Source organism: Notothenia rossii (assembly GCF_949606895.1).
Source record: "Notothenia rossii genome assembly, chromosome: 5".
Taxonomy (NCBI): Eukaryota; Metazoa; Chordata; class Actinopteri; order Perciformes; family Nototheniidae; genus Notothenia; species Notothenia rossii.
In genome coordinates, this window is record NC_136903.1 from 62,739,536 (window position 1) to 62,811,624 (window position 72,089).

At 42.0% G+C, this 72,089-nt stretch overlaps 2 protein-coding genes and 1 long non-coding RNA gene across 5 annotated transcripts in view; all 3 read right to left on the reverse strand.

Moving 5' to 3' along the window:
• Positions 1-720: 720 nt before the first annotated feature.
• pnp4a (purine nucleoside phosphorylase 4a) lies at positions 721-17,027 on the reverse strand. Its single transcript, XM_079682669.1, has 7 exons — positions 16,867-17,027; positions 15,186-15,349; positions 14,789-14,892; positions 6,008-6,183; positions 5,455-5,645; positions 2,391-2,470; positions 721-1,127 (listed from the first exon to the last, which is right to left on the reverse strand). Exons 1-7 carry the CDS (start codon positions 16,887-16,889, stop codon positions 987-989), a joined length of 879 nt encoding a protein of 292 aa, XP_079538795.1. The 5' UTR covers positions 16,890-17,027; the 3' UTR covers positions 721-986.
• Positions 17,028-58,809: 41,782 nt separating this feature from the next.
• On the reverse strand, positions 58,810-60,345 carry LOC307041102. Its single transcript, XR_013808691.1, has 3 exons — positions 60,046-60,345; positions 59,716-59,865; positions 58,810-59,577 (listed from the first exon to the last, which is right to left on the reverse strand). It is a non-coding gene; the product is annotated as an uncharacterized lncRNA (long non-coding RNA).
• Positions 60,346-69,432: 9,087 nt separating this feature from the next.
• The window catches only part of LOC307039726 (uncharacterized protein), a 9,093-nt gene continuing 6,436 nt past the window's right edge, over positions 69,433-72,089 (reverse strand). Inside the window, exon 7 of one of the 3 annotated variants that reach the window (XR_013808327.1) lies at positions 69,433-69,998. Coding sequence is in view for 1 of the 3 variants with exons in the window: in XM_079682068.1 (XP_079538194.1) it covers positions 69,581-69,998 (418 nt within the window). In the remaining 2 variants the exon portion in view is untranslated. The remainder of the gene's footprint in view (positions 69,999-72,089) is intronic. The other 2 variants (XR_013808328.1, XM_079682068.1) reach the window with 2 other exon arrangements.

A 72,089-nucleotide genomic window follows, 5' to 3' on the forward strand; every position in this document is an offset into this window, starting at 1 on the left:
CAACATGTTGATGTTTTGTAAATGATTACAAGTCTCTTATTTAGCACATAGTATGATATCCAGTGACCTATATATATCAGTCACTGTCCGTCTCTTAAATGTGGGTCATCCACAGACATTATTTCGAGCTATTTTCAAAAACTAGTTAAAAAAAACCATTGACTCTGATACAGTCAGGGTTTAATTGCTGCAGCCTCTAGTGGACATTAGCGGAACGTCAGCCAATCGAATCATATGCCAGTGCAAGCTCTAGCCAATCAAACCGCGTGCTTGTGTGTCTGGGGCGGGAGATTCATGTGGTTGGTTGTTGGTCGAGTTTCAGCCCCCCCCCCGCCGGTAAGCGACAACGCAAGCCACCGTGTGTAGGAGCCGTTACAGTACAATGAGTGCATTTGACCAAGAAGATACAAACTTGAAGAAAACAGAATCATATAAGTACATCAGGTTTCATAGAGCCAAAACATTTCAAGTGCTACTCAACTGGCTTTAGATAAGCCAGTCCTTTATTAGTATAAGTGCTTTGATAGTAATTATATCGCTCGAAGAGGAGTCGAGAGAGATGAGTTTTCAGTCTGCGACGGAAGATGTGTAAGCTTTCTGCTGTCCTGATGTCAATGGGAAGCTCATTCCACCATTTTGGAGCCAGGATAGTATTCAGATTAACATGGATCAAGAAGTCAGTGAATGTTTTTACGAAATAAAATGTACACGAGGAGAATCTTTAGAAATGTTTTGTCTTTTTATATTAAAGCACCTTCAGACACATCGGTCATTGTTATATTAATTTATAGGAATAGCATTAAATATCATACATGAATACTTACACATAAATGTACCCTGATAGGTAACTATTATTAAGCGCCATCTTGATATAAATAAGGTTATTATTACACCAAAAGTAAAAAATAACAAGTTGATAAAATAGGAAATAGCTCAATTATTTTATATAGCAATCAAATATATACACAGTGTGTGTATGTGTGTGTTCAGACAGCATTGTTGTTGTTGGTCTCCATCCTGCTGACTAGCTCGGTCACCAGCTGCTGAACGGTCTGAGAGCGCAGCCGGCTCACCTCCAGCACCCCCTCATGGTTCACACTGTCCGAGTCCTCGTAGCTCTTCACCACCTGACAACAACCCATCCATCAATCAATCAATCAATCAATAAATAAATCAAGGCTGGAGTAAATGTTTACCTTATGAATCATGTGATCGACCAATTAATAAAGTATGTAATTATATTAATATACACATTTAAAGGTGGGGTAGGTAATTTTGGAGAAACCAGCTCGAGTGTGCTAGAATTTGAAAATACACAGCCGGAAAAAATCTGCCACTTCCTTACAGAGCCCCTCCTCCAACACACACAACGCGCACATGACCAATGAGGGCACGAGATAAGTTTGTGCACAGATGGAAGGCTGACAGGCAGGTAGGCCATCCAGTTATTTTAGCCGGGCCGGCTCAGATGATTGGTCGTGCTTTTTACAGTACTACGGCTTCCACAGATGAAGTTTTGTTATGGATTTTTTGTCAAAGCACTTAAGATATTCATTGCTATCGGGATGTTAAGAGCATTCCATTGAATGTAACAAAAAGTGTATCTCGAGCCGGTTTCTCAAACTTACCTACCCCACCTTTAAGAGTAGGCTGAAGACTTTCCTCTTTAGTACAGCGTACAGTTAGGACTGGTTTTAAACTCCCTTTTAAACATCCTCATGGACCCTTCATTTTATGGAATTTTAATTACTGTATTCTAACTGTATTTGTGTCATTGTGTTATGTACCCATTAATTGGCATTTTCACATTTATGTTGTCATTTTACTATATTCTCAGATATATTTGTTGTTTTTACATTGTCATTCATGTTTGTTGATTTGTGAAACCCTCTGAGACAAATGTGATTTGTGATATTGGGCTTTATAAATACATTTTAATTGAATTAATATATTCTTTTGTTTTAGACATGGTTTCTAATATGACAGATTTGTTAATATGAAGAGACCAACTTATGTTTCTTTTTAGGAAAATATCAATGCATTTAATATTAAATTCTGGGTTCTAAAGAAATTATTTGCTAAAATGCTAAACAATCTATCCATCTATCTATCTATCTATCTATCTATCCATCTATCTATCCATCTATCTATCGTATCAATCTATTACTCTGTCATAACTTATAACTTTTCATCCCTTAATATATAGGGTAATGTGCGATTCTATATAACATAATCTGTTGATCAAATAAACAAACGGTTTGTCAGTAAATAAATGAAACTATAAATCTTAACCGTTGTAGTAATCAGGTATTGGTGATATTGTGTTCTGCAGCTTTGATATGTTATCAGTCACAATCCATCAGCACCGACATATTGATCTAGTGTTTCACCTTGTTGGTTATCAGAGAGAGGCCGAACACCCTCAGACCGCAGTGGACCGCCACGAGAACCTCAGGAGCTGTACTCATACCTGTACACACAAAAACAACACAAGTTTAAAAATGATATACATTTATACATGTTTCATAAAGGTTCAAAGTAATTCAATAATTTAGCCGGTTATATCAGTGTACTGTTTATCTGATTCAGTTTGTTCATAAATAATATTTACTTCCTTTAAAATGAGGGGATTAAGTCATATTTCTCCAACTATTATCTGCTTGAAATATATGTTGAGAAAACACAACCATGGTGTCAAAGAGGTATTCAATGTGAGCACACCCTGAAAGTAATAACCAACAAAATGAAAGAGGATTATGCTCTAAAGATTTAGCGTTCTGAGATTTCTTAGATTAATTACAACACTCCGGATTCCTAACTGGGCATAGGAAGCAACTTCTCCTGAGCCCATAGAGTGGTGCAGGGATGACGTATTTACCCGGAAGTAAGCTGCGCTCGGGTTCCCTCGACAAAAAAGCAATGGGATTTCTCAATCGGATTTTGGAAAAAAGCTGGAAATAAGGTCTTTGGAAAACGAACCTGTTTGATAAATGCACGTTTTATTCAGCCGAAAAATATCTACTTGTCTACCCTACTTCTATAATTTTCTAATCATAAAAAGCAGAAGCAAAATGCTAACGTTATGCTATAAACGAACTACAGCAGGGTCGCACGACTTCAACGTCACGCCAACTTAAGATCGATATTCAAAAATACAGATTCAAAATTGTACAAGTTGAAGTGTTTGTTTTAACAGTTTGCAAGAGCGCAGGTTCTTGATTTCAAGCAGAACAGGGGCAAACAAACTTAGCGGGAGTGTTTACGTGTTCGGCGTACTAACGTACAACGTCCTCGACAACTTCTGTAGTCCTATTCAGCCACTTGTTAACAACCAGTGTTGGGCAAGTTACTTTTAAAAAGTAACTAGTAATAGTTATAGTTACTGCTCTCCCAAAAGTAATAGTTACTTTATTAGTTACTCAATTATAAAAGTAACTAGTAATACGTTACTTTACTTTAAAAATAATAACAATAAAAATACAAGTTTTTGTGTTGTTTTTTGTTTTTTCTCTGAAGGCAACAGACTTGACCGTTGCGATGGGCAGCATGTCCTCAACAACATACCTGGCAATCAATCTATTTAGTTGACTCTGGGTGACCTGTGGCGATTTAAAAAAATCGTTTTTTGGCTGTTTAGATGGTATTGCTCCATCTGGGTCACTGCCGGTGGTTGAGACGGTGGGGTCTTTGGCGACTAGTTTTATAGCCCCATGTACATTACTTAGGTGCTTCAGGAGATTGGCATTGCTGTTTTTCGATGTGGACAATGCTTTCGGTCCTGCACACAGTTTACATTTTACCGTAATATTTTTTGCGTCCTTTATCCCCACAAATTGAAAATAGTGGTTATATTTCCAAGTTACAAATGCGCTGCTGCTCTTGCTGATACTTGCATCTGCCATTGTGTGTGTGTGTGTGTGTGTGTGTGTGTGTGTGTGTGTGTGTGTGTGTGTGTGTGTGTGTGTGTGTGTGTGTGTGTGTGTGTGTGTGTGTGTGTGTGTGTGTGTGTGTGTGTGTGTGTTGTGTGCTGGTGGTGAGCGTTGCCGTGTGTGTATGTGTTAGCATTAGCAAGTGTTCGAGTATGTTTATTTTCCATGGTATTTTCTCCATAAGGCAAGACCCGCCCAACTCTGTCTCTGATTGGCTTACCCTGAAATGTTACCCCGCGTTAACCAATCATCACTCCTCTCTGGTTACTTTCACTTGTCCATGGTGCTGTGAGAAGACATCGCTGTATTCGCCTGTAAATTACATCCGCAGGGAGATTCGGTTCAGTTCCAACCGTTCCACCACATAATGTAACGCAGTAACGCACCCATTTAAATCACAGTAACCATAACGGCGTTACTTAATGGGAATAGGTAACTAGCAACGCTATTAGTTACCACAAAAAAGTAGTTGCGTTACAGTAACGCGTTAGTCCCAACAATGTTAACAACCATCGTTTTTCAGACACGTAAAGTCTTCAAAAATCACCAGTGGGGTCACTGCTGATGTATTTAATGTCGTAGAACAAAACGTGATCCGTCTCTTAAATTGGTGTCAACCACAGACCTTATTTCCAGCTATTTTCCAAAATCCTATGGAGAAATCCCATTGACTCGGAGACGAGGGAACCTGTAGTGGTAAAATGCTAACTCACTTCCGGGTTTTAGGACTCGTCACTGCACCACTCTATTAAGCTGCAGGTTCACTGGGTCACTGTTTTTATTTTTGAATTTATTTCACTGTAGTATCAACATAAATGTTTACTATTTCATTACCAGACGTTACCAGCCATGTGTCCCTGCCAGTAATTAAACAATGTAAATTTTCTCAGGAACTAAACATAAGCACGATTTAAGGTCCTGAGTATTTATTAACATTATTCAGGACATTTTATGATGAACTGCTAAAATGTGAGGATTTGCTGTTTTTTCGTTTGATTACTTTAATTTATCTTCAAAATTTGGAGATTTTCTAAAATGTTCGGCATTGAGTACTTTTTTTTTTAAGACCAAATGCACATTTTCATATTGATTGTACATACCTTTACAAAATAATTTCCACAAAGCCTCAAAACATTTTTTTTATTTTGTTGTTTGTATTTTTGACATACTGTGGATTTGAAAACTACCTCGAACTGTCTTGTACAGTGCCACGTGAAATATATAGAATATTTTATGCGTATTTTAGTTGTAATTGCTCTCAAAAGTTGCATTCATCTTAACAAAGTTATGTTTAAAAAATGTTGCCCGAACCAACTGACACATTAAAAACCATGTCCTTGATATTTTCAGTACAAGAGAAAACATGAATTGAATGCCAACACTATCATAAATCGAGGAGTTATACATTTAGAGAAGACTTCCTGGTCCTCAGAGGATGAACCCGTAGGCCTATATATTTTTTATTTACCTGAAAGGCTTTGAGAAAAGATGAATCATGGTCATTTGAGTTTTTTTGACATCTTACCGACAGCGTCCACTCCCAGTTGGTGCAGCAGCCGGGCCTCAGCGATGGATTCAAAGTTGGGCCCCCCCACCATGGCGTACACGCCCTCCTGCATGAGCTCGGACACGCCCAGCTGCTTCCCGATCTCCATCGCTGAGCTGCGCAGACCTTTGTCATAGCAACCAGACATCGCCGGGAAACGAGGTCCGAACCTGAACACAACAAAACGATAAACAACAACTGAAATAAAAACAACTAATTGAATGAGTAATACCTGGGATAACTATGAATAATATGGTCGCTATAAACTTGAACCTCACTACATGCATGACTGGATATAACTCCCTGTAGGAGTAATACAGTACCGTGTTAAACTGATACCATATCAGATCGAAATGCTGTTAATGCAGTAAGGTCACTATCAATTTGAAACAATAGCGGATAAAATGCCACAGAGTATATAGATCTAAGTCATAATATATGTACCAACTACCATTGTATGCACAATGGATTCAAAACGCACAACATAAAAAACTGTTCAGTATATTAAAAAAAGTATATACACGTTTCTCACTTGTCGTCGTTGGGTCCGAACAGCGGGTTCATGCAGACCAGCCCGGGGAAGTTAACGTGGTCTTTAATGATCATGATGTCACCGGGTCGGAGGCCGTCAGCCAATGAACCGGCCGCGTTTGTCACAATCAGAGTCTCCACCCCTAACAGCTTGAAGACTCGCACTGGAAATGTCGTCTGATTAACAGACAGAGACAGATATTTCTTTCAAAACCTTGGCAATACTTTCCAAAAAATGTGTTGGGCAGAGCTTCTATAGAGCGCCAACTAGAGGACACTCAGGTATCATCAGCATAGCATACAGAGTCTGTGAGTGTGTGTGTGTGTGTGTGTGTGTGTGTGTGTGTGTGTGTGTGTGTGTGTGTGCGCGCGCGCGTGTGTGTGTGTGTGTGTGTGTGTGTGTGTGTGTGTGTGTGTGTGTGTGTGTGTGTGTGTGTGTGTGTGTGTGTGTGTGTGTGTGTGTGTGTGTGTGTGTGTGTGATAAAGGTAAACAATAGCAGCATTGAACTGTCTGCTAAAAGGCTGCATGTGACTAACTCATGCATGACTTGAGCCAGGTTCACAAATGTGGAAACACACACACACACACACACACACACACACACACACACACACACACACACACACACACACACACACACACACATACACACACACACACACACACACACTCACGTTACAGGTTCAGTCTCATGCTGCTGATTACAAAAAAATGTATGTGTGTAATACCGAGGTTTGCGTGACTGAGGTGCTTTAATCAGCTTACGTACAGTGTGTACAATGCTCCCCTGTGAATCATTTATCTAGTCATTTTTATTTTTCTGTTTATATTTATTTTGTGTTAACAAAATTAAACATTGAAACACTGAAATGGTGAAAAGTGTGATACTGATCTAACTGCTGTTACCAGTGGTGAAATTACTAAAATGAATCGTACTGAACTGAACCTGATGAGTGTGTGCTCTTGTGTGGGCTGGATTGAGTTAAAAGTCTTGAGTTTAAGTTAGTATTACGCTTAGATTCAAGGAGTATTTTGTGCTGCATTTTTACACATTAGGAAGAATCACAGAGGACACAATAAAACCTTGATACATTACGCGCTTTCACACCGCAGTACTTTTCCCACAAAGGTTCATCAGAACTTAGTTCATGAGAACTCTCTTTAAGAGAGAACTAAGTACAGATCGCGTTCACACCGGAATAAGTCCCTGGGGGAGGATTAGACAAATGAAGCCGCTGACGTCACTTATTCTTCTTCTGCTTTGGGTTTACTGGCAGGCCGCAAACAACTTCACGGCGTATACTGCCACCCGAAGTCCACGGCCGGAAGTCCCCGGAGTTGGGGACTGGCTTCAGTAGAAGCTGCTGGGCGCCTTCCGAGTAAATCGCCAGAACGCCGACACCTCCTTATCACTCCACCGCTCCTTGTGTTGGGTTGCCATAAGTTAGTCTCTCTGTGTTTCTGCGCTGGGCTAATGCTAATAATGCTAATGCGAGGATAATGAAATGGCGGCTTCACAAAACTTTTTGGGAGTTTTACGGGGCGTGGTTTGCAATCCGCCCAGCCAATCAGACATAGGAACCTTTTTCTCCCACGAAAGTACCTCCTCTCTAGCAGGGACGGAAAAGGGGGTAAAAAGGTTCTCATGAACTAATTAGTGCAAATTTTATTTATAGCATTAGTTCTTCGAATCTTTATTCTTCCCCTTCTTATTTCAGGCAACACTTTGGTTCTCCATAACTTCAGCATACTTTCAGCTACAGAAACCATTCAAATAATAAACTATTCAGCCTTTTCAGCAATCGATGTGAAACTTTCAGCTTTTTCAAAATATGTCATACTTTTAGAAATATTCAGCTTTTTAAACTATTTTTTTAACATGGAAGTCAATGGGAGGAACCTTCAAATCCTCTTTTACCTATATACCTTGCGCCAAATGCTTTACCTTCCACAAAGAATATTGAACCAAAATGCCTCTTGAGGGCATGAAGAGATAAAAAGTCCACCTAGCTCCCAATTGATTCCCATGTTAAAAACATCCGGATCTTTTCTTCAGAACAGAGAGAAGTACACTTTAGACAAACTGCTCTCATCTTCACATTTACCCAGTGGTGGCGCCAGAGTATTTTTGTTGGGTAATCTATGGCAGGGCTAAACCATACAGTGGTGGGGCTCAAGTCAGTATTTGTAATGTAATTACATACACGCTATATCACTCCCCTTGACAGTGAAACGCCACGCGTGTGGCTTTTATTAGCTTTTATTAGTCTCCTTTTATCAGCTAAATTACATCGAGAGCAACAGGTGTGAGTTAAAAAATACAATAGCCTATTCTGCTAATTCCACGTTGTTACAACATGCTACGCAGGGGCAGAAACAAGAAAAGTTGGCATTGACACGGAGAGAGAGAGAGAGATAGGGAGAGACAGTGAGAGAGATGCACACACAGGTAAACAGAGAGAGACAGACACAGCACACAACAGGTGGCCTGTGTCTCTATTGTCATACAAAACACTTTTTCAAATGACCCATTATTACAAAATATATTCAAAACTCACTATTCACTCTTCAGGTGGGTCGTGTGACTCTGGCACCTGTTCGACTTGTACCTCAATGGGAGGGCGTTTAAGAACAAATCTATCCATCCGAAATATACAATTAATCCTAGGAGTTCTGCTGTCTGTCTGCAATTTACTCGGCGCGAATTTGGGGACTTTTCACTGTGAACGTGACGTATCAGTAATGCATGACGCAGCAGACCCAACGTTTCGTTGCTCTGATTGGCTGTAGGTCTATTCAAATTGCGTTCGGAAGCATTTTGATCTGACCGCGGCCGCGCTGATATTATAACGCGAAAAAATGTCCACACCTTTAGTGTATAAAACTCCCCCACTACTTAGACTATTCCTTGCACCCCTCTAGCATAAGCCCGAATGGTCTCAACCATATTGCGTCAGTAACGTGCACTTGTTGTTACAGCAGGATCAGTTTGTGTGTTGTGGACACGACCGGTAGATTTTCGTAATCCGTGTTCTCAACATGCTTACTTTAACATACTTTTTCATGGTCGGGCTAAGGTAGGGCTAAGCCATTTCTTGGTATGGCTGAAGCCTACCCCAGCCATACCCTGGCGCCGCCACTGCATTTACTACACAAAACCCCCCCAAAAACATATATCAGTTCCAGTGGCGGCCGGCCCATAGGGGCGCTAGGGGCGCCGCCCCCCCTCTTCCACACATGTTTGATTGTCATTAAAAATTAAAAAAAAATTAAAAAATATATTTCCCAAAAATATATATTTTTTATTTTTATTTTTAAAGAACAAGGTAAATATTAAATAGTTGGTATCAGTAAAATATATAATCTACAATAAAATCTCGTTTAAAATTGTTTTACGATGTCTAAAGTTACTGATAAGTCACATTTTTCCTGGCTGGCCACAGCGTGTATCATTACCCTCTCTCGTCCGGGCGGTAGAAAGGAGCCCTCAGCCAGAGCAGCTGCAGCCAACAAGCTGACTGTTGCTATCTGTAAACTATGCCGCCGAAACATAATTTCAGCCAATCAGCGTCGTCAGATCTGATGCTCAAAGGGCGCCCTTTCAGCGCCCTGGCCTGTGTGTCTGTGAGTTGTTTGGGCTCGTATCCAAGGTGACGCTACAGTAGTTGTCTGCAGGTGTAGACTCCTGTGCTACTGGATCGCCGGAGCTGTAGATTAACATTTACATGCTTATTGTAGTTGTAAGGGCAATGCCTGTGGCACCATGGAGCATATGTGTGGGCTGGACCTGTATTTTACAGGAAAGGAGTGATCAGAGGGTCGAGTTGTCGATTCTTGTTCAGTTTTCATCTTCCTCACCGTCTCAGACTTTGAGTTGCGCGCTGCTAAAGAGACGTGCTACCATGGAAACCAATCAAGGGTGTCGCTGTATTAAAGTCCGAGTGGAAACAGTCGTGAGTAAATCGGATTTTGTCAGAAATCGGGAGAAATGCGGGAGTGTCCCGCGAAAATCGGGAGGGTTGGCAAGTATGACAAACACACACACACACACACACACACACACACACACACACACACACACACACACACACACACACACACACACATACACACACACGCACACACACACACACACACACACACACACACACACAAACACACATACACACACACACACACACACACACACACACACACACACACACACATACACACACACACACACACACACACACACACACACACACACACACACACACACACACACACACACACACACACACAATGTTCGTATTTAGTCTAATGATTTTAAATGGGAATTAAATCATTTGAGTCTTCCCAAAACACCAGTGATAATTGAAGGGGTAATTTCTCAAAATATCATTCCGGGGGACGATCCCCCGGACCGCCCTCGTATGGTTTTGTCACCATTTCCACAACCCCACCAAAAATATTTTCCACCAGCCGCCACTGATCAGTTCATTGGGGTTCCCCAGGGCCGGACTGGGACAATAAGTCAGGCCGGGAATTATACACCCAGCCAGGCCACTACCAGTTTTCTTTTGTGCCATTTTCCTGGATTTATTTGTCAATATTTACAGCTTTGCTGCCCATAGTGATAGCCCTAAACTTTAAATCTACTACCCCAGAATAAACATATGGACATGGGTTACTATTTAAAAAACAATTGCAAATCTATTTAGGAACCTATCCATGTGAACATATTTTAAGTGGAGGTGGACCTGAAATCCTCTAGGGGGGTCCCGGGGCATGCTCCCCCGGTCCGATTTTTTTAAAAATGTTGGACTTAAATGCATCAACCCATATGAAACATAACTGTATACATTTAAATAATCATAAAAATAATAAGAACATGGCCATAACCACTAACATACCATATCCAATATGAAAAAACATTGAAACTTGTTTATTTATTTGTTTTTGGTTCATTTATAGTTGTGAGTGTGTCTGGGCTCCTGACTCAGCCTCACCTGTCTCCCTCTCCTCCCTTCTCCTCTTTGAGGCAGCAGCAAAGTCTAGTTTTAGCTCTCAACAAGTTTTTAAAGTTTATCTTACCTTTTTTCACCTAGTTAACATTTTTTTTTTTATTATTCATGCATATTTTACTAATCACTCCCCCTTCAAATGGAAACATAGGCTAAATGGTGACCAAACCGTTTGAGACCCACTGAGAACTTAGAATAAGTTAACTATCTAAACACTCAGAGAGTCCTTTACCTCACCTGAGCTGTAGTTATCATTCTCTCTGTCTGACAGGAGAGGACTCTCCTCCACCTTGTTGACAGCTCACAGGCCCGGTTCCAGAACAAAATGACTCAGGGTGCATCTGAGATTAGAGAGGGTGCAGGGGTAAAGTGCTATTTTTATAAGTGGGGAGTGGACCTAACACCCTCTAGGGGGGTGCTCACCTCCTCTAGGGGGGTCCGGGGGCATGCTCCCCCGGGACGATTTTATTTTTAAATATTGAGGTTGAAAGCATCAATCTGGTGCACATTGAGAGCAAAATGAAGAGATCTATGGATCTATGTGCTCTTTCCTTGATTCATGCCTTCCCAGTCCCTTATTACGTAGCCTCTAAGAGCATGGCGCCAGTTGTAGTGAAGGCATCTGACTTACTTGAACCGAAATGTCTACATGCATAGCAGAAGATGGCATCTTTCGTACATGATTATTCCAGCCAATCTCTGCTTTGAAACCACGAGCTGCAAAATGAGCGCCTTACCCCACTGTACAGGCGTGTTGGGTACTTTTTTAAATATACCTGGGCAGGCTCTGTTTTGCCGAGGTCCTCTGGCACTTGCGGGCCACTGAGGAGTGGCGGTGTTTGGGGCAACGAAGACGGCTGCGGCTGCTCTGCCTCCGTGGGCGAGGCGGGCAAAGCCGGCGAGCCGGGCGGGAGGACGTTAGTGTCCACGACAGTGGCCGCGGGTAACGTAATGTCCCCATGATCTGAACTGTTATTACCTGCAGTAGATGCAGTGTTACTGCTGGCAATAAGGGCTGGTTGTTTTAACCATTTTCTGATGTCCATCACTGACTGCATGCTGTGTAAGCACCTTGCAGAGGACGAACGCGCAGCGGCACAGGTCACGCGCACCTGACATAATAACGTTACTTACCGTTTAAATTTACCAAATAAATGCAGCAGACAATGTTATTGAACCACACTTAAAATGCATTTTATTTCAACTATCTTCTTCTTCTTCTTAATACTACTATTATTATTATTATTATTATTATTATTATTATTATTATTATATATGTAATAATTTTCACTTTTAAAAAAAACAATTTTTCACTTTAATTTTTACTTTCAAATGAGGGTGCATAACGACTCAACTTAGGGTGCAATGCACCCTTATGCACCCCCGTAGAACCGGGCCTGACAGCTCATTATATCCGTTAGCGCAGCTAGCTAGCACCAGATGCTAACAACAACAATACACGTAACCGGTGCGCGCGCTTTTTCTCTCGCTCGCTCGCGCCACACATACACACCCTCCCGAGCTTGAATGACACACAGAGACCAATCGAGGGCATTAGTGTATGATCTGTATGAAAGTGGCCATGTCGGCAGGCCACATCATGTAGACAGCCAGTCACCCTCTGTGAGGCAGACTCAGACCCACATTTGCGCAGCGTTGCGTTCACAATACATACATAAAAAAAAAAAATTCCTCAGGCCAGCAGGCCACTTAACAGGCCAGGCCATCGGGAAACCTCCCAGTCCTCCCGATGGCCAGTCCGGGCTGGGGTTCCCTGATGCTCACGGTCTGTTCATTTTTTTGATACGAGCCATATTTTTTTAACAGGTGGCAAAATTGTCAGATATAATCCTCAATGCATTCTTAATGGGACTCAGTGCTACAGTTGGTTGCCATGGTGTTGCTGGGCAGATTGAAACCTTTGATCTCTGGACTCACATAGGTGTTATGATTATTTGTTATGATTAGGTGCTCAGCAAACAATGACAAACACACTGGACTTTAACAGACTGTCTCAGCCTATTATTTTGTTCCACATATGTTATACATTATTGGCGACGTAGGGTTTTAGTCTAAAAGTTTGCAGTCAAAATATTCTGCTGCTTTCCCAAGCCTTTTTACTTTCTTTTATCTTCTTAATACATATTCATTCACTACTACTTACATCTGATATTCAACTCCTTCAACCTACTTTCAGCTGCAGAAACCATTAAACTATTACATTATTCAGCTATTTTAGGACATTGAGGCTATACATGTTGTTGTTTGTTCCTTTTTTAAACCTTTTCTTTTCAATATTAAGCTTCTTCACTATTTGTCCTACTCTTCCAGTTTAACATTTCACTTTCAAGTTTTCAACAAAGTCATTGCAATGCATTTTAGCTGTAACAATTTGATTCAAATCATCTCACTTTTCTGCATTTCTCCGTTAAGTTCAGCAACACACTTACTTGGTTTTTGTAGCTAAAAGCAACAACCATTCTGCTAATAAAATATTCAGCTTTTTCTGCATTTTCAGCTAAATTCAGCCACAAATGTTTACAGTTCACAGCATTCGCACACATTTTCTGCAGGAAATGCATTTTCTAGTTTTAGTTCCGACTCTGTTTGGTGTGAACGCGACATTTCGGAACTATATCGGAACTAAAGTGGGAAAAGCACTGTGGTGTGAACGCGCCTATTGAACCCTCACTGCCTCCCAAACACTGAATCTCACGCTCTCACGCTGCCCAAACTATTCATACGCCAAAAACAAGATGAAACGGCGATCGTTTTAGGTTGGCTATTTACAATGTTGAGCTGGCAGCTGCTCAAGCTGTCGATCCGCTCCCTCCCTGCACCCACCACTCTTAACAACGTTAACAGACAGCAGAACATTGCGAGCCGGTTGGTCAATCCCCGACCCGTATTGCGCATGCGCAGATCTAAGATCCAGTAGAAATGATACAAAAGTAAAAGTCTGCTGCTTATTGTTCTACTAGGCCAAAATAGAGTCAAAGAGTATGTGAGAGTGTGTTAATTAATATATTTGGTTCATGTGATTGGTTGTTGGTCGAGATTAGCAGGAGACGATGAAATCCATCATCACATTTCTTCTTCTTGCTCATAGGATACAACGGCTTAGAAAACACACCTGTCAAAAAGACCTGTTATTACGCAGCGTCCACGCGGCGGCGTGCGTTGTCGCTTGCCGGCGGGGGGGGGGGCTGAAACTCGACCAACAACCAATCACATGAATCTCCCGCCCCAGACACTCAAGCAAACGGTTTGATTGGCTAGAGCTTGCACTGGCATATAATTCGATTGGCTGACGCCTCCGTCGAGGCGGCAAAGTAGAACATTGCTCTACTTTTGCAGCGAGCACCGCGAGAGAAGCTACGCTTTGCTCCAAAAATGCAGTTCGGCAAATCGTGACGTCACCCCATTCAAAGTGAATGGGCAGAAGCGGCAACGCACGCCGCCGTGTGTAGGGGCCGTTAGAGTGAAAGCGTGTGTCACACACCAGATGCGTGAGAGTTGGTAACCCTGCATAACCCCCAACAACTGAACTGTTTTCATTCTTACAATTGGTACAGATGAAATAAATGATACTGTGTGTTAACTAGTGAGCCTCTGGTGGGCTGGTAGGAGGATTGGTCAGATTTGAAAACGGACAGTATAGTAGTAGCATCATATTTACCATAAATAGATGATGTGTTCTAAATATTGGCAAATAGACAAACTATTCATTAATGTAAGTTATGCAAATGTAGTATGTATGTGTGTGTGTGTTTACCTTGCAGAGTGAATGGCCTTCATACATGTGGAAGCGGCCCTGCATGCACACACATGTCTTCCCCTTCAGCTCCCCGAAAACCAGCCGCCCTGCGTGACCCTGCACTGCAGCACAGAGTGGGGGTTCAGGTGAGACACAGGTACAGTGATGCTAGTTAACCCACACATGATATACAGTACATCAACTTGTAACCAGGCAACTGTGATGCTATTAACTTACCAGTTGCACAGAAAGTACTGACAGTCTCAGAAGTTATACACACAAAATCTGGCTCTTCATGAATAAATAAACATCTCTTCAAAAATGACACTTAATTTACAGGTATAGATGGATTCGATTTGTGTTAAGCAGTTCATCCAGAGGATGTAAACACTATATAACAGTAAATCAGCAGTACCTGTGCTCTGGGGGAAGCCCGGTATGTCAGAGTAGGCAAAAGAGTCCTGACACTTGAGCGAGTCAGCGAGCACCCCCAGGCCAGATCCGCAGATGATCGCCACCTTGGGGCGGTGGTTCGTCTGGGACTTCAGCCAATCAGCTGTCTTCTGGTAGTCGTCATGACTGCAGGAACAGTTTATTGTTAAGGGTCAATGAGATTAGAAGCTGTGTTGTTAAACATTACAACAGAGGCAAGAAAAACATGCTTATATCACTGGAAGACTCATAGCACACACATACACACACACACACACACACACACACACACACACACACACACACACACACACACACACACACACACACACACACACACACAGACACACACACAATATGTGCAATTCAAATCCATGCCTTACGAGTCATTGCATGTTTACATTTGAACTGTCCCTTATATTTTACTATTACATATTATTTGATGTTCTACAAAAGCCAGCCAAGCATTTAACACGATTCTCCTTATGGAACCAGAGTGATATAAGCATCATAAACCTTGAATACACCTAACCAGTGAGCAGCATGTAAATATGGTAAATATACAGTTTAATGAAGAATACATTTTTGAAGTCCTCTTTCTTTCTTTCATGTAAAATACAGAAAACACAACTAAGTAAACAAAAGACGAAAAGCAGTCACTACATTGTGCACATTAGGACAGTAAGAAAGGTGCACTACTTATTACTGCAAGAGCAGCTGGTGGTAAGGACCTCAGACAACTTCCATTTAAAACAGGCTATAGGGACAAGTGCCATCAGTTTGAAGTCCTGATCCCTCGTCAGTGAGTTAACTAATATAATTTACTGTTGGATTTTAGTTTCAAAATAATTTTCTTTTTTAATTTCTTGTAAAATATAAAATATTTATAACAAATCATCTTGAACTCAGGTTTTCTAGCGTAAAATAAAAAAACTAACACATATTACATCTTAGTTACATCATCATATAAAATCACCAATACTTCAACTTTACAAGTCAAACAGGTTAGGAGGTGTATCTCTGCAGTTTTTAATAACAGCTGGATTTATATAATCTGGTAAAGAGTGCGTTTGTTTAATGTTTAAACTGACAGCAATAATTATTAGGTATTTGGATACAATGCAATGTGCAACTGAAGAGTCACAAACACACATAGTTATAATTTTAAGATCATCTATAACATAATTACTTAGTGCTGTACCCCAAAGGCAACCAGTATTTACAAAAGAGCATGATTTGTTTCTCCTTTCCTCTAAAATGCCCACTTCTTACTACCAATTTCCCTTTTTTCTTGTTTTCCTTCAATGAGTTTACAGTTAAGGAAATATTTCTGATTCATAAAGCATAATTACAGCTGTAATAAGGTCCGTCTAACAATAACAATAACAAGTCACCCAAGGATAAATCTGAGGGACCATAAGCGCATTAACAGAGAATTAGTAGAAAAAATATATATATATTATGAGGCTTTTTATCCAACTTTCCCCTCCTTTGTACATTTGCTTGTGAATTACTGAATGGAAATACTATTTGTTGAACTACTCATATAAAATTACGAGTCGTCACAATCCAAACATTTTAGTAAACAATGAGTGTTGTGTTGTGAGAGACAACAGCACAACAATAAATAGTTGAAATAAGATGTAAATAAAGTGTTTTCTTACCTGATCTGTTCTTTGCTGTTCATGATGACAGACGGTAAAGGATATTCAGCAGAATGATGAGTATGGGATTATTTAAGGAGCCTCTTTCACTGACAGTGAGTGTGTTTGTGTGTAAAAGTGTGTGTGTGTGACGCTAGGAAAGTCAGAGTGTTTCCAGCTGATGCTGAGCGGTTAGATATTCACCAGTCACATGCTGCTGATTGGTCAATAATTCGCCCATTCATCAGCAGCAGCCAATGGAGATACAGCGGTGAAGAAACATGCGTGTGTGTGTGTGTGTGTGTGTGTGTGTGTGTGTGTGTGTCTGTGTGTGTGTGTGTTTGTTTGTGCGTTAAGTTGGTTTAGAAAGGAATCTTAACACACACACACATTCTTGCACACTTTTGTGCACAATAGTACTTTATGATACTTCTACTCCATCGAAATAGTGTACTTTTCACTCAACAACAACTTCAGTTACCAATGTATTTTCAGTTATTATTAAAACACAAAATAAAGTGAACAAAAAATTGATAATAAATTATTATTAGTTAAAGACAGTACTTAAACAACCCTCAAACGTGAACTAGCCAACTGTTAAAACCTTTTCATTAGCTTAACCTTTTTAAACATCAAAGTGATGTACATATTAATGCATCAATGGTTAAATCCAATAATGTAATTTACACAACTCTAAAATGGTTCTATAAGTATTATTTTAATGCAAATGCTAAGTAAAACTTTGATAGCACAACTTATATTTGAAACTGAGTTTTGTATATTGTGAAGCAAATAAGCTGAGTACTTCTACAGTCCTTGGGTTCGGTCAGATCATTATTCTTAGTGGCTCATATGTCACTCACAGTGAAAATGAAACAGGCATCAAGTTCGAAGTACACATTTATGAGACTGTTAAAATTACCTTTTTACGTTTATGACATGACTTTTAGACTGCACCATTGAACATTTCTATCATTTGAACTATAACATTTCTCGTAAATGTAGTCATTTAAAAAAATGGTGCAATGTTTGCTCACTGTTAATGCTGCTCGCAATATAACTTCAACATCCTTTGGACTGTTGTTGCGTTGTTGTTAGTGATTGAAGAAAAATAGAGACTTTTACTGAAGTAAAAGTACTTATACCTCAATTTAATAATACTTTGTTACGAGAAAAAATCCTGCATTTAAAATCTTACTTAAGTAAAGTGTGCAAGTATAATCAAGTAAAGGTACTAAAATATAAAAGGTAAAGTACCGGTGTTTAGTCTTTGCATTATTGTATGTTATTATATTATATCTTTATCAGTTAATATCAATGATGCCGTAAGATGCTGTTTAATATTGGCTGCATTGGAGCTACTTTAATATTTATATATATTGCTGGGTTGTTTCATATATTGCATAACAATGCCTTGCACTTCATAAAAAAAGTTTTTCTAAAATATTAATCTGCAAAGCAAAAAGTACAATTTGTCCCCTTGAAAAGTAATGGAGTAGAGAGATAAAAAGTAGCATACAATTAAAATCCTCCATAAAGTATAGTATTAGAGTAATTGTACTTAGTTACTTTCCTCAGTTGGTTGCAAGTCATATCCGTCACTCCTTCACTGTAATCCATCAAATAAAATACAAAATGACCAATAATGTATAAGGAAACAAAAGTTTCTACTCAGGTAAATGTACCTCACTGTTCAGTCAAATAAAGGATTAAAAGTCTGCTTCTTTGAACCTCGGGTATCAAATGAGGTTACATTTAAATGAATGTGCAGCACGTTTGCATCAGTTAGGTTACATTTGTCGATTTGAACCCTGTTAGGTACGTCGGGCCCGAGCTCAGCCTCTGGATTCAGCCAATCAGAGCGAAGCTTGTCAGTTTAACTAACAGCAGCTCGTCGGTCGGTTCTATATGAATTGAAACTCCACGTGGAGTCTCATGACCGCGTACACACCTCACATGCTGCTGCTCTGATCCGCTAATGAGGCTCATGTGGGGCTGATGGACCAGACCCAACAGAGGAGCTGACAGGAAATGCCCCCCCCCCCCCCCCCCCCCCTCCCGCAGGAAGACCAGACTGTTGGTCCCTCAGTACACCTCCACCTGCAGAGGACACTCAAACCAAAATCACCTCGCAAAAATACCAAATCCAAAAATCTGTATGTATGTACATACATGGTTAGGACTTGGGGCCAGTGCTGGAAGGTAATTAAGTTCTTACTCAAGTACTTTGCCTAAGTAAAATATTGAGGTAGTTGTACTGAACCTGAGTATTTTCATTTTATGCTACTTTATACTTTTACTCCATTACATTTTAAGAGATAATATAAGTACTCAGAACTTGTACTTGAGTAAAAGTAGAAATACCAGAGTGTAGGAATGCTCTAGTAAAAGTCCTGATTTCCAAATGTTACTCAAGTAAAATTAAAAAGTACCAAAAGTGAAAGTACTCAGTATGCAGATTGGTCAATTTCAGAATAATATTATATGATATGTTCTGATTATATTTATTGATCAATAAAGTGTTATCAAAGCTGGTAAAGGTGCAGCTAATTTGAATGACTTTGTATACTGCAGGGTAGATTGTGAATTTACTCCAGGTGGAACTAAAGTCTGATTTAAGAGCTGATTATATTTCACATCATTCATCCAAATCTGCAAAGTAAATAAAGGTATTAAAAAAATGTAGTACAGTAAACCTCTGAATTGTAGTGGAATAGAAGTACAAAGTAGCAAAAAAATGTAATACTGAAGTAAAGTACAAGTATCTCAGAATTGTACTTAAGTGCAGTACTTGAGTAAATGTACTTAGTTACTCCCCACCTCTGGTATTTTTACAATTCTGTATTGCTACTCAAAGGTCTGAGTACTTCTTCCAATAAAATTAATGACACGTTACGAAGTTGATACTTTACTCGAGCATTTCCATTTTATGCTACTTTTTACTCTAATACATCAAAATCTTTCAAAATAAAAAAATAAAAACCCAAAGGAGATCCAAAGGTTCACATGACACTGAGTAATCACTGAGGATGACACATCTGTCTGCCTCCATTCTTATCCGTTCAGTGTCTTGTCTTCTAGTTTGGCACGTGTGTGTGTGTGTGTGTGTGTGTGTGTGTGTGTGTGTGTTTGTGTGTGTGTGTGTGTGTGTGTGTGTGTGTGTGTGTGTGTGTGTGTGTGTGTGTGTGTATTAGAGACATGTCGTGTTATATTGAGGGCAACATCTGGTGTTTTTCACGAGTAAATGTCTAGTTAAATAAGAATATATTGTATATACTATACTTTGAAGGTTTGAAATAATAAAAACTCCAGTGGCCTTTAACCTTATTTAAGCCACATTTGCCATGTTAGCAGCATGGGTCTACAGATTGGTGTAACACTTTAACACTGATTGAAAAATCTCACCAACTATTGGATGGATTTAAACATTTTTTTGGTACAGACGTTCATGGTCAACCCAATCCTCAAAATCTTCTTATGGCGCCTGACATTAATTAAAACGATTGTTGTGAAATCTGGTACAGAAGTTCATGTTCCCGTCAGGATGAACTGTAATACCTGGGTTGATCCCTTAACTTTAAAATTGTGACAAACCTAATGTTAAGACCGTATTTGAACCCAAACCAAATGATGAATCACAGCTGTTTCACATCAGAAGATGGAGGCACAGAGAAAATATGTCGTCCTGATACCGGTTTAGTTGATATTTTAAAGTGAACCAAAACATTAAATTGTAACTAAAACAACTGTGAGTTTTGGTTCTTCATGGAGCTTGCCAAACTAAATTAAAGCTGACATTTAATTCACCATGCTGAATAAAAAAATTGGCACCTGCATGGGTCATCAAAAAGGTATTTTGCGGGGACCGGGATCATTTCCCAGGACAACGTTTATTTTGAAATCAAAGTTTTTTTTTTCAGAAATATTTTCCAACAGAAATTGGATTAGCTTCAAAAAGAAAAAAAGTTGAAACAGTAACTGCTGCTGTCTGAGCGTTAACAGATAAATGTGTGTCATTTGACCCTAACGTGTCACATGTGGAATTTCCTGCTATATTCCAGTTTGAACTTCCTCTGCTGCTCTGTCTGTGTTTAATGCTCAGCTGGACGCTCAACATTACTGTGTTCCTTCCCCTCAGTTGAAATGTGAAAAATGTGACCATGGCCATTTAAATGCCACTCGGATATTTAGCATTCCTTCAAATACAACTTTTTTTTAACCGGCAATGAATTGAGCCAAATAAAAGAAAAAAAAAAGGAGCTTATTGTGTGTTGTTGCACTTTATGTCACCACGTGTTTGTTTTGTTAATGAATCTACAACCGTTTGTGTTTTATAGTGTGTGACGGACGTTTGATTCAAATTGTGTGTGTGTGTGTGTGTGTGTGTGTGTGTGTGTGTGTGTGTCATGCGGACCAACACTAATCAGAGGGACACTGCTGAGCACCATGTGAGGGAGAGGTGGACCGACCGGCCCATCGAAAAGGAGACAGGAAGTCAGTTTAACACGGGACACGGTTAATTTCTGGAGTTTTGGGAAACAGGAAGTAATGTGAGTGTTTGAGTGCAGAGGTTGTATTACTTCCTGTCAAAGACCTACAGTCAACATTTATTTATGAACGATAACAACATTGTTTCGCAAAATATTTATGTAGTTTATTTTTGAATAACCAAAACACTTTCCATCCAGACTTGGAGAGTAACGCATTACATGTAACGAGATTATGTAATAATCAGGATACAAAAAGCTAACTGTATTCTCTTACAGTTGTTTAAAAAAAAAAGAACGTTATCAGATTACTGTAACGATTCAAAATATGTGGGGTTTTAGCAGGATTACAATGTTACTAAACATATACTTCTATTTTATTTGATGTAAATTGACTTTACATAACTATTATTATGTATCATGAAGGTTGTGGATTGAAAATACAAGTTTTTATAATTACAAAAATGTCAGTGGTGGGTAGTAACAACGTACATTTACTCAATTATAGTACTTAAGTACAATTTTGAGGTACTTGTACTTTACCTGAGTATTCTCACTTTAAGCTACTTTATAGTTATACTCCACAACAATTTAGAGCTAATATTGTACTTTTACTCCACTACATTGATTTGACAGCTTTTACTTTTTAGATTCAGATTATTAGTCTATACAAAATATAAATCAATGATTAAGTACACTTTTAGATATATTTATATGTTAGGATATCCCCCAGCAGTATATCAAGTATTTAAAGGAGACCTATCGTGCAAAATGCACTTTTTGATGCCTTTTATACATAAATGTGTTCCCGGTGCGTCTGGGAACTCACGCAGCGTCAGAAATTAAAACCCTTTCTCTTTTCCTCCTTACCCAAATCTTTTAAAAACAGGGGTACAACGAGCGGATACAGATTTGCTGCCGATATGACTTAATATCGGCAGCTGACCCACAGAAAGTTGCCATCAGAAACAATGCCTGACGTGTTTTGGACGTAATCTCGTCTTTGTTTACATTAGCAAGCCTCGCTAACACTCAGAGCTAACCTGTACTGTAGAGCACATGTGTTTAAAAAGCAGGAAATAAAAAAAGGAACTCACCTTGTGATAAACCCGCAAGAGAATAATGTCAAGGAGTGAACTCTGAGGCATGAACTCAATTGCACGACTCAAAACTCAGACTCAGATAGCGTTTCAAAATAAAGACTTTACTGGAATTTTACACAGTAATAAAAATAAGGAAAACAAAACACTCTTTCGAGGAAAACTAGAATCGTGATCAATATCATAAATCCGTGAAAGGTCCGTGAGGTAAGCCGATACGTAGGTCATCGAGAGACAACGAACTGACAATGAACAGGAGGGAGAGATAGACATAAAGCACAAGACAAAGGGACATGACAACTCTAACATAAAGAATAAACTTTCACTATAAGTTTCTTGGACATGACAGTACCCCCCCTTCTAGGGACGGCTCCTGACGGCCCAGGCTCCTCTGAGTTGAGGCGGTCAAAATCCTCAATGAGGTTTTTGTCTACGATGAAGCGGGAAGGAATCCATTGTCGCTCCTCAGGACCATAACCCTTCCAGTCAACCAGTAACTGTCGCCCTCTACCCCTTTTCCGACCAGCCAATAGTGACTTGACCGTGTAAACTGGACCTCCATCGATCATCCGGGGGGGAGGGGGGGGTTTGACGGTGGGAACCATAGCGCTCTCCTTCAACGGTTTTCATTTCCCTACATGGAAGGTGGGATGTACCTTCATGGCCCTGGGAAGCTGTAGTCTCATTGAGACTGGGTTTATGACCTTAGTGATGGGAAAAGGACCCACAAACCGGGGAGCCAGTTTTCGGGAGAGTACGTGGAGGGGAAGGTCTCGTGTAGAGAGCCAGACTTTTTGGCCTGGCTGGTATACAGGGGCTGGTCGCAGCCCACACGCGCCGACAACGCCTGACCAGAGCGTGGGCAGACGGGACCGTGACCTCTCTCTCCGTGGCTGGGAACAGTGGCGGCTGGTAGCCATAAACACAGTGAAACGGGGACAGGCCCTTGGCAGAAGTAGGGAGGATGTTGTGTGCATACTCAACCCAGGTGAGGTGCTCGCTCCAGGAGGATGGATTCTGGGACACCAGGCAGCGCAGGCAGGTCTCCAGTTCTTGATTTAGGCGCTCTGTCTGGCCGTTAGACTCCGAATGGTATCCAGACGAGAGACTGACCGTGGCACCGATGAGGCTGCAGAACTCCTTCCAGAAGCGTGACACAAACTGGGGGCCCCGGTCGGAGACAATATTCTTAGGGAAACCATGAAGCCGAAACACATTCTGCATCATGACCTCCGCAGTTTCCTTAGCTGAGGGCATCTTGGGCAGAGCAATGAAATGTGTCATTTTAGAAAATCTGTGGTTTTACCTCTAGAGAGGGGCAGGCCAGTGACGAAGTCCATGGAGATCTCTGACCAGGGCCTGTTGGGAATAGGGAGTGGTTGTAATAGTCCTATTCGCGCCCTGGAAGAGGTCTTGTTTCGAGCGCAGATAGGGCACGCCTCCAAATACTCCTTCACCTCCTTCTCCATGGATGTCCACCAGAAACGTTGTTTAATAATGAACATAGTTCTCTTGACTCCGGGGTGACAGGTGAGCAGCGAAGTGTGAGCCCAGTGGATCACCTGTGGTCGCTCGGCCTCCTGAACTATCCGGTTAGGCAGGCAACCTCTTGGTGCAGGAGCTCCAGCATTGGCACGTATTACCTCCTCCTCTACTGACCAAGTCAGCGCTCCTACCACCCGGTTCAATGGGATGATGAGTTCCGGCTCCTTGAGTGCAGGCACAGGGTCAAACAGACGGGACAGAGCGTCAGGCTTGACATTCTGAGACCCCGGCCTGTATGAAAGAACAAAGTCAAAACGGTTGAAAAACAAGGTCCACCTAGCCTGGCGGGAGTTCAGTCTTTTGGCCTTTCTTATGTACTCCAGGTTCTTGTGATCGGTACAGACCACAAAAGGATGCTCGGCTCCCTCCAACCAATGCCTCCACTCTTCCAACGCTAACTTCACGGCCAGCAACTCACGGTTTCCCACGTCGTATTTTCTCTCTGCCGGGGAGAGTTTCCTGGACAGGAAAGCGCAGGGGTGAAGTTTGTTGTCCTTCTGTTGTTGCTGGGAGAGGACCACTCCCACCCCCTCGTTGGAGGCATCCACTTCCACCACGAACTGGCGAGTGGGATCCGGCATGGTAAGTATGGGGGCAGCGGTGAACATCTTTTTCAGCCGAGAAAAAGCCTCCTCAGCCTGAGGAGACCACACAAAAGGCACCTGAGGGGACGTGAGGACATGAAGAGGGGCTGCAATAGCGCTGAAGCTCCGCACAAAACCTCTGTAAAAATGAGCAAAGCCTAAAAACTGCTGCACTTTCTTGCGAGAGTCAGGGGTAGGCCAACAGGCTACTGCGCTAACTTTTTTTTGGGTCCATCCTAACCTGACCTGGGGAAATGATGAAGCCCAAAAAAGTGACTTTCTCTACATGAAATTCACACTTTTCGGCTTTGACAAACAACTTATTTTGGAGCAGTTTCTGTAGAACCAGGCGGACATGTTGTTTGTGGGTGTGAAGGTCAGGGGAGTAGATCAGAATGTCGTCCAGATAAACAAAAACGAAACGGTTCAGAAACTCCCTCAACACGTCGTTGATCATAGCCTGGAAGACTGCAGGAGCGTTTGACAATCCAAACGGCATGACCAGGTATTCATAATGTCCTGAAGGGGTGTTAAAACCCGTCTTCCATTCATCGCCCTCCCTGATCCTGACCAAATGATAGGCGTTACGCAGGTCTAACTTGGTGAAAACCTTGGCTTAATGAAGCTGCTCGAAAGATATATTTTTGGGACTGTATCCTGCCTAACACTCCCAGTGTTACATGTCCTGTCAATCTCTGCTACCTGCTTAAAACAGTGATCAATGCAATTCTTTCCCCACCCCTCCACCCTCCCAGATTGCCAATCTATGTGAGGGTTATGAAGTTTCAACCAGGGAAACCCCAAAAAGAGTGGATGTTGGGCTGAGTTAAATAAGTGAAATGACATTGTCTCATGGTGGTTATCATTACATCTTACTTCCAAAGGCTCTGTTTGGTGAGTCACTTTAAACAACAGCCGCCCATCGAGAGCACTCGCTTCAAGAGGCTGGGGTAGAGGTTTAGTTTTTATGTCCCATTTTTTAACTAAAATCCAATCCATAAGACTTTCGTCTGCCCCTGAGTCAATGAGAACACCATGAGTAACTACATTGTCTCTGATTTTTACCTGGATCCGGGTCAGGGTGCGAGGAGGAAAGTCAGAGGAAGAGATCCGGCTCACCAACGTACTCCTCTTCATTGGTGAGCCTCCTCTTTTACCGGAAAAGCCGCTTGTGGGTATCCGCGCTGCCCGCAGTAGAAACACGGACCCTCCTTGAATCGACGCTGACGTTCTGCCATCGACAGCTTGGCGCGGCCCAACTGCATTGGCTCCTCCACGGAGCCAGGGGGCGCTGTTGTCCGGAACGCAGGTGGTGAGGGGTGCCGGAGCCTCCAAGAAGAAGTAGTATCCAGCGGCGAGCGTCTCCTCTGGAGAGGCGGATCAACCGCATCCTTGGATTTATTCCTTCTCCACTCCGTCAAACGATTGTCTATCCTTATAGCCATGGATATGACAGATTCCAAGTCAGCGGGCAGATTGAGAGGCGCCAGCTGGTCTTGTAAAGAATCCGAGAGACCGCTGACGAAAGTGTCAAACAATGCAGCGGAGTTCCAGCCGCTGTCGGCTGCCTTAGTCCGGAACTCGATGGCGTAGTCAGCCACACTCCGCTGATGTTGTCGCAGCTTGATCAGAGCCCGAGCTGCTTGACTGCCCGGCGTGGTTGGATCGAAGGTCTTCCTCATAGTGTCTATGAAGTTTTCCAGAGACCCGCAGATGGGGGAGCCTCGGGACCATTCTGCCGTAGCCCACGCTGTTGCTCGGCCGGAGAGATGAGAGATCATAAAAGCCACTTTGGAATTGTCCGTGGGAAAAGCAGCCGGTTGGTGGTGATAGTGTAACTCACACTGCACGATGAACGGCCGGCAGCCTTCCGAGTCTCCGGAGTACTTTTCGGGTGGAGCCAGACGCATGGAAGCACTGTGCGGCTCAGTAACCCGGTTGGGATCGAATCCGGTCACCGTTGGAACCGGAGGAGTCGTAGGAGGAGAAACAGCCTGTAAGTGAGTGAGCACACGCTGAATCTCTGCTGTCAGTAGATTTACTTGGGTCGTCACCGATGTTTGTAGTTCCCCATGGCTGCTGGTTAGATTCTGCACTCCCTGCTGCATGGTGGCCATATGCTCCTCATGTTGCCCAAGACGTTGGCCCTGAGAGCGGATAGCGTTCTTAATCTGATCTGAGTCGGCTGAGTTCATTTTGTTGGTCAGTTCGTACTGTCAAGGAGTGAACTCTGAGGCATGAACTCAATTGCAAGACTCAAAACTCAGACTCAGATAGCGTTTCAAAATAAAGACTTTACTGGAATTTTGCACAGTAATAAAAATAAGGAAAACAAAACACTCTTTCGAGGAAAACTAGAATCGTGATCAATATCATAGATCCGTGAAAGGTCCGTGAGGTAAGCCGATACGTAGGTCATCGAGAGACAACGATCTGACAATGAACAGGAGGGAGCTAACACAATATATACACAGGTAAAGGGGACACAGTTGGAAACAATCAGGGCGTGGAAAATAATCAAGGACGCAGGAGACAGAAGGGGGCGGGGAGCGTGGAGGCCTGAAATGAGAGGAAGAAATAATTAAGGGCATAGACATAAAGCACAAGACAAAGGGACATGACAACTCTAAAATAAAGAATAAACTTTCACTATAAGGTTCTTGGACATGACAAATAATAATTTGAGCTCCATACTGTTTCAGAAATAATCCTTGATGTGGTTTAGAACAGGATGGCGTTTTATCACAGCAGAATTGAACTTAATCTCTGGTAGAATTCTGATCAGGCATTAACTCCGCCTCCTGTTTTTTTTTTAATAAGCTCAGGACCCAAGATCCGCGCTTCTCTAATGGGGCTATCACACCAACTCGCTTCCAGGGCCGGTTCGGAGTTAGAGCCTGAAAAGCACAGTTTTTTCCTGTTCACGGAGCCGGCTCTAAGCTCTGAATTTTTAGCTGCTTTTCAAGCAGCAAAAAATTGTCGGTCTAGAAGCAAGAACCGCTTACGTCGGAGGCGGGGGCAGGAACAACCTGAGCAATAACAGTTTATGGCGAGTACGGCAAATGAAAGTTTTAACAAGCAGTAGCGTTGACCAAAGTGACTAGAACGCAACCACACACTTATAAAAAAAAAACACACTTTATAAAGTCAGGCAACTCTAACCAGGCTTAGTGTGATTCTGTTTATTTGTACCTTAGTTTGACCATCCGTTCACTGTCATTGATCAGGCAGATGTTTTGTTTTGTATTATAGCAGCTATCAGATGGAATCAATACATGGGCTGCACAGGTTGTCATGTCCGGCTATCACAAGTAGAATCATAATGAAAAATACGCCGGTAAAATATGCCGGCTTATGCCACAATAGGATAGCAACAAGTAGTCAAGATAGTCAGTTTAGCTTCGGTTGCTATGCTAACATCACCCATTTTATACCAGAGAAACTTTCATAACAGCGTTGTGAGGTCAAACAGCGGGCAGCAATGCAGCGGTCGGTAAATGCCACTGAAATACATTAATAAACAATAAACCACGACACTCTGGAGAAAAGTATAAGGGTTGAGAAGTAGTTATTTAATTTAATCTGGCTTCGTATGATTAAAAGCAACACGATCATCGACCCGACGCCATTGGGGAGAAAATCAGCGACGTAAACGGTGACGTCATGACGCAGCAGCGGCAGCACCAGTCGGGCTCTGGGCGGTGTGAACAAAACGGGGGCTGAAAAGAAAAACCGGTTCCGAACCAGAGAAGCTCTAGCACTGAGCTAGAACAGGAACCGCGTTGGTGTGAAAGGGGCCTAACAGGGCTGCAAAAGAGGGGTATGAGCAATATGAGGCATGGCTCACCCATTGTAGGTGTTTGTCTGTTTGTTTGTTTGTTGTTGTTGTGATCTATTTGGTATTTTAAGCAAAAAACTTTGCAGACATGTTTTGTATAGGTATGGCCCTACAATATATTTTCCCAACATAGCATAATAAGTCCACTTTAAATTAACTCACTGTGATAAAAACACGTCAATAATCATAATAGTAACCCAGTAATTCAATATTCAGCTTATAAACTATTCTAAAATGGGCCATTACGCGAGTACTTTTACTTAGGTAAGAAGATCAATGCATGACTTTTAATTATAACAAGGTACTTTACAATGTAGTATTTGTACTTAAGTAGAAAATCGGAGTACTCTTCCACCAGTGAAAAAATTACACCCTGCAGGAGAGTCAGGCTCCGAGTGCTCCTTTGATGCTAATTCCTAAAATAAATCACCTGCACAGGCCTGCAGCTTCTCAAAGCTTGCAGACAGAATAATGTGACCAGCAGTTCACGGTCACAAGTTTGGAAGCCGGCCGGGACTGGATTCATTAAAGTTCACAAGAGACCGGGACTTTCTATATTTGATACACATGCACCGACCGGAAATAAAGGTTTAATTTCTTCTCTGAATACACATGTTTAGTCATTATTTTAGGGTTTAGTTATTTTGAGAAAAGTGCAGCCAAACGGCATGTTCCTGCTGGAAATACCTGCTGTGTAGTTTAATGCAGGAAAGTCAATTTTCTATTTGTTAGTGTGTGAAGTAGGGTAATTGTTACTACTGTAAGTCTGGACGAAGTTGCAAAGGGGCCATGTTTGCAAGGACATTGTTGTAAAATTAGGACATTTGATTGAGTGGAGACCTATTTGTGAAGTGGAGACAGCATTGCAAAATGGGTCAATTGTTGGACATTTGGGACTTTTAATAGAGTTCAGAAATGTTGTCTAAGTGGGTACATGATTGTAAAGTGGAGACAATTTTGGAAACGGTTTGGGGAAATGGGGGGTACATGTTTGTGAAGTTCGGACATTTTTAATAAGTGGGGACATTTTTGCACAACAGGAGACATTTTGGAAAGTTTTGAGGAAGTCTTTGTCAAGTCAGGAATTTTTTTATAGTGAGGACTCTTCTGCAAAGTGTGTTTAAGATAAGATAAGATAAGATGGTACTTTATTGATCCCAATTTGGGAAATTGTTTTTGTTGCAGTAGCATAAAAGACAAGGCATTTTACAATAAAACAAAACTGAAAATAAACAAGAATAGAAAGAAAATATACATGTTGAATTTGACAAGATATTATATATACAAATATATATAATAAATATATGACATGGAATATGAATATAACAGATTATATATGTGTAAAATGTACAGCAAGGTTTTATTCCAAGAGAAACTATGGAGCAGAGAGTTCTCTTCCGGCCAGAGGTGATTTATTGTACATAGTTATTGCAGTGGGCAGGAATGTTTTCCTGTATCGGTTTTCCTGTATCGGTCCTTGTGTATTTTTGCAAAGGGGGGGGCATGTGGGACATGTTTATTAATTGGTGACACTTATGTAATGTGTTTTGGAACGTGTGGACACCAAGTGAGGACCTTTTTGTAAAACCTGGTTTCTGAATATACAGAGGGACCAGATTCCCCTGAAGCCAAACAGAGAGACAGAAAGCAGACCTGAGGGGCTGCTGGACTGTGTCTCCCTCTGCTGGACAAAAGTGTCTTCACGTCTCATTCTCTCCTGTCCAATGAGACAAACATGGAGAACTTTAATCTCATGCTGAAGATCAAAGTTTATATAAATCTGATGAAAAATGAATCAATTGGGCCGCTGCATCACAGCAGAGTGTGTGATCTGACTGAAGTCCTTCACTCCTGCACTATTTAAGTGTCATTCATCCCCAAAGTTTGTATTATTGCCGATTGTATGTGTGTTGCATCATGCAGACATTAAAATCACACACACACACACACACACACACACACACACACACACACACACACACACACACACACACACACACACACACACACACACACACACACACACACACACACACACACACACACAGACACACACACACACACACACACACACACACACACACACACACACACACACACACACACACACACACACAATACATGCCCGTCCTCTGAAACACGTTTACATGCGCACGCACGCACACGCACACGCACGCACACACACACACACACACACACACACACACACACACACACACACACACACACACACACACACACACACACACACACACACACACACACACACACACACACACACACACACACACACACACACACACACACACACACACACAGATACTGGACTGGTTTCATTACAGCATAACACTGTAAAAGCAAGTTATTTGTAATTAAGGAATGATTCAGTGACCGTTCTTACACTGAAATTAAACTTATGTATGCAGCTGTAACTCTTCAGTGTTTGTGTTAAAACTCAGCTCCTATGCAAATGAGCTTATGACTGTTTATATATTTTCCTGTGGTCAAAAGTTAAGTCATCAGCACGTGCAAATAAGTGTTTAATACTAATAATGTACCGCAGCAGAATAAAACGGATGCCTTTCAGCCCGAGGCTTTTCCTCAACGCTTCTGAGAGATTTGTGGGTGTGCCCCCTTTCAAAGCCTTTCCAGGAACCTGCAGATGATACCAACATGCTGCTACATATCACCAAACGTCATCATCTAAAAACAGATTCATGTTTACCGCAACAGCTACCCATGCTCTCATGGCCTCTATTTGTTATTCTATGCAGAGAAAAAATGGGGACGTAATGGTTAATATATTAATTTAGAATCACACTGCTTTTACAAACTAGAAAATTACTGACATTCTATAGTAGCGGCTGATAAAGAAAACAACGTGCTCGTTTTATGCGGAATTTGTGAACAGCAATATAAATACTTTGCGTATTTCATTTAAAGGTTCAATATTATACTCATTTTCAGGTTCATATGTGTATTTAGTGCCTCTACTGTGACATGTATCCATGCTTTAATGTTCAAAAAGGTCTTCATTTTTCTCATACTGCCTGTGTTGTCTGAAACCAGAGCCCAGTCTGCTCTGATTGGTTAGCTGGACTGCTCTGTTTTGATTGATCAACCACTTAGAGATTACCCGCCCGCCCCTTAGCCTACCATGTACAATGTGTTGGAGATTGGAGTGCTAGCCAATAGAAGCAAGGGTGTAACATTGTGATGTCACTATGTTAAGTTAATAAACAAAGGTGTTCAATGAAGGTGTTTCAGGCAGGGGTGGGGGGAGAAACTCAAACCTTTGGGATTTTAGCCTTTGCAGATCATTTACATGCACACAAACCTACAGTATAACACACTACAGGAAAGGGGAACCCCAAAAAGCAGAATAGGGCCTCTTTAAAAACGAGATGTTTCAAAAGTTTGGATCTTGATCAGACTGAAGAATAAAGGTTGCAAAATGTTTGATTATTATAAACACTTTCTTACTTTCCAAATGTATTTATTTATCTGCAACATTTGGACTTGAAATCCCTCTGCACAATGTTTTCTAAATCCTTCAGAGGGAACATAATATTATATGATATATTTAAATGTTTATGGGAGTCAAGTTTAAATGTATTTAGTCTCAAATATACTGGAATAAACGTGTTAAATACCCACTTTTATTATATTTGTCAGACATCTAAAAACCAACACAAATCCACAGAAAATGACAGAATACACATCAGTGTCCTCAATGCCCTGTGTTTGTATAATTATTTATTTATTACGACTTGTATCCTGAACTGACTGAGTTCAATCATTCAGTGTTTACTGTTGAATAAATAAATAAAAAATAGAGAAAATTAATAGATAAAAAAACAAAAACATGTCTTTGATTTCATCGGAGTTCACTTCCTTGCATCAATGTTAGAAACTGTAATGTGTGTGGACGTGAAGACGGCTGCCGCTGTTAATGCAACTGTTACGGATGTGACATCATGGCAGTATGAGGTCAACACACACACACACACACACACACACACACACACACACACACACACACACACACACACACACACACACACACACACACACACACACACACACACACACACACACACACACACACACACACACACACACACACACACACACACACACACACACAGAAACAAGTCAACACTGTAACTCCTCTGCAATCAGAGGCTGACTTCATCTTTCAACCAGCCCCAGAAAGTGTGTGTGTTTGTGTGTGTGTGTGTGTGTGTGTGTGTGTGTGTGTGTGTGTGTGTGTGTGTGTGTGTTTGTGTGTGTGTGTGTGTGCGTGCGTGTGTGTGTGTGTGTTGGTCAGCATTGCGTGTTGATTGCACCTCGTTACGGCAGAAAGCAGCCGGATGGTGATGGAGGGAGTGTGTGTGTGTGTGTTTGTCTGTTTTGTTTGTTTCATTCGGAGATGGGCGAAAGCGTGTTGGTGTGTCTGTGTGTGTGTAGGGTATTGCCTCAAGTTGCATTTGATGGTTGCACAGGAGAGCAGTGAAACCAAGGCTACACACACACACACACACACACACACACACACACACACACACACACACACACACACACACACACACACACACACACACACACACACACACACACACACACACCAGTGTTAAATAATAATTCATATTTGATGTTTCTTCTATATTTACATTGTTTAGGTTTTAAGTTTTTATTGTAAAAATATAAGGGAGAAATGTTAAAAACTAGCAGTCGGAAGGCTGACTTGTTTTTGAAGAAACAGAGAAGTCTATTTCGCCTGGGTTGATTTAAAGATTTGTTTAAATGCATGAAAATATGTTTAAGTTTGATATTCAACAGACTGTTGTCTTGCAGTCTGTCACATCAGAGGGGTTCATTTAGGGACTGTTTCAGCTATATTTTTGATTTATATTATTGAATATAATATATTTCTTGCTGTTTTTGTTTATAGTAAATATTGTATTATTGAGTGTTGTTATTGAAGTTAGTTTAAGTAGTTGAATGCTTTTATTTTGAAGGTGTATTTGGGCACTGGGTGGGCACTGGGTGGGCACCTGGGGTAATTGTATGTATTGGAGACAGGTGGTGGGAGACGTTTTTACCAGGCGAGCACGAGAAGGCAACAGGAAGGCACAGGGAAAGAGGGTTAAACCTTGTGCATATTGTTAAAGGAACAAAATACACATAAAGCACTCGTGCCTGGACTTGGAACCTTGAACCGTGTGTAATATCCTCTAACTGGTGCCTCAGCGGCTGTTTTACATGAGTTTCATTTCTGATTGATTTCTTTAAGATTTTGGCCGTGAAAGGGACTATCAATAATTTGACATCTGACTTACACAAAAAACAATGTTATTTTCTACAGATTTGTGTCTTTCACAGTCAATATGTATATATTTTACTTTTTAGTTCTCTTTTATTTTCTATTTTGAGAACTTTTTTTTCATTGAAAATATGTTTGTTATGTCATGTGACTGTTTGACCCCAAATAGATTGCAGTTCCCTCAAACCTTGATAAACATGGCCATCGGAGACTATCATAGACTGTCAGTTGTTGGCTCTAAAGTAAGCACTGAAGTGAGATTTTCAAATCTAGAAAATATGATGCACTGCATTATGGGATTTTCTCCTGAGAGTATTGAATGTTGTGTTGCAGCATAGGCAGTATGAGAACAATACAGTTGTTGTTGCTCCCCCTGAGTTTTTTTTACTTGTTTCCATCCCGTTGAGTTTTTATTTAGTTTTATGGGGGAAGTTTTTCCTAAACTGCTACAATGCTGTACAGATCGAGACACTTCTGTAATGTGTGATATTGATAAATACAATTGGAATTGAAGAAGAAGACATACTTTATGAATCCCTTCCCACTCTGTTGTGTTTACACACAGGGAGGATATGCACACACAGGGAGGAGAGGTGGCAGAGCAGAAAGGGAGCAGTTTCCAGGTTCGTTGCTCAAGGGCACCTCGGCAGTGTCCTTGGAGGTGAACTGGCACCTCTCCAGCTACCAGCTCACTCCATTTTTTTTTGTGTCCGATCGGGACGTGAACCGGCGACCCTTTTGTTCCAAGACCAAGTCCCTACAGACTGAGCCACTGCCACCTCAAATATATGAATATTTTAACAGGAAATAAGCTTCTAATTCATGTGAGCTTATGACTCATAAAGCCTTGTTATTGTGATTCAAATTAAGCTTTTTTTGGAAATATTTTTGTTATGTCAGGTGACTGTTTGACCCCAAACCAATTTAACGTTGTATTTCTACATAAACATCTTCCTCCTCTGCAGCTCGGTGTCTCTGTCCTCTGTGGACCTGCGAGACAAAGTCCTCTGCTCTTGTTCTTCATGTTCAGGCAGAGATCTTCCAGAACCTTTTCTTTTCTTTTGTCTCCCAGCTGTGTCGTTCGGCTGCCTGGTCCTAAATGTGATTCTATTTCATTTTACATTATTTTGCCCAACAAGGCTCGCTCACTTTTGACCTAACAGGGATGAAGACTGTCATATCTCAATAAAGATTTGATAGATTGGAATCACATTTTGTTTAGACGTTCATGTACTCCAGTGGATGTATCAGTATAGCTACTGTACAGATGAAAATGAAGAAATGTGCCATAGAGAGTACAAATATTTGCTATGGATTGCAACTCCCTCCCACGATAATAAACACAGCCATTGGAGACTGAAAAACCTCCTCGATTGACAACCCTGCATTACTCCATGTATCATAGACAGTTGTTGGCTCTAAAGTAAGCACTGAGGGAGATTTCACACAGACATTTCAAATCTAGAAAATATGATGCACTGCATTATGGGAATTTCTTCTGAGAGTATTGAATGTTGTGTTGCAGCATAGGCAGTAAGAGAAAAATAAAGTTTTTGTTGCTCCCCCTGAGGTTTCTTTCACGTTGTTTCCATTGTTAGTTGAGTTTTTATTTAGTTTTATGGGGGAAGTATTTACTAAACTGCCACAACTTTGTACAGATTGTGGAAGCCCCTGAGAAAATGTGTAATGTGTGATATTGATCTTTATAAATACAATTGGAATTAAATATATAAAATGTGGAGCGTTTTTTAAATACAAACAAAATGTGTGAGGATCTGGAGTTAGTTTGAAAGTTGACATCTGAAAATAACTATATATTCTTATCAAGGGATTCTAGGGTTAGGGTTCGGGTTAATAAAACAGATAACATGTTGGAAGTCATTTCTCAGGCTGCTGTTATATAATTAATTATATTTTTATTATAACTGTAATTATTTTTAATAATAACAATATTTTGAGATCAAGGTCTTTCAGTTTTCTATAACAGACAAGGCTAGAAAGGTCAAAGGTCAGACTCCTTATAACATTCATCCACACACACATCACAGTGGATGGAGTCGTCATGCCAACAGCAGACATTACTGGTGGTTTCATCACAGAGACAATCCCAGGCCGGCCTCGCTGTATGTGTGTGTTTACAGAGATGTAACCCCATCCCACACACACACACACACACACACACACACACACACACACACACACACACACACACACACACACACACACACACACACACACACACACACACACACACACACACACACACACACACACACACACACACACACACACACACACACACTCTCTCTCAGAGGTCACCAGGGATGATGCAAAACTGAGATAAAAGACCCTTAAATACTGTATGCACTCATGTGTGGGTGTGTTTGTGTGTGCGTGTGCGTGTGCGTGTGCGTGTGTGTGCGTGTGTGTGTGTGTGTGTGTGTGTGTTGTGTGTGTGTGTGTTAAAAGGGGGATAACAGTTTTATGAGATGAGAGCTTCACAAAAACAGATCCATCACATCTGTAACACCATTAATTATTTTTTTCAAAACCTCCAGTGTACCACAATCCTCTAAATTCGTAATTTGATTGACAGAAATTATTTTGAAAAATGTGATGTATATTAAAGTACTCTAATGCTAGCAGCTCTGTGGGGACATCAATGCTTACATGCTGATAGGCCTCAGGTGCAATGTGGTTTAACATGCTAATTAGCATAAACACAGAATAGCTGCGGCACAAACATTACAAAAATAGTAATAGTCTTTTGATTTGTTTGCTAAAAGGCATATAAAGCATGCGTTACTGGCCATGTTTTGGGCTAATAACTGATTGATCTCACTCTAAGAGACATAATACAGACGATGTATAGAAATCAAAGCAATCAGTGGATTCAGTTTCAGTTTCTGAGTTGAACTTTGCTGACCTTTGACGAGCGGTGAAGCTTCTGTCTTTCTGATTCTGGTTCAGCTGGAGTTTTTTTCTGCAGGCAGCTCTGGACCTCAACCCCTATTAACAAATGTAAAACAATATTTAGAACAGCTGTTTAAATCAAGTCATTTCCTTAATAATTAACAATTAAATAAACTATATGATATAGTAATATCACAATGTCCCAGGTTTCTTGGTTGCATGTCATGTAATATCCTCCCTCTTAGATCTTAAATGTCAATTTAAAAAGGTGAAAATGCCCCCAAAAAATCTCTAAAGACCTTTAGCGGGTTTAGGCTACATTTAGCAGAGACCACCAAGTGCCAACGATCGATACACTTGAGTATATTTCATTTAAATGTCTCACAGTTCAACCACTTTCAAGATGCCCTGAAGCAAAATACAGAGAGAGAGAAGCAGAGGGACCAGACAGCTGGTCTCACAACACACACAAAGAGGATTTAAAGTTAACACACACACACACACACACACACACACACACACACACACACACACACACACACACACACACACACACACACACACACACACACACACACACACACACACACACACACACACACACACACACACACACACACACACACACACACACACACACACACACAGGTAGAGATCAAATCAGTATCACAGCAGCACAGTGTCACACTACAGGTGATAGTCCAGACAACAAGGACAGAGAGAAGAAACAATGTGTGTGCGTGTGTGTGTTCTCGTGACGGGCCGTAGTTGAGTCAGACACTTGGCCTCTGATTTCATCACGTTGGTTATGAAAGAGACAGTAAAGTTTAACACACACGCACAAACACACACAGTGTTCCTCCTCTGTTTCTTCAATATTTCATCATGTGGCATAAAAACACACTAACCATGTGGAGATAACCTGCTGTGTGTGGATGTGTGTGAGTCTGCGTGTGTGTGTGTGTGTGTGTGTGTGTGTGTGTGTGTGTGTGTGTGTGTGTGTGTGTGTGTGCCTGTGTGTAGTGTGTGCGTGTGTGTTAGAAGGTCCAGTCAGGTTTTTTACCTGTCGCTTGGAATCTTTCCGATGAAAGCAAAGCTGACTACACACACACCCCCCCCCACACACCCCCCCCCCACACACACACACACACACACACACACACACACACACACACACACACACACACACACACACACACACACACACACACACACACACACACACACACACACACACACACACACACACACACAGGTCACAGGTCACAGAGGAAATCTACATAATTAAGATAAGACGTTACTTCCTGTGGAGCAGCAGGCTTCTGTCACCGCTTCCAGCTGGGATTAATCCACATGTCGCACGTGTTGTTAACATGTGAACAGTCTGTGAACTGACACTACACTGTAACAAGTACACAGTAGTGTTCCTGTTTGAAATTACTCCAGTTTGAGATGCTAGCAGGTTGTTTGTGTGTGGTGGAAGGATACTTCCTGTCAATTACATGTACATTTGCAGGCATAGAAAGTAACTAAGTACATTTACTTAAGTACATTTACTTAAGTACTGCATTTTAGCCCGCTGCTGAAATGATGTGTGCGCCTTTTCAAAATTAGTATAAAACTGTTCAGCTAAAAGGCAAGTTTTTCTTATAATGCTATGGTCAGCTTTTGGGCACACATGACTGTTTTTCTTCATATTTCAGAATATTTTAGGAAGAAATAATGGTCCCATCGGACAAAGACCAAATATAGCATGATAGGACTAATATATAACTCACAAGAAGCACAACAAAGTATTTGATATCTATGGATTCATAACAAGTTGTTAGGACAGGTTTACATTTCAGATTTTTTAATGCAACTTTAATGAAATCGTGATAATAAATGTCTCAGTATAATCAGTATGTCATAACTCCATAAAATTCAACTTGCCATGTGTAAGTACAATAAAGAACTGTTAAAGAGCCATTTAAAGGTCCCATGTCATGGCCATTTCTACTGATCATAATTCCATTGTTGAGGTCTACTAGAATAGATTTATATTGTTCAATGTTTCAAAATCACATTGGTTTCTCATACAGCATCTCTGTAAACTATGTGTATTCACTCTCTGTCCTGAACCGCTTGTTGGAGCTCCTGCCCCCCCCCCCCCCCCCCCCCCCAGCACAGTGGGCGTCTGTGAGACAGCGAGACACAGCGAAACCCAGCCCGAAACCAGCCCGATCACACACCCGCAGCCTGGCCTCGCCGCATCCCGCCGTCTCAGGGAGGAGAAATCGGCGGAGCTGCAGCTGAGACGTAACGGCTCCACGGATTGGTCCATTTGGACCAATGGGTCGATTTGGGTATGGGCACGTCACTGTACCCAGGAAGAAAACAATGAAAAAAGATAAATCTCCAACGAGGCGTTTTGGGGCAGCATAGACAGGTATTTTCTGTGTTAGAGTTTTAGTCGCTACAGGGTGTACTCTGAGGGTTTGTGACTCTGCAGACCGTTTACATGCATAGAAACCTTCATAACACACAAGGGGACGGGTAATACCGAACATTTATCACAAAGCATGTCATTAATTATATTATTTAATCATTTAAAAGCTTTACAGCCTTTATATATATATATATATATATATATATATATATATATGTATATACAGTGGGTTAAAAAAGTATTTAGTCAGCCACCAATTGCAAGTTCTCCCACTTAAAAATATGAGAGAGGCCTGTAATTTTCATCCGAGGTATACCTCAACTATGAGAGACAAAATGAGAAAAAAAAATCCTGAAAATCACATTGTCTGATTTTAAAGAATTTATTTGCAAATTATGGTGGAAAATAAGTATTTGGTCAATAACAAAAGTTAATCTCAATACTTTGTTATATACCCGTTGTTGGCAATGACAGAGGTCAAACGTTTTCTGTAAGTCTTAACAAGGTTTTCACACACTGTTGCTGGTATTTTGGCCCATTCCTCCATGCAGATCTCCTCTAGAGCAGTGATGTTTTGGGGCTGTCGTTGGGCAACACAGACTTTCAACTCCCTCCAAAGATTTTCTATGGGTTGAGATCTGGAGACTGGCTAGGCCACTCCAGGACCTTGAAATGCTTCTTACGAAGCCACTCCTTCGTTGCCCGGGCGGTGTGTTTGGGATCATTGTCATGCTGAAAGACCCAGCCACGTTTACTCTTCAATGCCCTTGCTGATGGAAGGAGGTTGTCACTCAAAATGTCACGATACATGGCCCCATTCATTCTTTCCTTTACACGGATCAGTCATCCTGGTCCCTTTGCAGAAAAACAGCCCCAAAGCATGATGTTTCCACCCCTATGTTTCACAGTAGGTATGGTGTTCTTTGGATGCAACTCAGCATTCTTTCTCCTCCAAACATGTCTAGTTGAGTTTTTACCAAAAAGTTATATTTCGGTTTCATCTGACCATATGACATTCTCCCAATCCTCTTCTTGATCATTTAAATGCTCTCTAGCAAACTTCAGACGGGCCTGGACATGTACTGGCTTAAGCAGGGGAACACGTCTGGCACTGCAGGATTTGATTCCCTGGCGGCGTAGTGTGTTACTGATAGTAGCCTTTGTTACTTTGGTCCCAGCTCTCTGCAGGTCATTGACTAGGTCCCCCCGTGTGGTTCTGGGATTTTTGCTCACCGTTCTTGTGATCATTTTGACCCCACAGGGTGAGATCTTGCGTGGAGCCCCAGATCGAGGGAGATTATCAGGGGTCTTGTATGTCTTCCATTTTCTAATAATTGCTCCCACAGTTGATTTCTTCACACCAAGCTGCTTACCTATTGCAGATTCAGTCTTCCCAGCCTAGTGCAGGTCTACAATTTTGTTTCTGGTGTCCTTTGACAGCTCTTTGGTCTTGGCCATAGTGGAGTTTGGAGTGTGACTGTTTGAGGTTGTGGACAGGTGTCTTTTATACTGATAACGACTTCAAACAGGTGCCATTAATACAGTTAACAAGTGGAGGACAGAGGAGGCTCTTAAAGAAGAAGTTACAGGTCTGTGAGAGCCAGAAATCTTGTTTGTTTGTAGGTGACCAAATACTTATTTTCCACCATCATTTGCAAATAAATTCTCATCTCGCCTCTCATCTTTTTAAGTGGGAAAACTTGCACAATTGGTGGCTGACTAAATACTTTTTTGCCCCACTGTATATGTATATATACATATATATATATATTAGGGCCGGGACTTTAACGCGTTAATTAAGATTAATTAATTACACAAAAATTAACGCATTTTAATCGCACTTATTTTTGCACCGCGGAACGTTTCTCACTGGATGAGTTTCAGGGGTACCGATTATACTGGAGCACCAACTAACATTCATGACTTCAAACAACAACAAACCACAGTGAACAATAGTCAAACGTGAACGAAGAAGCTGATGAGACCGCTTTGGTTGGCCCCGTGGATGGGACATTTTGTTTTAAAAAACGGACGGATGGAAGCATCGATAAGAGCACGGTTGTTTGCAAATTATGCAAAAAGGAATTTGCATATCACCGCAGCACATCAAGCCTCAAGTATCACCTCAATGCAAAACATATAGCAGCTAGCGTAGAAGCTAGCGTGGACGTTAGCCCGACTCGGAGTACAAGGACCCACACCCAATTCGCGTTGATCAAACAGTGGCCTATGCAACAGAGAGATTTTATTTTTCATCAGGATATTGGAAGAATAGGAGGGATTGAGGTCAATCACTGGCACTTTTTTATTTTATTTTAAATGGTACACTTTATGTTGAACTATTTATTACATTATTGGTGCAACTGGAACTTTATGTTGAACTGTTTATTGTTTTGGCCAAGGTTATTGAGAGAGTTGGACTGAAATTGATTAGATTTTTTAAATCAACTGTTGGTAAATCAACAAAGTCTGTTATGGCCTCTGAAGCAACAGAGAGATGTTTTCTAATAGTCAGGGTTTCCAATGTTCTGAATGTACTTGAAAGTATTGTGTTTTACTTAAATAACAAAGTGTTATAGTTTACAGAAGGTCTACCTACCTATAGGCTACCTGAATCTCTGAAATGTACTATATTCCTAAATATGCTATTGCTACACTTTATGGCAAAAATTGCACTTTTCTGTTGGTCTTTGTTAAGTACCACCTTGAAAAAAATAAACAATGCTTTGTTGCTTAAGCTTATGTATTCAGTCATTATTCAATGGTATACTAAAATCCATGTGAAAAAAATTGCTTCTCTCTGTTCTCAGGTCAAATATTTATATGTGATTAAAAATGCGATTAATTGCGATTAATTAATTACAAAGCCTGTAATTAATTAGATTATTTTTTTAATCGAGTCCCGGCCCTAATATATATACATATATATATATATGTATATATATACACATATATATATACATATATATATACATATATACATATATATATACATATATATATACATATATATATACATACATATATATATATATATATATATATATATATATATATATATATATATACAGTGGCGAGCCGTCAGGGCCCTCTAGGCCCTCTGTGAGGGCCTAAGATATTCTAAAAAATAATATTTGAAAACATTAAAAAAAAAACTTATTTTTAAAATATTTTTTTTAATATTTTTTTGTCGTAACATTTTTCATTAGTTTTACCAAAATAACTTGATTTAAATGTATTTAAAATAACATTTCCAAAGAAATAAATCCTTCGAATCTGCCTGTTCAGTTTCTGTTGCAAAGTGAAGGGTTAAATGCCGTCTCTGCGAGTTATGTGAAGACGGGAGGGCTTGTTGGACCCTCTCTACATTCACAGAGGGCGAGCTATAGAGTGGCAAAGTCCCTCCCCTTCCGGTGGACCTCCATGGGACCTTATATCGGAAAAATAATGTATTGAAGTCAATGGGGAGAGAAAGATTTTCTTTCGATCCCGTTTGAATTGTGCCACGAATTACACATATGTTTGCCAATTTAAAAGATAATTTTGCTAGTCAAAATAATTAAAATGTGTCGTAAAACTGTGAAGTTACACATTTCTTTGTGTGAAGCGCTCAATGAACTACAACTCTGGTCTTGCACACGTCACCAACACCAGGATGGCCGTCACGTTGGTACATTTCACCTCTTTCTTTCAGAATGAGGCGAAAAGTATTAAAAGAGGTGAAAATCACTACAAGTCTGGGCATGTTGAGAGCTGTACATACAAAAAAGGGGAGTTAGTCGGTTCCGTAAGAGCCAGCATGCGGGACCGGCTTTACAAGGTTTCGGTGAGTAACACGAGTGTAATGTGTAACGTTAATGTCAGCTAGCTAACATTAGCTAACAAGGTACACTCTCGTGTTTTGTTTTAGTTGCTCTTCGAGAACGAGCAAGAGGTACTATTACTGGTATGATAACAACCTGGTACAAAGCACACAGGCATCTTGTTAAAGTAAGTAAGTACAGTAAGTAAATGTATTTTTAGCTATCTGGAGGGAATACATCAGTTATGACAGCACTTACGCGACTCTGGGATTTGTAGTCTTTCTAGTTGCGTATTTTTCATAGTCTTATATTTCAACAGTTTTTAGACAAACTTTGAATTTTTTGACATGGAAATGATTTTTTAAGATTGACAAACAACATATGTGTAATTCATGGCACAATTCAAACGGGATCAAAAGATAAGTTTTCTCTCTCCATTGACTTCAATGTATTATTTTTTCAGAATAAGGTCCCATGATGCGGAAGTAAGTGGGCGTGACTTCGCCATTCTATAGTAACTCAATGAGAGAGTAATGTCAAATGACAGTACAATTGACCAATCATATCTTCCGTCTAAATGGGCGGGCTTTATTTTGGCAGACTTTATGACAAGTTCCGCCCGCTGTGAGGTCTAGAGTGGCGAAGTCCCTCCCCTTCCAGTGGACCTCCATGGGACCTTATATCGGAAAAATAATGTATTGAAGTCAATGGGGAGAGAAAGATTATCTTTCGATCCCGTTTGAATTGTGCCACGAATTACACATATGATGTTTGTCAATTTAAAAGATAATTTTGCAGGTCAAAAAAATTAAAATGTGTCGTAAAACTGTGAAGCTACACATTTCTTTGTGTGAAGTGCTCAATGAACTACAACTCTGGTCTTGCACACGTCACCAACACCAAGATGGCCGTCACGTTGGTGCATTTCACCTCTTTCTTTCAGAATGAGGCAAAAAGTATTAAAAGAGGTGAAAATCACTACAAGTCTGGGCAGGTTGAGAGCTGTACATACGAAAAAGGGGGGTTAGTCGGTTCCGTAAGAGCCAGCATGCGGGACCGGCTTTACAAGGTTTCGGTGAGTAACACGAGTGTAATGTGTAACGTTAATGTCAGCTAGCTAACATTAGCTAACAAGGTTCACTCTCGTGTTTTGTTTTAGTTGAGAACGAGCAAGAGGTACTATTACTGGTATGATAACAACCTGGGTACAAAGCACACAGGCATCTTGTTAAAGTAAGTAAGTAAAGTAAGTAAATGTATTTTTAGCTATCTGGAGGGAATACATCAGTTATGACAGCACTTACGCGACTCTGGGATTTGTAGTCTTTCTAGTTGCGTATTTTTCATAGTCTTATATTTCAACAGTTTTAAGACAAACTTTGAATTTTTTGACATGGAAACGATTTTTGAAGATTGACAAACAACATATGTGTAATTCATGGCACAATTCAAACGGGATCAAAAGATACGTTTTCTCTCTCCATTGAGTTCAATGTATTATTTTTTCAGAATAAGGTCCCATGATGCGGAAGTAAGTGGGCGTGACTTCGCCACTCTATGGGATTTCTCCATAGGATTTTGGAAATTAGCTCGAAATAAGGTCTGTCGTCTGTGGAAAACTAACCTGTTAGATAAATGCACGTTTTGTTCAGCCGGATAATATCCACATGTCTACCCTACTTTTATTATTTTTGAATCATAAATCTAATCGATAGATTTATGATCGATAGATTTATGATTAGCATAGGTTCGTTCATGATGGCTCACTTCAGTGATAGTGATGACATCGTTGTGAAATTATTAACCGAGTCATTTTCAAGATTGAGTTACAATGATAAACTGGAGGGACAAAGGATCAGCTGAATGACCCGCAAGTGCTTCATCCAAAAGGACTGGAGGATGGACTTTGTGTTTAAGTGATTTGATCATCAAAGGTAGGCCTAAGTCATTTTCAATGTGGGCCGCTGTGCCGACTTAATTCATTTGTAATTGTTACTTGGCCGTGGGTCGCCTGTCATGATAGGTGTTTATATAAATGGTAATGTTTTGTGTGGTAGAGGGTCGCTATCATTGATGCGTTTTGCACCCCGGGCCGCTGTTTTGATATTCCGCTGAAGTATACGCTGTAACGTAATATCTCTTCTTTTTAAGAGGGAAGGGGGAGGGTCAGAGGGCCTAGGTATAAAAGTCACGGCTCGCCACTGATATGTATATATATATATATATATATATAAAGGCTGTAACGTTTTTTAATTATTAAATAATATAATTAATGACATGCTTTGTGATTAATTAATTAAAATTGATCCCATATAGCAATATTTGCTGTGATATCAAAATATTCAAATGGGTTTTGGAAGATGAGTGAATCAATGAGTAGGCATTATAAACTTATAGGTCAACATGTCTTTAATTTCAATACTATTTATCCAATATATTGTATGGCAAAATGATCTTAGGCAACACAATAAATATGTTGTATGACAAAATTAACAAAACCAAGCAAAAGTGTCAGTGGCAACAATGGCCATAACAGTTTCATTTATGAACATGTAGTGTAACTCAATGGACCCATCAGCCTCACAATACCTGTCACTTCTCCCTCAGCCAGACAAACTAGCTTCCTCACGTTCTCAGATGTCAAGGCTGTTCTCTTATCTTGCACTATGTTACCTGCAAGTGAGAAAAGTGTTTCACAAGGGACAGAAGTTAAGAGTTCCATCCAGGCGTTTTTTAAATGTAAATGTTCACTGGGCCAAGTAACGTTTTCTCATCTGCTTCCATCATGTTGAAAAGCTACTTTGGAAATGAAAGCATTCATTTGACAGCCTTAATATAGCAATAGCTCACGACAGACTGTGGTATATGCTCATTATATCACAGCTAAGGGGCGTGGTTCGGCCCGACGCGAAGCCCTAGGCCATTTACCACCAACTGGCGGCCCGCGGGCCACATCCGGCCCACCAGACATTCTCATTCGGCCCGCACGACGGGGGTGACTGTGGCGGAGTGGTTTGTGCGTTCGCCCCAAGCCCCCAGGAAGTGCGCCGGACTCAGATGAAAATATTTGTGGTGGCCAAACGGCGGTACTACACTTCCGTTTGGTTGCCAGGCCCGGAAACACTTTTTCCCATTGACTTACATGGGGAAAGAATGGTCTGTAAATCGTTGGATAATTTTTTTTAAACTAAATAAACTACCCAGTATGAACACTTGTATAGCCCTTATTAAAAACACTTGTTCCTCAAGTTGTAATAATGTGCTAATAACGTTATTCTGAGAGTTATTTCCCTCTGCATTATGAACGCGCATCTAACCCACGGGACCGCGTGTCCCGACCAATCAGAGCAAACTGTGCTCACAGGGAGGGTGGGGGCTGGAGCTATTGGAGCTACAACGAGCCGTTAAAGGCAGAGAGTGAAATTCAGTGAATACACATAGTTTACAGAGATGCTGTTTGAGAAACCAATGTGAGTTGCGTTTATCTTTACCCATGGATGCACAATAAGAACGGACCCTTATCGTCTTACTGCCATTCCACGGAGCTGTAATAATGGATATATTGCACATGTTTGCTGTAATTCATTATCATACTACATGGGCTGTATGATTACATCTTGTACCGTAAATGTTGTATTAAATAAAGTTAATATTACCGACGTTACCCCTAGTTTCCACCGGGTCCGCCTGCAGCGCGTTACGGCTGCGCCGCTGTTTTGGTCCGGCCTTCTCCGGCGTCATACCCTACCGGGCGCGTTTCACGAGCGTTTCAGAAGCATTACGGAAGCGGAGCGTCGTGCATGCCGGTGTTACAGTATAAGTTGAGTCATGACAACTGGCGACATTCTATTATTTTCGTCATAGGAATCCGGGGCGTGTACATTGAGGACCCATTGTTGACTTACCAGGAAAGAAACATCGTTTGTCGTTTACGTTCATCTTTTGCTATATCTGCCTTCCTAAGATCCCTTTGCTGCACATTCAGTACTCGTATGTGAGGTTGTGGGGCAGAGGCCGATATCGTGACGCTTACAGGGAGGTATCGAACATTTCAAAGTAGGTGACTGTGTGGATGCCTGTTCAAAACATTGCAAACTTCAATAAATCATTTAAATTATATATTTGTGTCCGACTTTCATTTGTTCATCGTTCTTAATGTGATGTATAGTAGCTTTGATAGCTGTCCATACCTTCAGACAGCCTAAAAGTAAAACACAAGTTGTTTATTCACAGCCTGAACGCTCATCGAGATGACTGGATCAGTCATGACAACTTGTGATCAGCTCCGATTAAATTGTGATATCAATTCTGTAGCTAACCTCCAGGGATCACGTTTATTTTATGAAATACCTGTATCCCTCTCATCACAACACGACTCTACACTGTGCAGGAAAAACAATTACATACATGAAAATAATCTTGATGCATGGGAATTAAACACACAAACTAAAAGATAAATCATCAGAAGAAGGCAGAGAGGAAGTAAATAACAAAAGGAACACGGAAGGCAGACAGAATTGCTTAGACACGGGTGTCACATGAAATTTAAAGGTTCTGGAAAGTTCCTTATACAGATTCCTCATGAGATTTTTCTATCTCATGAAGTCCCTAAGTGACACACACTGAACAGTCTGGGGTCATGGTTCTTGTCATTTGCTTTTGTCTTCCCATAACAACATGTCCAAGATGTCCATGTGTCAGGCTAAAACATGTGACAGAACTAGCTAGATTTGGAAAGGTTTTTTGTTGCTAAAGTTAATATTCAAGCCATTTAAGAATAAAAATGCTTACATGACATGTCATTTGTTAAACATTAAGCTGTCTTCGGCTCTTTTCTGCTGTAACAAATGTAAATGTCCCCTCTGTGGGACGAATAAAGGTATTCTGATTCTGATTACATTTAAGCTGTTGTGGAAACATTTCTTGATGAAATTGATATGAAACAAATGCCATAAATATTGCTGTGACACATGGTGTCACATCGGGACTTTAACCCTAAACATTCACAGTAAACCCGGAGTGACATATATGCACTATTAGAAATATGAGTATGGTCTGGTCAGTTAATTTAGCTGATTCAATTATATTTAGTTAACATATGCTTTATTCTTCAATTCATAGTATGTTCAAACAAATGCAAACCAAAACATCATCCTTGTTAATTAAGTTATAAATAAGAGTTACTTTACCATTAAAGCCCAGATATTTGACACTAGGGGGGGTTACTTGTCAGAAATGTGTCTATTTAGTCTAAATGACGTTCCCCTTAATTTCCCCAAAAGTAGAAATGGGTCCGGGTTCTTATGGATTAAACGTATAGGCTTAAAGGCATAATAGAACTACCGTATTATATGTATTCAACTTGTGCCCCGCTGGACTTATTTTTCTGTGGTTTACCGTTACTGTGACATATCAATATAGCCACGGAAGATAGTTTGTGTGTTTAATTCCCATGCATCAAGGTTATTTTCATGTATGTAATTGTTTTTCCTGCACAGTGTAGAGTCTTGTTGTGATGAGAGGGATACAGGTATTTCATAAAATAAACGTGATCCCTGGAGGTTAGCTACAGAATTGATATCACAATTTAATCGGAGCTGATCACAAGTTGTCATGACTGATCCAGTCATCTCGATGAGCGTTCAGGCTGTGAATAAACAACTTGTGTTTTACTTTTAGGCTGTCTGAAGGTATGGACAGCTATCAAAGCTACTATACATCACATTAATAACGATGAACAAATGAAAGTCGGACACAAATATATAATTTAAATGATTTATTGAAGTTTGCAATGTTTTGAACAGGCATCCACACAGTCACCTACTTTGAAATGTTCGATACCTCCCTGTAAGCGTCACGATATCGGCCTCTCCCCCACAACCTCACATACGAGTACTGAATGTGCAGCAAAGGGATCTTAGGAAGGCAGATATAGCAAAAGATGAACGTAAACGACAAACGATGTTTCTTTCCTGGTAAGTCAACAATGGGTCCTCAATGTACACGCCCCGGATTCCTATGACGAAAATAATAGAATGTCGCCAGCTGTCATGACTCAACTTATACTGTAACACCGGCTCGCAGTTCTTGTTGATTTGGGCCTATTTCCTGGACATTTTTACTTCTACAAGAAAGTAAGTAGACTACGTAGTTAAATGGTTTATTTTTGTGTCTGTTTAAATCGTGTTTATTGTTGTTATTTCCTATTTTGTTGTGTTGTAGACTACAGACATAATTAATAATAATTGTAATAGTCCAGTTAAAAACAACATGAATCAAAGATGGGTTGCTGTATTTTAGTGGTAAAAAAAATGCATTCCTCATCATAATTATTCAATATAATTTACACACAATGCCTGTAAACCGAAGGAGAACGCTGGCTTTTATTCTGGGGGGAATACCCCTAAAAGTTGTAGTGTGGTGTGGGGAAAAAATTAGGGGAAGCCAATAATACGTTCTTTCTTTTGGGGTGGGGGGGTGTGGTGGTCAATGTAATAACGTAACCAGATGAGTGATTACAGCGCCCGGTATCATTTTACACACATTTGTATCATACAGATGCAGGACTTACACACGCCTGTTATCTGACCGACAGGTCCGCACGCACTCTCCAGCCGAAACTCTAATAAGCATTCATTCACAAACTAAATCAGGAGACCTTAACGTTTTACGTCCGGTTCGCTCCTTTGTTCCTCGCTGTACACAGCTCCAGTTTGGGCATTGGCCTGTCATCAGATTGTATTTGTTGTTGCTGCTGCAGCAGAAGTTTAGTCCAATTATTTTTTGATTAAATCCTCCAAATCTCCACCCTCCATAATTGCACTTACTTCAGTTGCTTGCTACTTTCTAACGGCGGTGAGAGTGGTGCAGTGACGCTATCTATCTTCTATCGATTAGATTTATGATTCGAAAATTATAAAAGTAGGGTAGAAATGTGGATATTATCCGACTGAACAAAACGTGCATTTACCTAACAGGTTCGTTTTCCACTGACCTTTTTTCGAGCTATTTTCCAAAATCCTATGGAGAAATCCCATTGCTATTTTGTCGAGGGAAACTGAGCGCAGCTTACTTCCGCTTTTTTGGGACGCGTCACTGCACCACTAAGTTGATGCGATTTGATTGGATTGTGAGGCAAGGGAAGCCAGCCGCCTCTGGCTTCCCTTGGCATGGCCCTGACCAATCACAGGTTGTCAGGGGCATGACGTAAGCCTCATCTGATTGGTCAATCCCTCCATTTTTTTTCTACAAGGGAAGCAAATTTCGGCTGGCCTCCTCGGTTATGGCTAGAAAGGATCCGTAGTGTAAATATGAAGTCACGTTCTCGTTGTAACTCTCGTTGTAATCGGAGCGGATCGGAAACACATCTACAGCAGTAACATGATGCAACATACACATTAATGCAGCAGCAATATTAATATAGAAAAATCAGTCACTTAATATTAAAACACTGCAAGGGAACATTTTATTGCACCAGGAGCTATCTTGGGACTTTAACTGCGACAACGTTGACTTGCTTGTGAATAAAAAATAAACCATAGTGTTGGTGATCTACAGTGTTGCCATTCTTCTTTGAAAACCAACAAGATCAATCACACTCCCTATCATTGACATAATTAATACAGGGGCTCTCAAGTTTTGAACAGAGTTCAGAGTGAGATTTTGGCAGCGGTGTTTGGTTCTCCAGCTTCTGGCTCCCCTCAAAGTTCCCATGAAGCCCTCTGTACCGCGAATGTCAACGGGGGGGGGGGGGGGGGGGGGGGGTGCTAGTGGAGTATGAAGCCCTCTGTATCGCGAATGTCAACGGGGGGGGGGGGTGCTAGTGGAGTGCACGCGTCTCAAACAAGCCTAGTACAAAATTGCGGCGCAACTTTGACCGGGTTATGGCTAGAAAGGACCCGTCTTGTGTAAATTGTGACGTCACGCTCTCGTTGTAACTCTCGTTGGAGCGGCTCGGAAACACATCTAGAGCAGTAACATGATGCAACATACACATTAATGCAGCAGGATTAGGGGTGCACCGAATGGGAAATTCTTGGCCGAAACCGATACCGAAAATAGGAAACAGTTGGCCGAAAACCGAATGCCGAAAGGCCGAAAATGATTAATAGAAATATATATATATATATATATATATATATATATATATATATATATATATATATATATATATATATATATATAATGTATACATTTTTTACCAATGTTGTTCAGCTGCCTGATTATGGAAAAATAAATGATTATGGCAAAACTTAACTTAAATAATAATCACTATTATGGGTCCATAAAACATTTATTCGGCACTTTTGAATGCATACAGTACATTAATTCCAAGTCAAGTGCATTTTATTTTCTCTGTAGGATAACTACAACAAAGTGCATTCAGAACAAAGCCAAGGTGCTTTAAAACTGCATAAACATCTAGGCCAGTAGGCCTACAACAAAATAGTGTAAATAAAGACTGTAACAGCCAGGCCTTCAACAACAACAAATGCACCTACAAGTGCATGCATACAAATGTGCAAACTGGATAAATCCACATGAATGTAACTATTTACAAATGAAATTACAATTTAATTTCAAGAATCTGTCAAAAAGGCTGTCTGTCCTCATAAGCAAAGTAGTAAACATTGTATAAAGATACATAAAGTAAAAACTGGATACAAAATCCACAATCAATTACAAATTAAATTACAATTTCAAGAATCTACAAATAAGGTGGTCTGTCCTCATGAGCAATGTAAACAACATTGTATCATTTAGATACCGAAAGTACAATATATTGAACACTGTGCTGCTTTTCCCCCTAATGATAACCCGAGATGGTGAATTATAACTCACAATGAAAATTGTTCAGGAAAGTGGGTATAGAGTAGACATGTAGAACTAGATAAGCTTATGATATGCCAGCCTTGTCTACTTATTAAGGAAAAGTGGGAGGTTATTTTGAATGAACAGTAGCTTCTCTGCTTTATCAGCCATAAGTCTGTTCCTCTTCTCATCAAGCACATGAGAGGCAGCGCTGAACAGTCTCTCGCTGTCAGTGCTTGTGATTTGATCTTACTCCGCATATTTGTCCGGGTGTTTTGATTTCAAGTGGTGGAGTAATCCCGAAGTGGTGAAAGTTTTTGCAGTTACACCCCATCGAGAAATGTCAGCTGAACACGTTTTACAAATCGCAATCCGCGCCTCTTTCTCTGATATTTTTAAATATCTCCAAGCGGCAGACATTGGCTGTGAGCCAGCCGCGAGCATGGTCGCGCGCCGTGCTTGTCGCCGCGTTTTGATTACGTCATCACAACAACACGTTAGCTTACCAACGTAACCCTGTTCTATTTCGTATATGGCTTCGCCCTCTAAGGCTATCGCTATTGGGTAATCCCCCTGTGCCCCCGCGCAGCACTGAAACACTTGTAGTCCACGCCCACCCGCAAGGTGGGCCCCACCCTCGGGCCTCCTTACGGTATAAATAGGAAGGTGGCCCGGCAATCCGCTCCCTCTTTTTTTCAGCAAACCTGCACAGTTACTGAAGCACAGCAATTGAGAATCATCATGAGCAACAACTGCGTCCGTGGTTGTCCCTCATGTGGCTCTGGGTTCATAATGAGTTATGACCTGCAGAGATAAAAGCAGTATGCGAATCCTGCCGGGGGTCAGAGCACGCGTACGCGGCTATAAACCAGCAGGTAGCATGCACTGCGCTCGTCTCCCCTCGGGCGACAGGAAGCGGAGAGCGGACACTCTTGCTGCTGTGGCCGAGGAGGACGATTGGCCCGTCCAGGCTTACGAGCCCGCGGACGGGGCCTCGTGTCCCTGGGGCAGAGTGCCGGGCAGGAGTCCGAAGCAACTCCTGCCCCGCCTCCCTCCACGGTTCACCGTTCGGTTCTCCCCTCCCTCCTCTCCCCCGGACGGGGGAGACAGAGTCGGAGCAGGGTGCCAGCTTGGCGGCCGAACATGCTTTCCCCCTCTCCGTCACCACAGCGCGGCGGCGTCTGTTACGGAGACGGCCAGAAAAGTGCTACTGGACGCTCCAATCAGCCCGGACGGGCTGTTCGGACCCCAGTTCATGAAGACGGCCGCGGAACAGGTGGACGGCATTTGCCAGCATGTAAAGCTGGCTCCAGTCGGCTGAGCTGCCACAGCGGCACCAACGCCCGCAGCAGCCGCGGCGTCCACGCCGGCCACAGGAGGCCGCAAGCGGAGAGACGCCCACAGCAACCGCCCCGGCGGCTGCAGGGGCTCCATCCCACGTCTCCGCACCCCCGCCACCCCGGAGACAGGGTCTCCCGGCGGCGAGTCAAATGGGAGTGAGGCTCCCCCGCTCCTGGTCGGCTCCGCGAGAGCCTCAGAGGAAGCGGAGCCGGTAATTAAGCCGGCTGCCACTAATCTGTTGATTAAGTAGGCAGCAGGGCTCCCTGCAGAAGCCTGCTGGTTTTAACCTATCGGTTAATAAACCTGCAGAGCTCGCGGCATTCCTCTGTCCGAGATATGCCTCCTACACACGGTCATAACCCATGAGCGCCGGTATAACTTCTCATGTGGACAGAACTGCACACACCTCCACTCATCCCCTGAGCGTGTACACGCCTCATGATGACAGCCGGAGTGAAACGCAGCGTGTGGAGGTTTCCTCGCAGCCCTTTCGCCTCACGGGCAGCGACGGCAAGGGCAATGCCCCGCCTCCCTCCACGGTTCACCGTTCGGTTCTCCCCTCCCTCCTCTCCCCCGGACGGGGGAGACAGAGTCGGAGCAGGGTGCCAGCTTGGCGGCCGAAAATGCTTTCCCCCTCTCCGTCACCACAGCGCGGCGGCGTCTGTTACGGAGACGGCCAGAAAAGTGCTACTGGACACTCCAATCAGCCCGGACGGGCTGTTCGGACCCCAGTTCATGAAGACGGCCGCGGAACAGGTGGACGGCATTCGCCAGCATGTACAGCTGGCTCCAGTCGGCTGATCTGCCACAGCGGCACCAACGCCCGCAGCAGTCGCGGCGTCCACGTCGGCCACAGGAGGCCGCAAGCGGAGAGACGCCCACAGCAACCGCCCCGGCGGCTGCAGGGGCTCCGTCTCACGTCTCCGCTCCCCCGCCACTACAGAGACAGGGTCTCCCGGCGGCGAGTCAAAGGGGAGTGAAGCTCCCCCGCTCCTGGTCTGCTCCGCGAGAGCCTCCGAGGAAGCGGAGCCGGTAATTAAGCCGGCTGCCACTAATCTGTTGATTAAGTAGACAGCAGGGCTCCCTGCAGAAGCCTGCTGGTTTTAACCTATCGGTTAATAAACCTGCAGAGCTCGCGGCATTCCCCTGTCCGAGATACGCCTCCTACATACGGTCATAATAACCCATGAGCGCCGGTATAACGCCTCATGGGGACAGCACTGCACACACCTCCATCCATCCACTGAGCGTGTACGCGCCTCATGATGAGAGTCGGAGTGAAACGCAGCGTGTGGAGTCTTCCTCGCAGCCCTTTCGCCTCACAGTGGCGGCGAGTGCAATGGCATCACAGAGAAGCCAGAACGGGGGAATGAGCAGTATTCCAGGCTGAGTGCCCCCAGCGGCAGCGCCCGCAGCGCCACGGCGCCAGGTCTCGCTGCAAGAAGCCTGCTGGTTTTAACCTATTGGTTAATAACCTGCAGAGCTCGCTAATTAAGCCGGCTGCCACTAATCTGTTGATTAAGTAGACAGCAGGGCTCGCTGCAGAAGCCTGCCGGTTTTAACCTCGGTTAATAACCTGCAGAGCTCGCGGCATTCCTCTGTCCGAGATACGCCTCCTACACACGGTCATAATAAACCCATGAGCGCTGTTATAACGGCTCGTGTGGACAGCACTGCACACACCTCCATTCATCCCCTGAGCGTGTACACGCCTCATGATGAGAGCCGGAGTGAAACGCAGCGTGTGGAGACTCCCTGGCGTGGCTCGTTGCCATGACGACCACAGAACATCTCGAGCATGTGCGCCCGCTCTTAGAGTGTTTCTCAGAGTGGCAGCGCGTGTGTCTGATGGACAGATGGATGAGCAGGCTGATCAGCAGAGGATACGTCCTGCAGTTCGCCTCTCCCCCACCCCCACAGTTCAATGGGATACAGGAAACACTCCTGTCCTCCCAGGAGCTATGTCTTGCGCTCCAATCCGAGCTGCTGGAACTCCTGTTGAAAGAGGATATTTCCAGGGTTCCTCAAAGGGAGGAAAATCAGGGGTTTTCACTCCCGTTATTTTTCTAATCCCGAAAAAGACTGGGGGAATGAGACATCCTCGATCTGTCAGTATTCCACATGCTGACGATCAAACAGGTGCTGGAATGTTTTCACCAGGACGACTGGTTCACTTCCACCTGAAGGATGCATACTTCCACGTACCCATCATCCCGAAACACAGGAAATTCCTGCGTTTTCCATTCAGGGAATATCAGACCAGACAATCGTCTGCCGTTCGGATATTTCCTGGCTCCTCGCATTTGTGTAGAGAAGGCTGGAGCCACTACACAGAGGAGGGATGAGAGTGTGGTTTTCCTCTGGACGACCTGCTATTTGCTGGCTCGCCCCAGGGAGGAAGTCGCTTTACAGACGGTACATCTCGTATCGCATCTGTCAAAGCCTGGGTTTCATGATAAATTGGAAGAAGAGCTGTCCTCTTCCCTCTCAGACAATCGTTTATCTGGGAGTGGAGTTAAACTCAGCCAGCATGAGAGCGCGACTCTCGCGGCAGCGAGGGGAAGAACTGACAGCTCTCCTCTGGCGTGTCACAACCCACACAGCCCTCTCCGTGACGCAGCTGCTCGGCGTTGGCGTCAGCTGGTCACGTGATGATCCCCCGGAGTCTCTTCCAACAGGGGGACACTCCAGAGGTGGTTCATTCGCTGCAGAAGCCTGCTGTTTTAACCTATTGGTTTATAAACTGCAGAACTCGCGGCATTCCTCTGTCCCAGATATGCCTCCTACACACGGTCATAATAACCACGAGCACCGTTATAACGCCTCGTGTGGACAGCATGCACACACCTCTCATCCCCTGGGCGTGTACGCGCCTCATGAGGAGAGACGGAGTGAAAGGCAGCGTGTGGAAACTCCCTCGCAGCCCTTTTGCCTCACGGGCAGCGGCGGCGATGGCGATGCTCGTCACCATGAAGACCATTACGGCACTTCACAGAGAAGCCTCTCCCCCCAGCAGTTCCATGGGATACAGAAGAAGAAACACTCCTGTCATCCCAGGAACAGTGTCTTGCGCGGTTTTTACCCCCACTATTTTTCTAAATCTCCTCTGTCCGGTGCGCGCGCTGTCCTGCTATGTGGCGCGCACGGCGGCCTGGCGCTGTTCTCAGCGCCTGTTTGTGCACTATAGAGAGAGCTCGATCGGGCAACCTCTGTCTGCACAACGGCTGTCACACTGGCTGTGTGAGGCTGTGTCACAGGCATAGGTCTCCTCTGGGGTGGAGCCCCCGGAGAACATCAAGGCGCACTCCACCAGAGGAATTTCCTCCTCCACGGCTTTGCACGGAGGAATGTCAGTGGAAGATATTTGCACGGCTGCATCTTGGTCTTCCCCCTGTTCATTTATTCATTTTTATTTGAGGGATGTCTCCCATTCCTCTCTGACACACCCTGTACTGGGTGTCCTGTCGGGGTGAGTGACGTCAGGGAGCCAGCTGTGCGCCTCTCTCCTGCCTTTTGGCACGCGGAGAGCGGCCCATTTCCCCTCTTATAGGAGGGATGTTCCTTTTTCCTCTAACACACTTTGTACGGAGTGCCTGGTCAGAGTGAGTGACGTCAGGGATCCAGCTGTGAGCTCTCCTGCCTGTCTGCACGCAGAGAGATGCTGTTCCCCCACTACGATCGCAGGACGAGGTGGGACTTTCGTCTCTACTTTCTCACAGCGGCTAGTATGTATTGTTCCCAGCCTTCACCCCGTCGGGAAGATAGGCATGTTTTGCTATGTTCCAGGTACGTTGATGAGCCATTACGCATGGCACATCAGGCAGGGGGGTGTTATTGAGCAGGTATGTCTGTGCTTCTAGTGCCGGGCGGACCCAGTGGGGCGCAGACTACATCATGCTTCGCCCTTAACCCAATAGCGATAGCCTTAGAGGGCGAAGCCATATACGAAATAGAACTGAGGTTACCTACTGTAACCCCAGCTTCTATGAGTAAATGGCGCAGCCCTCTAAGTGCGGGGCCCCACTGGCTCTACGAATAGCTGAAGAAAAGTTATGTTGTATGGGAGCGGATTGCCGGGCCACCTTCCTATTTATACCGGAAGGAGGCCCGAGGGTGGGGCCCACCTTGCGGGTGGGCGTGGACTACAAGTGTTTCAGTGCTGCGCGGGGGCGCAGGGGGATTACCCAATAGCGATAGCCTTAGAGGGCTGCGCCATTTACTCATAGAAGCTGGGGTTACAGTAGGTAACCTCAGTTCTCTGACATTCGGTGATATTTTTTCGGTGCTAGAACCCTTTCGGCGCCTTTTTAACCATTTTCGGCCGATAATTTTCGGCGGCCGAATATTCGGTGCATCCCTAAGCAGGATAATAGTAAAACACTGAAAGGGAACATTTTATTGCACCAGGAGCTATCTTGGGACTTTTACTGCGACAACGTTGACTTGCCTGTGAATAAAAAATAAACCATAGTGTTGGTGATCTACAGTGTTGTCATTCTTCTTTGAACAGCAAGACCGCTAACACCCTATTTCAACAATCACACTCCCTGTCATTGACATAATTAATAGATAGTTTAGCTTCTCACGATCATTTGCTGTGGCCCACTGATGTTAACGATCGTAACTGAAAGGCTGCCTGCCAAACGTAAACATTCAGCCACGTGACTTGCAAACTCTCGCGAGAATTTTACACTAGACGGATCCTTTCTAGCCATAACCCCATAACCGGCCTCCTCTCGCAACAGAGAGTGCAATCTACTGTTTCACCATAACATCTAGAGGGGCGCTGTTTCACTCTTTGTAAAATACTCAATGAAAATGGGGGAGAGACGGGCCGGCAGCAACACACAACAAAGAATTTCCGAAACTAAACAAAGTGTTTTTATTTATTTATTAAAATGATAACTACAATCCGAAAAAACAGGGGAAGTCTGGCTTCCCTTGGCCTCCAGGAGAAAATGCCACACAACGCCAACCAGCAGATGAGGAGGAGCCACCTGGGGGTATTTAACAGCTGAAAGTGTGTTTCGCTCGCTCTCTTTTCACCTCTGACCCCCGGATCAAAGCTGTTTTCTGTCTGGACAATATACTGCTTGTAACACTACCGTACCTTTTTGCTTTAATTAAAGTACCCAATTGAATTTTCTCAGAGACTCCATTTAGTCTCATTTTTAAAGCTTCTCTCCTGGACGCGAGAATAACGATCACAGTTTACAGTACATAACGATTGATGTTTACATTAGCATAAAGCTAGCCGCTAGCTGGTAACTGCCGCCTCGTTCAATAGAGTCTGTCTGCAGACCGTAGCAAGGAGGCGGATCCTAAAGGGGGTGGATCCTATATGAGTTATGAGCCCCGCCCCCCACTTATTTCTTAAAGGTATATGACGCTCTGTTTCTCATTTATTTTAATGCTTTGAATGAATCATAAAGGAACTTTGAAAAATAATAATAATTAATTTGCATAAAGAATGAAGAGTATATAACCCACCGAGAAGACAAATTAATTGACCTATTGACAGATCATAATGAATACAGAGTCAACCCTAACCCTAACCGTAACCCTACTGTTTGTGCAGTGGTAGTAATTATTATTTAAATCAATCAACTACGTTTTATGGAAGATATTGCTGTATATTATTTAACAACATGAGTAGAGGTTTCTGTACACCTAAAATACTGAAGTTGAAGTTACTGTCCTGATGTGTATCATTCATTTGTTCATGTTGTGTCTGGTGGTAAGATTAATTAGTTAACGTATTTATTATTTTTGAAACATTACAATACACATCAAATACTAAACATGAAATGTATACTACATACCAATACATTTTACAAAGGAAAAATATATACAGTACATACAAAGAGGAAAGTCTTCATTAAACATAAACATTTTAACAATTCTGATGCCTGCTTGCAATTTTCAAGCTCACAAACAACTTGGTGGCTGTTTCCCCAGGTGAACTTCTGTACATGAATGGGGTTTCTCAGCCCAGAAAATATTCTTCCAACAGCAAGAATGCCCTTTTTAAGGTCTAAGCATTGGGATTGAAGATGGTGATTAGAAGTAATATCAGGAACAGATGATGAGTGACGTCGATCCATGTGGGTCTTGAGGTTTTTCATATATAATTCAGTTTTGGCCCTTAACTGGACTACTTTGCTGCGACTGATGGCTTGGAGTGGAGTGGAGGCTACAGATGCTGTGGCAATTTGGGAGGCTGCAGAGGTGACAGGGTAGGCTGAGGAGGCCACCGTGGAGGCTGAGGAGGAGACAGAGGCAGCTACCGTGGAGGCTGAGGAGGAGACAGTGGCGGCTGGTGGGGAGACACTGGATAGATTACATTATAGCAGTATAGTTGTATAATACATTTTTCCCATGTTTTGTTTAAGTTGTCTTTAGGGGGAATAAGGTTATGACCACTGCTTCTGGTGTGTTCAAGTGCATCACTTACTCCGGCGAAGCGATCCAACGCTGCAGGCTGCTGGGCCAACGTTGTAGTCTGCTGGGGAGACAGAGGAGACTACCATGGAGGCTGAGGAGGAGACAGTGGCGGCTGGTGGGGAGACAGTGGATAGATTACATTATAGCAGTATAGTTGTATAATAGATTTTCCCCATGTTTTGTTTAAATTGTCTTTAGGGGGAATAAGGTTATGACCACTGCTTCTGGTGTGTTCATGTGCATCACTTACTCTGGCGAAGCGATCCAACGCTGCAGGCTGCCCCTGCGCACTTCTGAACATGTATCAGAATAGTGGGCTGGGTTCTGATCTCCCCACAGTAGCAGCAGTGGAAATGCGAGGATTTGCAACACACACCATTGCACCTGTACATTGTGAATCCTACAAAGAGAAATCCAGTTTACAAATGACTTCATTCTTAAGGCAATATAAAAATGTAAACTGTATTCAAATAATAGAATAATATTAGTTAGTCTAACCAATTAACTATTACTAACTAAAATTAGTCAACTATTTGTACATTTTGGAAGATCTGCAACATTTATTTAGATTAAGAAATACCTCCATGTTTAACAGCCGTTCTTCTATGGGTCTGCCGATGTGCCACAATATGGCCATAGTCCCCCACCTTGCTGCAGAATGTGCCCTTGTACTTATTAGGGCCTTCACAAAGGGGTGTTAGAAGGGCATCCCCCTTGTAAACAGTTGGGTGAATCTGGAAGAAAATGAGGAATTGTTTACTATTCAAACTGTTTTTATTTGCACTTTCAACAGTAACCATTCATACCACATAAATGACAGGAACTTTTTTGAATGAGCTTTAATATTTATATTTTAATTGGATTGCTTATTAGTTTATGCAGCTCAAGGGGTCACATAATTTGTATAATATAACTAGTGTTTTTGCTTATCGATATTAGGTAGTTTTTATTATGTTACATTCTTTAACCTGTCTTTCATAGTGTTAGGTGAGCTATTAAGCATGTGTTAGATGACCTGTGACTCTTCTCTAATCATATTACTTTACCACATTTCTGATGATGCCATAACTAATGTTACATAATTATAGAAGACCCATCCGAAGTGTTATTTTTACATATTGATTAGCAGCCGACATTTACTGAAAGGATGCGTCCGTCTCTCGTCTGGTTCATTACAACCAGTAGTTACAAACTGTTACAGTTACAACCTTAATCAGTACCGCACATCTTATTACTCAATTCAACCAACCAAGCTAGCCATGTTGTCTATCCGAATCCATACCATATGGCATCACAGCATATACGCTAACCTTAGGTCAATTAGATGATCAGCTTTGGTAACACAAATCAGTATTGTTACCGAGCCTGATAATCTATTGACCTATCTAAGCTTAACGTTATTACAACAGTAGAGTAGGCCCGGTTGCAAACGGGACTATAGGCCAACGTCTTTATAGCATCATGCTAAGTTAGCATTTAATACCACAAACGTTTTTACCAAATACAACTATTATTTACTTTATTAACGCTTAACGAGGTTGGACAGTCGATGTTGTACTTTGATAACGAGACAATTGTGTGTTAAGAAATATGACATTACAATAAATATAAACATGCATCTCTGGAAAATACTATTACCGCTTTTTCAACGTGTTGTTCGGCCATTTTGAAAGAACGAATGACTTCTTCTGCGAGGATTTATAAAAGCAGCTGGAATCCCTTAAGTTGCATTACTGCCACCTACAGTATGTATTTCTGCTGAGTGTCATTATTCACTATATAGTGATATATATATATATATATATATAATATATATATTATTATTATTAATTAATTAATTATAAGGCTTGTTGCACAAGATGGCGTCTATCAACTTCCGGCGGCTGGGTGTGAGCCCGAGTACTTCCGGTCTTCGACATCACTCACTGTACAGGCTCAGTCATTGGTACACATTTATTTATAAAGCTATGTTGGGCAAACTCCCGTATTACATCTGTTCACTGATAAAGCAGAAAGTTGCAAGCAGGTATTGTCTGAGATCGCATGATGTAGCCTTGTTAGATGTGCCAAGAGCAGTGGTTAATTTGAGCCGGTGTCGGTACCAGATGTGTTCGGGGTACCATATGTGTTCGGGGGCCGTCTCTTACCAATGACGTCGCGCATTGTACGCATTGTGATTGGCTGTACGGTAATTTACCCAGGGGTGCTCGGGGGCAAATCACATCTACAGATCATGACGAACCGAATTGAATTATTCCTATGCTCCTAGCGTGTGAAAATGTTTGTGAAAAACATGTTAAAAAAACATGAAAACGGAGCAATGGCTGTACCCCATTGGCTGTACGGCAACTCAAGAGGACCATCATACACGGTCAAATTCCGAACATTTAAACATAGCCTACACTTCATTCTTTACTTTGTCCGTTATTATATGTAGAAGATGAACTACCTCTCTGAAAGGTCCCAATGTGTTCATTTTGATGGGCTGTCTTCTGAGTGGTTAAACATCACTAAAGATTTTCTGACTTCTGACTGCTTTGGATATATAATTACACCACAATAAGGTTTTACTATCACAGTGCACTGAGATTTGTGACAAACTGTAAAGCACTTACGCATCACTGTACACTGTAAACCAAGGCGGTTTTGCCATCACTTACTGTACTGAGGCTCAGTCACTGGTACATTTTCATTTAGAAAAGCCATGTTGGATAAAGTACCATCTTATATCTGCTCCCTGATCTCACGGCAAATTGAAAGTACTTATTGCCTGAGATCTCATGCTGTGGTTTTATTAAATGTGCCAAGTGCTAGGACTGTCTTAGGGAAGAAAGCTTTTAGATGTGCAGCTCCACTAACTTGGAACAGTCTGCAAAAAGAATGTAAAATTACCAAGCTGGTACCACTACATGTTTTTAAAGCTCGGTTGGATGCTCCACAGTCAGATGCTGTTGGTACCTGTACATGTGGATAGATATGTAAATTGTAATCCCTGTATTTTTTGCTGTATGATGTCCTTTTGTTGTTCTGTTGTTTATGTTTTTATGTCTTCATGTGGAACCTACTGCTGCAGGTCTCCCTTGAAAAATAGATCATTGATCTCAATGGGATTTTACCTGGATAAATAAAGGTTTTGAATTGAATGTCGAGCATTAACTGCAAGTCACTCAAATGCATAAACTGGAGAATAATTATGTTACAAGTGTTACAGAAAACATATCCAAGTGTAACAAACATCCAGTATTAACCTTACTGTTTTTTTACTAACAGTAACCAACTAATAATTTTCATGAAGTGCATATTTATTCCAAACTCACAATATATATATATATATATATATATATATATATATATATATATATATATATATATATAATAAAACATAATGCACAATGGTACACAGTATCCAAACTCTTTAGGCACTGGTCAGAGGCATTCATGTAAAGCAGATCACCAGAATCCAATACTGGTAAAAACGTTGCAGAGATCAAATGTTTCCTTGTCTGAAAGGAGAAACCTAATTTTAAAACAACATTTTCAGTGTGTGACTTGAAAGATAAGTTCTGATCAATAATAAAAACTAGATATGTGTATGTAGTGACCCTTTCAATGTCAATGTCAGTCCCTTGAACAGTACAAATGTTGGGGAGAAAATAAGTTAACTTTTTGCGATTTGAGAATATCATGAGTTTGGAGTTGTCTGCATTTAATACTAACTTGAGTTGAGATAAATGGGATGGAATAACATCAAAGGCAGACTGGAGGAAATCAAGACTTGCTCTATAGAAGAGGATGAACAATAAATAACAGTATCATCTGCATAAAAATGGAAAGCAGCATTTGAAAGATTATTCGAGATTATTTACATACAGTATATGGTGAAATTATTGGTCCTAATATGGAACCTTGGCGCACACCCTTTCAAATCAAATCAATCAAATCAAGTTTTATTTATATAGCACATTTATAAACGATTTTTGGTCGAGCCAAAGTGCTGTACAAATAATAAAAAATACCCTACAGTAAAGACATTTTACAGCTAATACAACAGCAGTTTGTTCAGAATATCAGTATGAGAAGAAAACGACACCCTTTGTCCTTAGACCCTCACATCGTACAAGGAAAAACTTCAAGAGAAAACCCACAGTTTAAAGGGAAAAATGGGAGAAACCTCGGGGAGAGCAACAGAAGAGGAATCCCTCTCCCAGGACGGACAGACGTGCAATAGATGCCGTGTGTAAATCGAGGAGATAATACATTTGCAACATAGGTAGACCGAATGTTAGGAAATGCATGCGTCTATAATAATAGGATGAATCCACGAAGATGTCAACAATCCTGTGGGAGCCTTCAGGGAGGCAGCACGACGAGACCCAGGCAGCACCGCAGAGACAGGTTCAGCCACGACCCGAAGTCCACGACTTAATCTAGAACTCAGGATAGAGGATCCAGGATGCGGGACCACAGCAAGAGGATCAGCCTCGACTCAAGATCACATCAAGACACAAAAGAAGAAAAATTTGGCTGGGTTAATCGGAACATGAGAATACACAGATTCAGACAGACAGAAGGAAGAACAAGCACTCCCTTTGGAGTGATTTTTTTTAAATATTGAAGTTAAATGCATCAATCTGGTGCACTTTGAGAGCAAAATGAAGAGATATATGGATACCTCTCAACATACATATGAAACAACTGTAAACAGATTTACTTTGTCTTTATGTATTCGATTGTGGACTTGATTGTGATTGCTGCACATTATCCCTTACTTAATAAATACTTTTTTTGATAATCTATTATATAGAAAAGTATATCATATTGATATATAATATATAATTTATTGATAATATATAATATAATCAAATATAACAATCAAAACGAAATAAGTAGTATTAAGTATTAGGGCTAAGAAAATATTGTACATGTGAAATAGTTGTATGTATTGATTTAAATTGACATGCATACGCTAAGAAAAATAGTCCGTTGTTACTGTTTGAACTAACGTACCAACGGCACTGAACATATTACATATTACCTACCATATTACGTTTTATACTTCTTACCTTCGATTTCTCTTGTTCTTCTCCTCATTCGTCTTTGTTTTTCTTCAAGTTTTATTGTATTTCTTCAAGTTTTTATCTTGTTGGTCGAATGCACTTAAGCGTCAGCTAAATACAATGTAATGTAATGATCAAAAACCCCTCTATACTAGTCTAGACAGCGTGGGTAAATTACCGTACAGCCAATCACAATGCGTGACGTCATTACGTCGTGACGTCGTGACGTCACTGGTAAGAGATGGACCCCGAACACATATGGTACCCCGAACACATCTGGTACCGACACCGGATCCTGCCGGAACAGGATCCGGCACCTCTTCATTTTGGCCACCCTGTGTTCCGGCACCTATTTGGGCAGATCCGGTACCTCTCACAAAAAATAAAAATGTAAATGGTTAAAATGAAATAAAATATGCAGATATTAATTTACAGAAAAAATCCCAAGAATTTCATGTCGTTTATTAAGATTAAGATTTGAAAGAGTCGGAGATCTGTGTTGACGCACTGAAAAGCTGGACCAACGGACAAACGTCTTTCACTTTTGAAATTCGCCACATGAGGAGCACGTCGCAGAGAGGAAGAAACGGTGATTCAATGCAAGCATGTCAAAAAGACAGTTAAATTGACTGTCTTTCTTCAAAAAGAAGGAAGAGGGAATAGACACTTCAAAACGAGTCAGAAAAGCCTCCACAAGCAGCGACGAGGGCAGCTGCAGCGGTCATGTTGATGGTCAAAACCAGGAGGAGGTTAGCGCCGCAACAGCTAGCCAGCTAGCTAACCGACAGCTAGCCAAGCCCGGGCAGCGGGTCAGGTTCACCGCCAGCCGGAACAGGAGCCAGCTACCGTCAGCCAGGTGGACCACCAACAGCAACGGGTGGGTACCCTGGCATCAACTAGCCCGGTACAACAGCCGGAGCAAGAGGCGAGCGGAACCGCGACATCAGCTGGCTTACAGCAGGAAGATTCAGTAGGAGAGGAGAGCGCATTGAGCGTAGAAGAGTGTGGGACGTCCAGCGACAGGTCAGTTTTTTCTAACTGTGGCCAAGAATTTGGAGGACCGTATGTTATCTCAAGGAGGCCGGATGCCAGATAAAACTGGATATAACAAGTTCATTGAGGAGTTGAAGGTGCTTTACGCACAATACTGGCCCGAGGACGCAGGTGCGCTGTATGGAGAGACTGAGGTCGAGTCACTGTGTCAGCGCTTCAACATTGCCAACCCGCGCGCAGTCATACGGGCCTACATAACGTACAGAGACTCAGATGGTAAAGATATCCCCGATGAGCTGATGGAGTTACTTGTTGCTGTCAACAGCATTCCCATTGCAAGTGCTGAATGTGAGCGCTGATTTTCTCAAATGAACTTGATTTGCACTCCCGACCGTAGCTCTTTGCTCACATCCACCATGTCATCTTTACTCTTCCTAAATCTTGTTGGACCCCCCCTGGCTAAATTCAATCCAGTCCCGTACGTGAGGTCCTGGGTGGCCAAAGGACACAGAACTGCCACAGACACACGCAGTAAAAGCAGAAAAAAAGAGATAGAGGACAATCCGGACATGCTCGTGATGTGGGGTGTTTTAAACAACTAAATATGGTGAGCAAACATACTGTCTATTAATAGGCCGCCGTGCCAATCTTTGAATAGGCCTAATAAATATTTTTTTTACACGTTAAACCTGTTGAGAAATTAATTGCTGGCTGTATACTGAAGTCCCACCTGTGGTGATGTGGGCATTTGCCTATGTTGTGCGTACTAGCCTAAAAAATTATAAATTATCGTCATAACATTTATACCATGGATACTATTTGAAATTGAGGCTTGTAAGTCCCACAGCGTTGCAAGTGGACATTTTCATGTTGTTTTCAGCACCTTTTCTGTATACGTTCCGGCACCTTATGATTTACAAATTAAGCACTGGCCAAGAGTAAGGACTGTCTTAGGCAGTGGCGGCCGGCCCATAGGGGCGCTAGGGGCGCCGCCCCCCCTCTTCCCACATGTTTGATTGTCATAACAAATTAAAAAATAAATAAAAATATATTTCCAAAACAATTTTTTTTTTATTTGTATTTGTATTTTTAAAGAATAAGGTAAATATGATATAGTTGGTATCAGTCAAATGTATAATCTACAATAAAATCTCGTTTAAAATTGTTTTACGATGCCTAAAGTTATTGATAAGTCACATGTTTCCTGCCTGGCCGCAGCGTGTATCATTACCCTCTCTCGTCCGGGCGGTAGAAAGGAGCCCTCAGCCAGAGCAGCTGCAGCCAACAAGCTGACTGTTGCTATCTGTAAACTATGCCCCCGAAACATAATTTCAGCCTATCAGCGTCGTCAGATCTGATGCTCAAAGGGCGCTCTTTCAGCGCCCTGACCTGTGAGTTGTTTAGACTCGTATCCAAGGTGACGCTACAGTAGGGGATGGCTGCTTCTGACTCAGGTGCTAGTGGATCGCCGGAGCTGTAGATTAAAATTTGCATGCTTATTGTAGTTGTAAGGGCAATGCCTGTGGCACCATGGAGCATATGTGTGGGCTGGACCTGTATTTTACAGGAAAGGAGTGATCAGAGGGTCGAGTTGTCGATCCTTGTTCAGTTTTCATCTTCCTCATCCTCTCAGACTTTGAGTTGCGCGCGCTGCTAAAGAGACGCGCTACCATGGAAACCAAACAATGGTGTAGCTGTATTAAAGTCCGAGTGGAAACAGTGGTGAGTAAATCTGATTTTGTCAGAAATCGGGAGAAATGTGGGAGTGTCCCGCGAAAATTGGGAGGGTTGGCAAGTATGACACACACACACACACACACACACACACACACACACACACACACACACACACAATGGTCGTATTTAGTCTCCTGATTTTAAATGCCCTAGTATGGTTTTGTCACCATTTCCATAGCCCCACCAAAAATATTTTCCACCAGCCGCCACTGGTCTTAGGTAAGACAGCTTTTATGTGCGCAGCTCCACTTGCTTGGAACAGTCTACAGCTAAAATTGAAATTGAGCAATTTTATTTCTCTGAATGTTTTTAAAGCACGTCTAAGTGAAATGCTTTCTGAAACTATGGGTATTTGTAAATGTTAAGTATGTAAATATGTTGTATGATATACTCTATTGTTTGTTTTTATGTTGTTTTATGTTTCATGTGGAACTTAAATTGCTGCAGGTCTCCCTTGTAAAAGAGATCTATGATCTCAAGGGACCAATCTGAATAAATAAAGGTTTGAAATGAAATGAAACATTAGTGTACCACACAGAGGTCGCGTTAACCGAATTTATTCCGTCTACGACGGATTTTTTTTAACATTGACGGAAAAATCTGAAAGCAGTCCGTCATTTTTGACGGATTAGAACAAACACAGAACAGCGCCAACGTTTCCCCGCAGCAGGGCTGTGTTGTTATGCCGTTATGTCGTTTCCAGACCTAACTTTGCCGTACAAATCATTGAAATGTCTGGGAGTTTTTGCTTTATGCTGTTGCGTGCTCCCGCGAGGTGCAGTGGGCATGCATAACACCGGTGTTGTGCCAAATTATGCACTCCCGGCGTGAAATGCACCCCTTGTCACGAGAACGCGCATTTGAAAATGATACGTTTACACCTTAAAACGATGCTTAAAACGAAAAGTAAACGTCCAGGGTTCTTTAATGGTAATTTGCAGTCGTTTAGTGGTAGGCTAGCAAGTCATGATTCTTGTGTTTAGACTTTTCGCTCCGTATTTTGATGGTTGGGGTGTTGCAATATACGTTGGTCAGGGGGTGCAACGCTGACAAATTATTTGTTGACGCACAGGTGGCCTTAGGGGACGACATGAGCCGAGGGACCAGTTACCACTAAACGACTCACAGTCTGAAAATGATCATTAAAAAAAACCTGAACGTTTACTTTTCGTTTTAAGGTCTAAACGCTTCATTTAGAAATATGCGTTCCCGTGACACGGGGCGCATTTCACGGTGGGGGTGCATCATTTGACACAACACCGGCGCTAACAGTTCACAACCCACCCTCTATGGAAAGCCAAAAGTGCCATAATACGGGGGTGAAATCTATGGAAAGCCAAAAGTGCCATAATACGGGGGTGAAAAAACGCGCGAACATACGGGGAGGTCCGTTTTTTCGCGCGAAAAAACGCGCGAACATACGGGGAGGTCCGAAAAAACGGGCCAATATACGTGCGAATGTTCGCGCAGTTTTTTATATGATAATGAGCCCCACCTTCTGATTTCCTTAGCCAATAAGTTCAAAGTGTCTGTAACCAATCAGTGAAGGGTAAAGCCAGACCAAAACAATCTGTAGATGAAAAGTTCCTGACATGGTGAGGCTGTGCTGTAAATTGTGCATTATTCCAGATTCAGGGGACTAAGTATTAATTTGCCTTTGAATATAATAAATATATCAATCAATATATCAATATAACCTGCCTTCATTGTTTTTTTTTAAATAAAATGGCATTACCCTTTTCCTTAAACCTCTGGAGTGTGAAGTGAAGGTATTTTCTCAATTTTTAGATGTCTCCTTAAATCCACTTTTAAATGTACTTCTTATAACATGGCATGGTGTTACATGTCAAAATGTTCAGTAGTCTCTGGTGTTGCTAGAAATGCAAATTCACTCACCTTAGAGCACTGTCTTATGAGAAACCTAGCTTAGAAATCCGATTTTTGGAAAACTTCAAAACTGTTATGAAACACATATGTACTCATGTCATCCATTTTTTTTGGTGTTTCAGATTTTGTTCACCAAAGTCTTTGGTTCACAAAAGTAGTGAAATATATCAATTACACTATAAGCCTATATAAAAGTGTTGTTCATGTCTAAAATGAAAATGTGTAAATTATAATTTAGAGTAAAATATTTCCATCCCTCTACTTTCACCACAGAAAAGTTACATCAGGACTGAATAATGACTTCATATTCCATACCAAGGTTTATGTGATGTGTACAAATACAAATTCAGCATTTCAACTTTATTTTTCAACCAACTATTTATGTTAACATATGAAACTGTAAAATCTCAATATTTCCAATATCAGAACTTTTTCAACCAACTATTCATTATAAATGTAAAGACAGGGGGTCTTTGTCCATGGTCTTTGTCTGTCTTCCAAGACAGTGGGTCTGGCTGCTGTGTAGGTGGGGCTGATGGTGCATGGCCTGCTGGTGGCTGTGTCGGAGGGAGGTAGGTGGGATTGTCCCGGGTTGATGCTGGTGGCTGGATTGGAGGTACGTCTGCTAGGCGAGACTTCTTTGCTGGCTGGGTTGATCGCGATGGCTGTGGTGGAGGCCTTTGTACCGAGGTGTATCTTGATCTTGTGGCAGGGACAGATGGAGGCCGCTGTAGTGATGCTGGTCCTTTGGTCCTCGGTGGTGATGGCTCTGGTGAAGGCCCTTGAGCAACGGTAGATCTTGACCTTGGTGCAGGCACAGATGGAGGTTCTTTCTCCTAGGCCCAGGCAGCTGTGAAATCTGAAAGAAATATAGGACAATAATTACTACTAAGTTCATTCAAATAAAGTTCAAGTGGAATGTTTCTAAAGCACAAATAACAATGCACAACTAAAAATAAAATGGAGAGGCGGGACAGGAGTCTCTCTCTTACACAGGTATTTCCCAGTTATTTCCCATTCAATATAAAGTCACAGACACAAATATAACTTCATCTATAGGTGTGTATGTGTGGGACGAATACAAGTTGATGTTATTCATCTACACATGTTACCTCACTTTTACACACAGAAATCACTTTTACACAGAGTAAACGTTTACTAACGGAGAGTCTATTTTGTCACAAGAGAAAGTTCATGACTATCGATAAGAATACAAACAATACCTATGTGGGATTCACCATCAAAAAGTTTGTTCTCTTTTATCCTCCTAATGACACGCTCTACATCAGGGGTTCTCAAAGTGCGGCCCGCGGGCCAATGGCGGCCCTCGGAAATGTTTCTGGCGGCCCGCGATAGTTAACCTGTTAAACCCCAAGTACAGTAAAAAAAAAAAAAACAGACATTGCTCCAGATAACAAACCGTACATCAAAACATGTAACAACAAACAACTAAACAAAACGTAATGGGGGAGGGGGGGGGGGGGGGGTGGATGCAAGGATGACTTCCTAAGACAGCTGATTGTGACATACACAGGACATTACATACACAATACATTATACATTACACAGGAGATGCCATATTGACAGGGTTAGATAGGAGAGCTGCGGACAGTGAACCGCAATCCTCCTGTCTCCCCTCAAAATCCCCCAGCAGAGAAGCTGCACGCTCCATGTTCAGTAGGTCCAGATACTCCCTCAGCCATGAGTCCCTAGTAAAGCAGGCTGGTTTGCGTTCCTTCCAGTTTAATAGGACTTTAATAGGAGTCTTTTTGTGGCTAAACAGGCCAATGTCCAGAGCCGATCGGTAGTCCTTGCAGGATTGCCATCTGGCTTGAGACCCAGTAGACATGCAATGGGACATGTAGGGAAATTAACTTTTAAAGATTCAGACAATAAGGATATTACTTCTGACCAAAGTTTTTTTTACCGCTGGGCATTCCCAGAGTAGGTGCAACAATGTACCTCGCTTGCCACATTCATGCCAGCATAAATCTCTGTTTATTGTCCGTCTTGGATTTTGTAACAGGGGTGATGTAAGCTCTATTGAGAATTTTGAACTGTATGATCCTGAATCTTACACATTTAGAAGAGAAAATAGCTGACTGCCAAATGGAGTTCCATTGCAAAGCAGACAGAGAGATATTCAAGGTATGCTCCCAGGACAGTTGGACAGGAGAATAGGTATTCGGGGCAGCCCTAGATAATAATTTATAAATGTTAGAGACCACACCTGATGATATGATTGCTTTCTTGAGGCGCTGGTCCTCTTCCATACATGAAGCAGGCATGGCTTATTTATTGATGGTCCATCAATCCATTTTTGTGCAAAAATCGGAGAAACTAAATGATAGCATTATGGTAGCCACCGGAGGCTAGCGCAGCTTCCGGTTCCTCTACGCGTCACTCTCACTCCTTATTTGGTAACCTGAATCTCGCAAATCTCGCAAATCTCGCGAGTTGCAGTTAAGCGGAAAATCTGTTGTAAGTTATCAGAAACGGGAGTTAGCTAGCGATTTTAGCTAGTCACTGTCTGTAGATAACCCAACTTTGTGTCCTCTGAGACTGAAGGAGATGTTGCATTGTTTTTGTTGCCTTCGTTGTAGTTTTATGTGTATTTTGGATTTAATTTAGGTTAACTTCCAGTTCCGTTTGCATGCTTTTATTTTGAAGGCGAGATAACGTGTTTGACAGGAAGTTGTGGTGGCATCGGAGACAACTTGACAGATAAAGTAGTGTCTGCTATGTAACGGCAGAGAAAGAGTGTGTGTGTTTGCGTGTGTGGTTAAGTATATGAACGCACACAAAAGTCCGGTTATACAATAATAAAACAACAAGCTGTCTCTCCCAACGTCCACACTCAGGCACACTGTTATTTCCACTGAATACCCCCAGCGCGAGCATCCCCAAACTCACTCCCTGATTGGATGCACGTCCCAAAGGCGGCAAAGTG

Bases quoted from the DNA above. Each gene is read 5' to 3' on its own strand.
- pnp4a (XM_079682669.1), bottom strand. From the start codon at position 16,889: ATGAACAGCAAAGAACAGATCAG. The intron at 15,350-16,866 runs GTAAGAAAACAC...CTGTTCCTGCAG, and splicing joins AACAGCAAAGAACAGATCAG to TCATGACGACTACCAGAAGA. The intron at 6,184-14,788 runs GTAAACACACAC...TCTGTTAATCAG, and splicing joins AAGGCCATTCACTCTGCAAG to ACGACATTTCCAGTGCGAGT.